The sequence below is a fragment of the Lygodium microphyllum genome, chromosome 8 (genome assembly GCF_053477565.2).
Source record: "Lygodium microphyllum isolate KBCC chromosome 8, Lygodium_microphyllum_v1.1.10, whole genome shotgun sequence".
Taxonomy (NCBI): domain Eukaryota; kingdom Viridiplantae; phylum Streptophyta; class Polypodiopsida; order Schizaeales; family Lygodiaceae; genus Lygodium; species Lygodium microphyllum.
In genome coordinates this window covers 32,091,497-32,163,585 of record NC_141142.1, presented here as the reverse complement: position 1 = coordinate 32,163,585, position 72,089 = coordinate 32,091,497, and the positions used below count along the sequence as shown (strand labels likewise).

The 72,089-nt window shown below is 40.7% G+C and overlaps 1 protein-coding gene across 2 annotated transcripts; it reads right to left on the bottom strand.

The window, feature by feature from the left end:
- Positions 1 to 40,879: 40,879 nt before the first annotated feature.
- Positions 40,880 to 43,983, bottom strand: LOC148032123 (non-specific phospholipase C1-like). Of its 2 annotated transcripts, none has more exons than XM_087682751.1 (5): positions 43,843 to 43,983; positions 43,513 to 43,767; positions 42,265 to 43,410; positions 41,926 to 42,099; positions 40,880 to 41,478 (listed from the first exon to the last, which is right to left on the bottom strand). In XM_087682751.1, coding segments are annotated over exons 2-5 (1,635 nt in total). In that variant the 5' UTR covers positions 43,514 to 43,767; positions 43,843 to 43,983; the 3' UTR covers positions 40,880 to 41,164. The 2 variants fall into 2 exon arrangements, with proteins under 2 accessions (XP_087538877.1, XP_087538878.1); XM_087682752.1 differs by having other exon boundaries at positions 43,863 to 43,976.
- Positions 43,984 to 72,089: the final 28,106 nt, after the last annotated feature.

Here is a 72,089-nt window from a genome sequence, read left to right as displayed (position 1 = left end):
ATACCTGAGTATGCGTCTAGCCGCATCCAAATGTGGTTTCCTTGGAGCCTGCATAAACTGACTTACCAATCCAACAGCATAGCTCAAATCTGGCCTGGTAATAGTCATATAAATCAAACTTCCTACTATGCGTCTGTACATAGTAGGGTCTTCTAGAAGCTCACCTGCATCTGTGCTCAGCTTCACATTCTACTCCAAAGGAACTGAAATAGGCTTACAGCCTGTCATCCCATATTTGGACAGCATGTCCAATCCATACTGCCTCTGCAAGAGCTGTATCCCACTTGGTGATCTAATCGCCTCAATGCCCAAGAAATAACGCAGCTCTCCCAAATCCTTCATCTCAAACTTCTGCTTCAATAGCATTTTCACATGAAGGATATCTTCATCACTGTCACCTGTCATAATCAAATCATCAACATAAATGACAAGTAGCATAATACCTTTCTCTGTTTTTCTCACATAAAGTGAGAAATCTACCTTGGAAATCTGAAAGCCAATAGTGACAAGATACTGTCCTATCTTGTCAGACCATGCTCTAGGTGCTTGCTTCAAGCCATACAAGGCTTTCTTCAACCTACAAACAAACTCAGGATGAACAGCATGCACATAACCTGGTGGCTGCTCCATATAGACCTCTTCTTGCAAATCACCATGCAAGAAGGCATTCTTTACATTCATCTGATGTAAAGACCATCCCTTTGATGCAGCCATAGCAATGACTGCTCTTACGGTTGCCATCCTTGCAACCGGACTGAATGTTTCTTCATAGTCAATGCCATATGTTTGTGCATACCCCTTGACTACTAATCTTGCCTTGTATCTATTCACAGAACCATCTGCATTGTGCTTCACCTTATAAACCCACTTACAGCCAATCGCATTTTTACCTTTAGGCAAAGGTACCAATTCCCATGTAGCATTTGCTTCCAAGGCATCCATTTCTTCATCCATGGCTTTCTCCCATTTTTCTTTTCCCATGGCTTCCTCAAAAGAAGTGGGTTCTGGTTCCTGTATCACTTTAACCATATATGCATAGTGAATGGCTGTAAATCCATCATATTTCAGCCTATCCACAGGATACCTAGCTCTCGTAGACCTGCGCAAAGTAGGTTCACTCGCAGGTGCTCTCAAAACATCCCTGGTCTTCCTTACTCCAGGTGTAACAATAGAAGGAATACCCAACTCATCATCAATGCTCTGTTCTGAGCCACTGGATTCACCATCCACATAAGAGTGACCTGCATTCACTTCAAACATGGGCTGATCAACCTTCTCTTTTCCTTTTCGTGATACCTGCATACCACTATCTGCATTACTTTGAGAAGATTCTCCTGATCTCAATCTGCCCGTCCATGGCGAAGAATGTGAACCACTACTAGAGGACGCTCCAAGTCCACTAATATTTTGTGAATGCTGCTGTGAATTTTGTGCAGCATTACCATTTTGTGCATCTACATCATCAATCACATTTACTGGTTTATACCAGCTACTCATCTCATCAAAAACATCTCTGCTCACTGTAAACTTACAAGTAGAAGGGTTATAGCATCTATACCCTTTTTGCTGCAGAGAGTAACCAATAAAGATGCACTTCTCAGCTTTTGGATCCAACTTGGATCTCAACTCATCTGGCACATGTACATAGGCAATGCAACCAAAAATTTTCAAATGAGAAATATCTGGTTTCCTACCAGTATACCTCTCCTCTGGAGTCATTCCATGTATTGCTGCAGTGGGAGTCCTGTTCATTATGTAGACTGCTGTAGCAACTGCTTCAGCCCAATAAAAATCTGGCAAGTCTTTTTCATTGAGCATGGCACGAGATACCTCTCCAATATGCTTGTTTTTCCTTTCTGCAATTCCATTTTGTTGTGGGGTATGACTGCATGAATATTGCTGCTTTATGCCATGCTCCTGCAGGAACCTTGCAAACTCATTTGAGAGGTACTCTCCCCCTCCATCTGACCTTAGGCATTTTATCTGCAGGCCTGTTTCTTTTTCAACCATCGCTTTAAGAATTTTGAAATGCCCAAAAACTTCACTTTTCTTTTTCATAAAATACAACCAAACTTTTCTGCTATAGTCATCAATAAAACTGACAAAATAATGACAGCCTCCAAGAGATGCAGCTTTAGTTGTCCACACATCAGAGTGGATTAATTCCAATGGCTTCTTACTCTCTTGAACATGTCTAGGAAATGGTTTCCTTGCCTGTTTTCCAAATTGACAGGCTTCACATACCTTATGCATTTCTGCAACCTTGAATTTCGGCAAACCTGCAACAATATTTTGGGCCTACATTGATTTAAGTCGCTGTACATTAACATGACCAATGCGCTTATGCCAGATATCAATATCTGCAACTACACCGGTCCCATGTGCAAACATTGCTGCACTCAATTCAGACATGTCTGCATCCAATGTAAACATTCTGCCCTTCTTCTTTCCTTTTGCTATCAAGCGACCTTTATTTTTCATATCCTCAACAAAGCATCCATGAGGATTAAATCTGACCTGCAAGCCCTGCTCAACCATTTGACCAACAGAAACCAGATTCTTGGTGATATTCGGGACATGAAATACATCGGAGAGGTATTTCTTTTTCCCATCCTGCATAGACAAAGGAATTTTTCCAATCTGCACAATAGGATGTGCAGTATCATCACCAGTCTCCACAAATCCTGGTTTTTCCATTTTTCTTGCATCCTCCATCCATTCTGGATGACCTGTCATGTGGTTTGATGCACCTGAGTCAACATACCATACATCATTGCTTTCTTCTGCACTTGTCACAGAATTGTTCATGTGTTGCACCATAAACAAGTGCTCATTTCTGTCATCACCCTGTCTACTAGAAGATGCATAATTCCCTTGTTGCAGCTTTCCATTCATGATGTCATTCTGCTTTTTATAGCAGTCTTTAGCCATATGACCCATTTTACCACAGTAGTAGCATTCAACATTACTGTTTGCATTTTGGCCTCTTTGCCATCCACCACGACCTCTTTGGCTCCCCCTGCCTCTAGAGTTACCACGTCCTCCTCCATAGGACTAGTTTTCTTGAGTTTGCTGCATATTCTGATTTCTACCACGGCCTCCATATCGGCCTCCTCTACCTCTGCCTCTACCTCTTCCAGCATTTGAGTAGAAGACAACTTCTTTTGAAGTTCCTCCTGAAGAAGATGCACCACCATTTCTCTGTTCCTCAGAAATTAGAAGAGCAATCAACTCCTCAAAATCAGGAAATCTTTCACGAACTGAAATGGATGTCCGAAACTGTGCATAATCCTTTCCTAGACCATTCAAGGTCACAGAAACTAAATCATCATCTTCCACTGGTGACCCAATGGAAGCAAGTGTATCTGCAATCTTCTTCACCTTCATGTGGTAGTCGTTGATGCTCATATTTTCTCTTTGCACATTGTGCAACTCTTGCTTGAGCTACATTTTCCTGGCTTGCGTATTTGTGCTATACATTTTTGACAAAGTATCCCATGCCTCCTTTGGCGTACTTGCATCCTGAATATGCATAATCATAGAGTCTGAAATGCTGATAGACAGCCAATACATAACTTTCCTGGCTCTCTCATGCCATGCTTTAAATGCCTGCATTTGCTGTTGATTGGGAACATCAGGAAGAACTGGTTCTTCTTCATTTCCTGCAACAAATTCCCAATATCCTTTTCTCATAAGGAAATTCGTCATTCTAAACTTCCATGCTTGGAAGTTGTTCTTGTCAAGCTTTTCAGTGACAATCTGTGAAAGAGAATCAGATGCCATTACAGAAGACTGCAAAAAATTCTGTCACTGCAAAAACCACAGCTTCACCCTCACAAGGGAAAATCTGCAAAACTGGCGAAAGTGGTATTTGACCACACAGTCACTTCCTAGTGACGATTTTGCATCAACAGACAACAGGGATGATTCTGTAACTCCCAATGTCTCTGCGCACAAGCATACAATGCAATTTTTACAGTAACTATTCACCGACCTGTAGAACAGTGGTTGCACAGCATAAAACTAGGCCTTTTCCTGAGTGCGTGCAGAAAACTTCCGCCTCCAAAACAGGCCCCGAAATGGCCTCAAATAAAAAAAACAAGGTCGCCAAGGGCTAAAGCCCTTACCCGCAGCATATACTGCCCTCTTGCTTCACCGCAAAGGGCGTCTCAACCTGAGACAATGCACTCCTGCACTTTCCGGCTGTGCTACCTGCAGAGATCTGCTCCCAAAACATAAAATGAAAGCAACACTGCTCCTCTTACCAGAACACCGCGAGCTTGGCTTGCTTTCTTGAGCTCCTTACCACGAACAAGGCTCTGATACCATGTCAAGATTGTGGGAGAGAAGGAAGGAGTCTCGCTTGAAGCTTTCTTGCTTGCACAATGGGGAAAGACACACAAGGGTGGAGGCTGAAAACAGTTTTCCTCTTCTTAGTTGTGTAAGCCAAAAGAACTCAAGTACAAAGAAATAGAAGAACCCTATATATGGGTCTCAAACCAAACTCAACTAACTAAGGTGGCATACTAACTGAGCCACGAACTAGAGTAGATAAGGATAGCTATCATGTAGCTATTATTCATGGGCGGTGTACCAACCGCGTCTGCAACTGACAAGTCGGTGACATAAATACACAACGGTCACCCTGGCGTATCACGAGTGGAGCTCGATATCTCAACATACTCCAGTTACTCCGGCTTTTGGGCAGCCATCAACAGGTGGCACCCCTTTGGGTGCCACTCCGAGAGAGGTTACACCCGTCGGTACACCGGATGTAGAGGGGTCTCCTAGATATGCCCAAGAGTGTGGATAGAGATGGGAGAGGACCCATCTTAGGTAGACTCCTAGGGGTTATGGATATCTGGTCGATAGTAGGTCAGGAGCCATCATCATGAATGATGAGGGGAGGAGGGTGATGGCTTGCATGAGAGAGTTGTGCCAACAAGTTTTTCGGCACAACGTCCTAGATCATTGGAAGAACATACCAGAGGGGAGCAAGGACTACATAGTAGCATCCTTGCACGAGGAGTTTCCAGTGCCAGCCGCAATAGATAGATTCTCTACGGGCTGGATGATGGATTGCATGCGTGCATACATGTCACATAGACGATTCGACGCACGCAAGGCAATCAAGAGTGGATCTGCAAAGCCCGAGTGGTTAGATGCAGACGACTGGCGCCGACTGAGGGAGGAGGCTACAGATTCTCCAGGACGTTGGAGTCAGCAGCGCAAGGCGGCAAGGGCACGACTCGAGGCCGGAGTGGTCCATCATCTTGGGAGTGGCGGCCACATGACATATTTGGAGGACTTTGTAAGTTTCTCTTTTGTTTTGCTTGTTTGTTTTTTTGAAATATTATTTGTACTGACAATCATGTTTCTAACAGTTAGCATTTTATTTTCTTTGTAGCACTCCATTACAAATCGCGATCCGCAAGGCCTTGAGACTTGATATGCAGAGAGGCATGGTCTCAATGCATTGATAGACCGATTTTATAGATGCGGCAGCCCTGTAAGTCACTCATCTCTTTCTTGTCCGTAGTTACCATGAGATATTTGAATGCATGATTGGATGGTGGATTGATGTGTTGTTTCTTTTTCTACAGAATCCGTTCGATGCTCCTTTGCGGCGCGACGAGCTTTCAGGGACGAGGATTTGTAGCTCACCCTTGGATCCTTGGAGCTCACACACCTTTATTTTTTAGTCGCCTGATCTATGTAGACATTTTCTATGTATTAGTGATATCCTGTCATGATTGTACCAATCGCTTTTTATGCGATCATGTATTTATTTCATATATCAGTTTTATGATTTCAGTATACATTCTTTTTGTTTGCAAGCGCTTTGTATACAGTAGTATAGAAAACTATTTTGTATGGCTCTCATATAGCACACAGTGCTAGCTGCCCTGCCACAAATTTTTTTTAATCCCTGTTACCGTCGCTATTAGTGTCGCAAATTTACTACTCGCGTCGCTATTGCCGTCGCTATGTGCGTCGCAAATTTACTGGTTGCGTCGCTATTGGCATCTCTATTAGCGTCACATTTGTGATGCTAATAGCGACGCATATAGCGACGCCAATAGCGATGTTTCTATGGCGTCGTCAATAACGACGCTTTTTACGACAACGGGGGCAAATTTTGTTATTTGTATTTTCGTCACTTTAAACGTCAGTATAAGGTCTATATCTTGTAGTGATTGTTTTGGACACCACGTGGCTAATTTCTAATTATAAAATGCTTTCACACAATGGTCATACACTTTTGTGTTTTGCATGCCACATGGTATAAAACTTGGATGCATAGCACTTGATTGCCTAATAAATGACCAACGTGGAGTGTATAAGGATACCCTTGTTGTAGGCTAGATGATCGTTTCTTGGGGACTTGGTGAGGAAATATTGAAGTCTCCTAGATCGTTCAAAATCAAAGAGTGGAGACTATTTATATTTCCTTTATGTTAGAGCAACGCATCGAGGGGTCAATCCTCTCGATGTAGGAGAGCTGCAGTGGGGCCATGACATTAAGCTAGAGGGGATGCCTCCATTATGTTTGTGTTACGTGGTATATTATACCAAGACATATAGGATCTCCCGTTGAGGACCAAGCAAGGGCAATTGTTTGGTATTTTTGGGTTTTTTTTTGGTTTTTTTGGTTTTTTTAATGAAAAATAGGTATTTTTTGTTTTTTTTAAAATTACTGATCATTGGAACTAAAACTTGGTATTTTCCCTTATTTTATCCCATATCCACTCATTTTTTCCCACTCAAAATCAAAGAAACTATCAATTTCCATCAAAATTAGTGGTTTTTCAGGTTTTGAAAATTTATAATTGCTGTAAATCAATATGGGTTTTGCATAACAGTGATTGCAACCCTCAAACATAATGCAAGGAACATTCAAATAAAATTTTAGCCCATGTGCACACCATTTAGACCATGAACGATCAAAAACAAGCAAAATTCTTTCATAAAATAGAGCATACCGCCTTTTTGCGTGTTTTGGGTTTTTTGAATATTTAATTGGGACTGTGTATCAACCAATTAGCCATGGATTTTAGCATAGATCTTCAATCTTCAGCCTCCTCAGCCTCTTGGAACAATCCGGTGCCTCCAGGACAAGCATCCATCACCCGATTCTCTTCTTGATTCTTGTCATATGAAGCGCCTCTTAAGGGGAGAGAGAGGAGAGAGAAATACTAAATTCTGATCTCCACAACCAAGCAGCCATTCCACGCATAGTTTGGAGTGATAGGAAGCGAAGATAGAGTGCAAACCCGGCATCAACTCATTTGGGGGGGGGGGTTGCATTCAGCCCCCATAACCCATCTCCCAAAGGTCATGACTTTTGGGACTTCTTAAGTCCTATTCACACTTGACAATTGGCCTTGGCCTCCTGGGCACTCCCTCTCCATGGTCTGGTGTCTGAATTGAAGTTCAAAAAATCTTGGGCGTCTGCCTTGAAGTCCCACACTGCCAGGCATCTCCTAAGGTCTCGTCTTACAGGCCAAAAAATTATGAAAATTCCCTAACTATTGTTTAATGGGTCTTTTAAGCACTTTTGAGCATTGCTGCTTAAAATCGTACTGATTGCAACCGTCGCCTTCGACGAAGTCTATTTTTCCCTTGAAATTCGAAATTCTTGGCTATTTTTAAGCACTTCTCGGCATCAAAAATCATCTATCAATACCAACTGTAACATGCCCAGTCCGTTGAGAGACTAATCTAAGCAACACTGCCTAGCACTCCCATGGAATGTTACAAGGTTTGTCACCTAGGGTTTCTTGAGTTTTCCTCGAAACGGAATGTTCGCGGCCCATAACCCACTAGGATCAACTTGAAAATTGGGTCCCTAGTGGTCAAGATCTCTTGACAGCATTCTAGCGTCAGATCCTGGAAATCCTACTTTACGTAGAGATACCCAAGCTGAAGCACACCCATGCCGCACTTGGTTCAAAGGGAATGGAAAATGAGAGGGATGCGCCGCTCAACCTCTCTGCCAATAGGACATAGTCCCATTCTGGTACCCTAAAACAACATGAATCGGGTTTTAACCTAACAATACCTAAAGGTCAAACGACGGCAAAACCTTGTGAGAAGCCTCCCAATTCTCTAGGACCACCGGACCCGTCAGGGGTTCTGCCCACCCGCTTCCCTCAATAGGCATTCCTTAGTTTTCTAATTAGATCCTACCACATTTATGTGTGACATTTAAAATTAGCTTCTTTAATTAAGCCTTTTTAGGGAATAGGGTTCATTCACGTAATCGTATGGCACTGACACGAAAAAAATTCAGACAGGTTTCATGGAAGTAAACTTAATATTAGCATTTTAACTGAGATACAAGTCTTGTCCAAGAAGGCCGATTCCCGCAATCCATGAGGATGCGTCTTATTCCCTTCAAGTTCCCACCCTCGCACTAGTAACAGGGCCTCAAGAATCTATCGTGAGTCACATAGATCGTTCAAGTGGGACCCGAAGGCAGGGAATTTATAGCCAGAGCCCCCTGTCATCCAAGCGTCCTCCTACATTCAAAATAACCCATGGAGAGACCTCTCGTGGTGGGTTCAGTCCATGTTCGCATCACAGTTATTTAGAACTCCCTTGGATAGGGTTGGCGGCTAGCTAGGGGTGGCTTGGTGGGCCCTCCATGAATTCAACCTCATCCATTATTTCAATTTCTTGTGAGTCTGGGGTCATGCAATCCTTTCAGAGACAGTGTTTCTAAATTTACATGCACAAACAATAGTGAAGGTGAGTGCTCGGGACATCTGCTAATGTGGAGTGCCCATCTTTGAACGCTTAGTGTTCACCCTTCTTGGGTCTTTCTTGCCTTGCTGATTGTTGCCATGACCTCCTAAGGGATAGAGAATACCCTCATTCTGACCTCATTCCTATGTGATAGGAGTGAGCAATTACACTATTGGATTTATATTTGATAGTTTTCAGATGGTAGCTACCCTAATTTGCTAGCCTTTGATCCACGGTTCTTGTCTTGGGGGATCACAAGTATTAAATAATTCAACCTAGGATTTTACTTGGTTATTTGGTAACCATTTTTCCCCTTAGAACCTTATCGGTGTTTCTAAGTTTACCCTAGGGTTTTACTCCCTTAAGAATTCGAAACAGAAACTTTTGTTCATACCTTCTGCATCCCAAGAGCAAACTCGGTCCTTTGCAATCCTTGAAAGTCGAGAGCATTAAATAACAAGTGGCGAATGGTTGTTCTTTCTTGCGGATTCAACACTTGAGTTTTCTTGTATTGACATTGAGTTGTATCATGGTTAAAGATTGTTATGATTCAAACACAAAGACAAGAGTAAAGAGCAAAGTGCTCTCTCCTTCTTCAATTATCTAATTGACCACACACATAACATAAGTGTATACAATAGTACTAAGGTCCATAGGACCATTCACACTGGGTCTAAGACCATCGACTTATTTAATGTCCCACACTTGTGCTGATACAGCTGGACACAGCTAATGTCAGTCATACATACTGACAGGAGAATAATAGGAGCTTGATATTCTAACACTCCCCCTCAAGCTCAAATCATCTGATGAACTCCAAGTAGCTGTCTAAAACTACTAAACTTATCTTTACCCAAAGACTTGGTAAAGATATCTGCAACCTGTTTATCAGTCTTCACATGCATAAGATCTACTCTTCCTGCAAGAACCATCTCTCTGATAAAATGGCAGTGTACCTCTATGTGTTTTGTCCTGGCATGATATATTGGATTCGTTGCCAGGAGTACACTACTAAGATTGTCGCATAATAAGGTCACTGGAGCATCCACCTGAATATCCAAATCAGCCATAAGCTTGAGCAGCCATGAAATCTCGCATGCTGCCAATGCAGCATCCCTGTACTCTGCCACAATGCAACCGTTGGTTGCTTCTTGCTACTCTAGCTGATCATGCCACTTCCAAATCCAAAAGCATAACCACTCATAGATCTGCGATCATATGAGCATCCTGCCCAATCCGCATCTGTGTATCCAACCAGTTTCAAGGGCTTATCTCTCATATAGAACATCCCATAATCTACAGTGGACTTAACATATCTCATAATCTGCCTAACAGCATCCAAATGTGGCTTCTTGGGCTTCTGCATAAACTGACTTATGAGCCCAACTACATAACTCAAATCTGGCCTAGTGATGGTCAAGTAGATCAGACTTCCAACCATCTACTTGTACATAGTCACATCCTAAATTTCAGCTCCAGTGCTAATGTCCAGCTTGACATTCTGATTAAGGGGTGTATCCAATGGTTTGCATTCAGCCATGCCATACTTTTTCAGCATTTCCATGGCATAATGTTTCTGCATTAGCCATAGACCGTTTTCAGACTTGATTACCTCAATACCCAAAAAATACTTCAACTCACCGAGATCTTTCATGTCAAATTCAGATTTCAGCATCTTCATTACATATTGTATGCCCAAGTCATCATCACTAGTGATTATCAAATCATCAATATATATGACCAGCACTACCAAGCCACTGTCAGTCTTCTTTGTAAATAGGCTGTGATCAACCCTACCAACAGTAAATTCCAACCTCTACAACTAGTTACTGATCCTAGCATGCCAAGCTCTCAGAGCTCGCTTCAGCCCAACCGTATATGGTTCGGCCAGAAGGATATGTTCACCCTGATTTTCAGCTTTATGTATACAAGCTGAAAAAGGCATTGAAACTGTTGTCCACAACCTTGCGGCTCTAAAACAGGGCCTTAAACGACCTCCGACACCCAAAATAACTGCAGATCTGCAGAATATATAGTGCTCTGATTGCACACCAAATCTCACAGCAATCTGAGATTTTTGCTCTATCCTGCTTTCGGGGCCTCCACAGGCACTATCCAAGAGAGAGAATAGAAGAATGGGAGAGCTTCTTACCTGTTGCTTGCTTGCTCAAACCTTGCTTCTTCTCCTTCACTTTAGCCTTCAAAATTAGCCTCTCTTAGTGGCGTGGCTCTGATACCATGTCAAGAATCGCGTGGTGGGGGGACTTGCTTGAGGTGCTATGCCAAACACACACTGTATACACAAGAGGAAGCTCACTTAAGAACACAAGAAGAGAGATGGAGGCCAAAAATTTTTCTTGCTGATTTCTTATTCTTCTTCCACACACTATACAATGTACACAAAGTATAGATAAGATACAACATAAAGGAAAGTGGCCTTCTAAGTCAAACAGTGCATAACAGACTACACTAATCGACTGGCACTATATCTTTACTAGCTATAGGTAGGTGTAACAAACTAAATATAATAAGTGATAAGTCAGTGGCCATGTGAGAGTCATAATGACCACCAACATGCTAAGTGTAGACGTGCGGACCCATCTAGCCAGACGCTCCATCATCAATGTCCGCACATGTTGAGCTTGCCATCTCAACAAGCAGATCAATGGGACCCACGAAATCAATCTCCCACTTCTCAAATGGCTTTAGGGAAAGAATAGGTTGCAGTGGCATGGCACTTGTTTTGGTGGGTTTTCCCATTCGTTGACAAGCATCGCATCTCTTGGGGTAGTCATATGCATCCTTGTGGAGGGTCGGCCATAAGTATCCCGCTAATAGAGCCTTCCTGGCTATTGCTTCTCTTGCAAAGTGTCCACCACATGGTTTGTCATGGCATGCTTTCAATACTATGCCAATTTCATCTCCTGCAACACATCTTCGCAACACTTCATCTTTGCCTTTATTGTATAGTGCACTGCCTAGCAAGGTATACTATGCCAATTTCATCTCCTGCAACACATCTTCGCAACACTTCATCTTTGCCTTTATTGTATAGTGCACTGCCTAGCAAGGTCTAGGGGGTTCATTCCAACAGAAGCTTCTTCTTCTCACAGCTCGAGATGCTAGGGGGACACTGTTGAGTTGCCAAGAGGTTGGCTATGTCTGCATACCATGGAGTTACAATCTCAACCAAGAATAAGGAAGCATCAAGGAGGTCCGGATCATCCTATTCCTCTTTGACAGTTCAAGGGATCTGTGACAGATGATCGGCTAGGACATGGGAATGGCCAGGCTTAGTGACCACTTCAAAATAAAACTCCTAGAACATGAGCAACCATTTCATGAATTTTTCTTTAACATCTACTTTGTTCATCAGGAAGGACATGGCTTCATGATCCACGTAGAACTTGAAATGTGTTGACAGTAGATAGTGTCGAAACTTCTCCAGTGCAAATACCATTGCCAAGCACTCAAGCTCTTTCACTCTGTAGTTCTGCTCTGTATTAGTGACCTTTCGGCTTGCATAATATATTGGTTGATCTAATTTAGAAGGGCCCTTTTGACATATGACATCATCTAGCCCTTCAATTGATGCATTTGTGTGCACATTGAACTCCTTCCTCCAGTTAGGAGGTTGCAAGATAGGTGCTTGGATAAGTCACTGTTTTAGGGTATTAAAGGCTTCTTTGCAGTCATCAGTCCAAAGGAAATTTGCATATTTCCTTAGGAGATTGTGCAGAGGGGTATAGGTTCCCCATTCTGTGGTAAAGGTTGTTTTGGATTGGTCCTCTTATGCAATTTGGACTTGGTTATATCTGTTGAATCCATCCAAGAGGGAATAGAGGCCTGCCACTATTCCCAACAGTTGGTCTGTGAAAGGGATAGGGAAATGATCCTTCTTTTTCATCGAGTTCAGCTTATGAAAGTCCACACATATTTGAAGTTTCCCGTTCTTCTTGGGTACTACCACAATGGGCAAATCCCATTCACTGCTAGCCACGAATAAATGAAAATTGCTTCAAGGATCTTCAATAATTCGGCCTTCACCAGAGCAGAATAATTAGGATTCATACAGCTTTGTCTCTGCCTCACAGGTTTGGCATCAAGCTCTAGGTCAATGTGATGTTGGCATACTATGGGATCAATCCCCTTTAGATCTTTATATGACCAAGCAAACACGTCTAAGTTCTCCTTTAGTAAGTCTTGCAGGATGACTATTCTTCTTTTGAAAGATTGAGACCCACTTTTAGGTGACGTTCAATATTGTCAGTATCCAAGAATGTCACTTGCCTTTCACCTTCCACTTCGCGGATGAATGTCCCACAGATTGCTTCTAGATAGAGGTCTAACTCCTTCAAGGGAGTAGTGTCATCAACTGATGTTCCACTAGAACCAATGTCCTCCTTATGAACAGATGACTCATTTGTCTGTTGAGATTGCTGGAAGGGTATGAGAGCTTTGTTTGTTTCTGTGTAAGTAGTGATTTCTTCTGGACTTAGGGATTCATCTTCAGAGGATGCTTCTAGGAATGTCACATAGCATGGACCTTCTATAAGCCATGGCTCTGATGGTTCTAGCTTCTGTTGACAAGGGGCATCATCATTATCTTTTCTCCAGAATGAATAGTCAGAGCGATAGGAGGCATTGGTGAACTTAATTTTTATACTTTTGATCCATTGCTTATGCAGATTTTGCATACTTTCTAGTCCATTGTTCAACCCAAATGGAACCATAGTCATTCCATCCAACAACCCGAGATCTTCGGCCTCTAAGGTATCTGTAGGGACATCAACAAGATCGTTCGCTATCAGAGGAACTTCTTCAATTGCACTTTCATAACTTGCTTTGTTTTCATCCTCATCATTTTCATCCTCTTCCTCTAGAGGCTCTATCTCTGCTTCTGTAGAGGCTCTGTAGGAGAAGAATAGATCCTTCGTCTCTGTGTCTACTTCTGCTTCTGCTTTTATCTCTGGCTCTGTCTCTACGACTGCCATGTAACAGGGAGAGCAATACATCCATACTTCTATCTCGTTGTCAAAGGTGATTTCAATAGTCACTTCAAGTTGAGGAAAGAGGTATTCTCCCATGGACAAAGACTTTGCTTCCTTTGGTACTTGGCTTATAGTGACCACTATTAGGGACTCTGCCTCTGTTTTCTTGGAAAATATCTATTTAATATCCTCTTCGTCTCTTGATGTACCATTTTGTTACTTCATTGGAGAGGAGTCTGTTATGACTTCGATGGATATGTATCCATTGCCTTTTTGCAATCCATACAATTTCAACACCACTTTATGGGGTCCTCTGCCTAGGGTTAGGGTTCCTTTGAACCCTAACCCTTTGAACGTCCTCTGCCTAGGGTTAGGGTTCCTTTGAACTAGTCCATCCTGGCTCTTGCTTCAAAAAGCCAAGATCTTCCCAATAGTAGAGGATATGAGGTCCCATAGGAAATTGGTTTGACCACCAAATATGACAGCCAATAGTCTCTTCCTACAAGGGTTGTTTTTATGTATGGAAGGATGCCCAATGGTTTGATTATGATTTAGTCTGCCAATCTGATAAGCCACTGTATAGGTTGAATTCCTTACAAACCTAGATCCTTCATTGTCACATCCGTCATTATGTTTACTGATGAGCCTCCATCAATCAATGCATCTAAAATAAATCATCCTTCTATCCATACACTAATCTCTAGGGTTCCAAGATCTAGGAAGGTGTTAGCCACATCTACTTCCTTCACAGGTTATGAGGCTCTGTTGGACTTTGTTGTTGTTGGGGATGAGAAATCCTTAGGCTTCGTCTTCTTTTCAAGATGCTTTTGAATCTCTTTCGGCAACTAGGAGATAGCATTAGCAACTATCGGAAGGTTAGGTTTGGTTTAAAAGTGTCTAGGTCTTTTAGCAAGTCATATTCTTTGATAGGATGCACAGGCCAGCCTCCTAGGGAATGGGGCTACACCCATTTTCATATTTTCTTTTTCTTCTAGCAATGGAAACATTGGCACTTCCTCTATTTCTGGAGGTGCTTCTGTATTGTCTATCTCTTGGACCTCTGGTCTTGTTTTTAGGAATGTCTCTGTGACTCTCTGTGGCACTGTAGTGCTCTGTATTGCACTGTTCTATCATGTACTGCTCTGTCCCTTTCTTCTTGGCACGTGTGATAGCACTAACTTCCAAATCTACCAAATTGGAGGCAAGCTCTTGTGCCTTCTGTAAGCTATCAATGGCATTGGCCTTAACAGGGGCTGGACTTGGACAGTCCTTTGCAGTGTGGCCTTCTCCTTTGCATCAGGTGCATAAAGGCTTGTAATCCACATATCTTCTAGGGTTTGGAAAATTCGAGGAGATATGACCCTTTTCTCCACATTTGTAACATTCCACCTCTAATCTTTAACCACCGCTAGACTGTCCTCCTCTGTAACTTTGAGAGAGAAACCTCCTTGGACCAAAATTAGGACCAAACTCTCTAGGATTTAGTCCAATGTCCTGCATTGTCATTTTGGATTCTAGCGAGTTGAATCTTGCATTTTCATATTTTTGTCTTCATTCATGTATCTCTTTCTCATAGAGAAAATATCTTCTATGTGGTTCTTCTGCAAACAGTAGAAACAAAAGGCTCCAGGAATGGTTGGTTTTCGGGTGCATTCAGTGGCTAAATTTCCCCCTTGATGGCGCTTTCTACACCATGTATTAGAATGCATCACATCTCTCCCACCTCCCACAAGAGTGGATATATTGGCGATATTCACCTTTACTGTCTGTAGCTGCTTTGTAATCACATCCATAAGCTCTTTCTTGATACTTGCGACTGAGTTGGATAAGTAGTCCTTTAGATTTTCACCTCCTGAAGTACTTGTAGTAGGGTTTTGGGAAGCTTCTGTAATTATTGCATACACTGGTTGGGTTGGTCCAAAGGGTCCTCTATTCTGGTTTTGATTCAAAGCTCTTGTTGAGGCTTGGGGTTGTTGATTCCACTTGGTAGGGTTCCACTGTTGTTGAGTTGCCATTGGAGGAACTATTTGAGACCACTATTGTTGTGATTGAACAATCATTTGAGGCACTATCATCTGTGGCAACCACTGTGGATTAGGTGCACTGTACTAGGCACTGTTTGCATCTGGGAATAGGGGTAGGGAATTGTCCCTAGGACTACACACTGCGAACTTGGTTTGCTTTCTTAAGCTCCTTACCACGAACAAGGCTCTGATACCATGTCAAGATTGTGGGAGAGAAGGAAGGAGTCTCACTTGTAGCTTTCTTGCTTGCACAATGGGGGAATACACACAAAGGTGGAGGCTGAAAACAGTTTTCCTCTTCTTAGTTGTGTAAGCCAAAAAGAACTCTAGTACAAAGAAATAGAAGAACCCTATATATGGGTCTCAAACCAAACTCAACTAACTAAGGTGGCATACTAATTGAGCCATGAACTAGAGTAGATAAGGATAACTGTCATCTAGCTATTATTCATGGGCGGTGTACCAACCGCATCTGCACAAGTCAGTGACATAAATGCACAACGGTCACCCTGGCATATCACGAGTGAAGCTCGATATCTCAACAAGTTTTGTGTGACGAAATTCCTCTTTAGAAAGGGCCTTTATGAGTTTGTTTCAGGTGAAGAAAAGGAGCCAAAGCTCCGACTACAGATGAATTAAAAGAATGGAAAGAATGGAATGTGAAAGACAAAAAGGTGATGTACTGGTTATTTGCAGCAGTCATTGATAATACAATGTTGGGACATATCATGAATGCAGAAACTTCACATGCAACCAATCTGCACCTTTCACTGCAGCTTGCAGATTGACTGGTCTTCTCAATTCCATGAACTTGCAAACTTTTGATTGTAGGCCTCTAAGGAACACTCCTTTCTGAATACCTTCTTCCAAATGATGGTCAGTCCATCTCTTCAAGATGGATTCCATTCACGAGACATAAGCTTCTACTCTTTCTCCAGAGGACTGACTTAGGTTCATGAACTCCTCTCGCATCCGCTCTTCAAAACCTTCACGCCTAAATTTAGTGAGGAAGGCCAGGTCGTCCCATGTGCCAAAAGTTCATGCTACTTATCTCTAATACCACTTAAAACGCCACACCTTTGAAAGTGGCGGGGAAGATTGCTAACCAATGCTCAGGGGTTTTGGCATTGCTAGCCACACATGCTACCATAAACTCTACTACATGAAGATCAGGGTCTTCATTGTACTCTCCCTTAAAAATTGGCAATGGGACTACATTTGCTGGCCTGTCATCAATATTTCCAGGACAAATCTGACTAGGAAGGGGACCTTGAGTCGCCATGGGGACTTCTATAAAGAGTGCTTTTAGGGCATCAAAAGAGGCTTTTCTGCAAGCTCATTTTTAGCCTTGATTCTTGCCTTCTCTCTTCTCATATACCTCGGGACTCGTTCTAATGCTTGCCTCTTGATTGCATCATTCATCAGGAGGTTGGCTCCAACCAATTGGTTTGTACTCAACAGAATAGAATCAGAGAGGGACTTCAGTCTCACAAGGATTCTCTGGCTAACATCTCTTCTACTTCCTTCTTTTCAACATCTCTGAATTCAGGTTTCAAACCACTACAGAGGGGGAGATATTCCATTCTGAAAGTATCAAAAGTCATTCTTCTTAGGATCGTTGTTGTGCCACCATTATAATAATGCCAGCTTTTCTGAGGCTTTCAACAATGTATGTTGTGAAAAACACTCTGTCTACCAACTTCCAGTGGGTTGTTAATTGAACAAATAGGAGGTTGTCAATGCACCAAGCATCCCATGTATCTTGTTGTTGAGCATCCACGAACAAATTCCAACTCTTTTCTTTCTTGTTTTTATGAACCTCCACAGACCACAACTCTTGAAGCTTCTTCACAATCTCCCACTTGATGATGTCTTGAAACTTCTCAATGAATACCAAATCTTCCATGGATGGTCATTCTTTCTATTTTTGCTCTTCAATTTGTTCCCAAACAATTTTCCACCAAGATGCATGTCCCTGTTGCTTCAACAGGAAGAGGAAATAGTCCACCACATAGAGCTTGCATCATGATGGTAATATGTTTCCGCCATTGTGGGATGAACTTCTTGTAGAAAGTGGCTTTGGCAATAAGAATCTCCAACTCTTCAGTGGAAGAAGGAACTTTGCAAGGATCCATTAAATTCTCCTCTTCTTGGTAATGTCATTTCCTTCATTTTCAGCCTCTTTTGATGCTTGTTGATGGCAAGATTCCTTGGTCGCGCACCAAAAACATGGAGCCCCAAGAGAGACACCAAGGAAAAAGGGTTTCTACTACAAGAAAATCTATATTGTAACATAAAAAAGCTTTTGTTTCATTCTTTTGATGACCAAAACAAGGAAAACATCAAATCTTCATGCACCATCATAGGAGATATCTCCCACAGATTTGATAGAATTAACCATAATATTCAACATCTTCATAGAATCCATCATAATAAAAAAGAACACAAAGGAATATGACACTTTTGAATGGAAATCAATCACATAGTATTCATCTTCATTGTCTTCATAGCTTTCTCTCTCAATCTCTCATAGTAGATACGTTGTTTTTTAGGCATAGAACTGAGTTTCTCTCACTTCTCTCTCTCACATACTCTTTCTCTCTCAATAGTACATCATATCCACACTACAATACTCAAGAATGGAACTAAATAATCCTTATTAGGTCATGGATGCACCCTCCCAAGAAGTGTGGGAGGTATGAAAGGGCACCAGAGCAGCTATAGTGTCTCTTCATAGCTCACTACTGTTAGTGTCACTCCAGTCTGCTCTTCAATCTTCAACAGTTGCTTCTTCCATTTGTTTTAGCTATTTTGAAATTAGCTTCATCCTTTCCAAAAGTTATAAAAATTTCCCAAAGTCACACATACATTCTACAGAACAGGAACAGAGTAGAGACAGAGGCTCTATAGAAGGTCTACAGAGGGTTACAGAAGGTCATCAGAGAACAACAGATCCTCATAACTCATAGTAAAACCATTACAAACTATCAAAAACTATTCAATAAGCTTTCAAAAGACCTCAACCTTCATCAATCATCAATCCATGCTTCATACAGAAGAAAATTAGAACAAAACAGAAGCTAAACAAAAGGTATCAAAACCAATCAGAACCTCAATAGAACCTACTAGAACATCACAGAGCTTCATATTTCCACTAAGAATCATCATGAGCTTCCAAAACATAATCAATATCATCCAAAACACTCTCAACACTTCCAAAAACAACCAAACATTACTCAAAATCCATCAAAAATCAACCATTCAGACCTCAAAAACATTAAAAATCAGTCAAAATTTCAGTCTTTTTCCACTCTCAACAAATCCCTATGCCACATGGACTCATAGTGACCTATCCACTGAGCGATGCTCCGATACACTTTGTAGCCAAGCCACTGGAGGATAAAATATATGTGAACCCCTATGTCTCCTATGATGAGGATGGTAATCCTATATTGATGGACTTTAGACTAGTGTCAGTTATGACTTTAGGCAACAGGGGAAAAGGTAGAGATCAAAGAGGGGATCCAAACCAAGAGCCACTAGCATGTTGGAATTGTGGACATCCAGGGCATATTTATCTAGTTGCCCTAAAAATGAGCAAGCAAACAAGGATAAGGCTGACTTGAGATGTCTAGAGTCTGGACTTACACATTTGTATACTAAATATCTTAGATGAAAACCCTCAACTAGTATGAAAATTGTGCCATTAGTACCATTTGGACTCTTTAGTGTTGAAACACTTGATGATGATGAATCCATACCAATCCCGCTAAACATTATGACATGAGCTTAAATGAAGTGGGCCAGTATCTCATTACCTAGGCCTAGTAACTTAGATGCAACATTTGATGGAAAGAAGAGCCGGAGGAGGAGAAGGAAGAGGGCGGATGCCAAGATAATACTCAAAATTAATAGTGCCACCACACTAACCAAAGGGAAATAGGTTACAAACATAGAGGCAAAAACATCTACTCCTAAGACAGTGGAAAAGGGAAGTACCAAGATTGGGAGAATACCCCAAACTAAAATACCAATTAGAAGTTGTGGAAAAAGTCAAAGATTGGATGAAAGAAGCTCAAGCACACCTAGTCGATGCAGAGCATGTCATGGAGGATGAGATGAATGAGCTCTCTAGCTTGAGTCCACCAGTATCCCTTATGTACTTGAGATCAGGAGGCACATCAACACCCCATGTAGCACTACATAAGTAGAATCTAGATGCCATAGACAAACGAATTGCCCAAGAGTATTGGCAAAAAGTCCATGAGTTAGAGGGGAAAAAAAAGGTTGGCAATTTGGTCACGACAATGAGATCACCTCTTGTAACCTTGTCACTAGGAGAATTGCTTAGGAAAAACCCCATGCTATAGTAAGTGTTGAAGCAATGGATAAAAAGACCTAATGAACTTGGAGCGACTGACTTGCCAGGACCATAATGTAAAGATGCATATACCAAGCTTAACCATGAACCCATTCTCTAAATCTCTAAAAGTAAATGCCTTTTGGGAGAGCACAGAAATGCATATAGTCTTACTTGTTGTTGCATTAGGTGATGCTACACGAAAAGGAATTGTGGAAACAAGAGGTAGGAGTTAGTGTGCTTAGCCACTCTGCAAGCTTGGAAGAACCCACCAATGGAAACTACATGGTTTAATGTTACACTAGCAAATGGAATGAAAGTCAGACCATTTAGAGTGCTAAAAGATTGGCCTCTAAATATAGTAGGAATCCAGTTCTCAGTTAACTTAATAGTCATGAAGAGAGTGGACTACAATATTTTGTTAGGTAAGCCATGGATGAGAAATGTTCGAGTGATAGAGGATTGGGGTAATGGCTTGATATTCTTGGAAAACAGAATATAATTTTTTTTAGTAGAGATGGATGCTTGGAAAACCTCACCAGTTGACCTTAGTGCTATCTTTGCAATACTAAAGGGTGACTCACAAGGAAAGCATGAATATGGACCCTTAACTAAGTATATTTCTTTTCTTGAGGATGAGCATGATTGGATGCATGTATTAGCAACCATTTGATTTACCATTCTCAGACAATAAGGATGACTATAGGCAAGTTGTAGAAGCAGCTATAGTAAACCCAACAGAGTCAGAGCTTCTGAGTTACCCGATAATAATGCCATTTCATCAATACCTCTTTGCATGATGGCCATGAGCTCAATCAGTTGACCAATGCATATCATCTACCATGTACCAACTAATAAACTTGAACTCCATAGAGTTCTTGAGTACTTGATAAGAGAGCTAGCTAGTAACCTAGCTATCAACTTTAAACCTCTTAAGGATCTCATAGAGAGTTTGAGGTGGCAATGGACTAAGGTGCACGATGTAAATCTATTGTACAGCTGGGCCCTCATTGTTGTGGATGAGAAAAGTGCTACAAAGGGAAACCATGGAAATGATGAATAGTTTGAATATGTGGATTCGGATGATGAGTATGAAGACTGATCTTCCAATAGTGAGGAAAGTGAGGAAGAAGCTAAGACCATAGAGTACAACACAAATGGACGAGTAATTGAGCATATAAGAGTGGAGTCTAAACCTCAAGAGCCTAGTGCTTTTAGAGTGGAAAGAGGAGTCTAAACCTCAAGAGGCTAGTGCTTTTAGAGTGGAAAGATCATTCTAGTTGGGAGGAGCACCTAGAAAAACTCCACATAGTCTTTGAATGGTGTAGACAATACGGTCTCTCACTAAACCCTTTAAAATGCTAGTTCTAGGTAAAACATGGATGTATCTTGGGACACATAGTCTCAAAAAATAGCATTACTACCAACTTTTCCAAAGTTAGAGTGATTGTTGATTTACCACCACCACCCAACTACAATGCTTCCTTATCTAGATGGGTTACTATCAACGGTTTATGTTAAATTAGGCACATTGCATGACCATTTTACAAGCTGTTGATTGTATTTGAGTGGATTGAGGAGTGCCAATGCACTTATGAAGAATTGAAAAATGCTCTAGCAATTGCACCTATTCTATGAGCCCTAGATTGGTCTATTACTTTCCATGTGCACATTGATGCATCAAATTTCATCCTGGGAGTAGTTTTGTGCCAACTTGGAGTGCATAACTTGCATTATCTAGTGAGCTTTACAAGCAAAAAACTCACTAATATAGAAATGAACTACTCCACAACATAGAGGGAATGGCTAGCTATGGTATTTGCTGTTAAGAAATTTTGACATTACCTTCTAGCTACACCCTTTACTTTCTTTGTTAATCATCAAGCATTGCTTCATCTTGTGAACAAAATGTGCACAATAGGATACATTGCTCGATGTTTGCTTGTGTTATTAGAATTTAATTTCTCTATGGTAGTACACAAGGGCAAACAACATTACATGGTAGACTATATGTCTCGCATAACCATAATAGAAGCAACTTGACAAGGTATTGTAGATGACCTACCTGACACATATCTGTTTAGAATGTCTAGCAAAAGAGATTTATTTAGAGCAGATCCTATACCTTATTAGGCAAATGACGTAGTCCACATCCTAGAACATGGACTACCTAAATGTCTAATTGAGAAGGGTAGGCTAAAATGTCTCATTTTAAAGATTCAATCCTATCAATTGATTGCTGGCCAACTCTACCAATTAGGACATGATGCACTATTGAGGAGATGTGTCTATGAGCATGAGATGCATGATGTGCTTATAGAAGCTCATGGTAGAATTTTTGGAGGATACTTTACTAGATACACTACAGCACGTAAGTTTTTTTAGGGTTCTAGTGCTATTGTAGGATTGTTTCTTAAGGATTCTCTAAGAAATTCTAGAATCTTAATTAGTTCTAGCTTGCTTGTTAATACTTGGAAACTCATGCTAGAAGTTTCTCCATTATCTACACTATTTACTATCATTTAAAAGATATACTAGGTAAGGGTTCTTTTAAAATTTGATTCATGTTTGGATTGCTTGCTTCCTTAACCATCTTCTTGTATTCTTTTGTGTCACCAAAGAACGATAGGTCAATGTTTACAAGAATATGTATCTAATCATGCTCATTGTTTGGCCTATAAAACGGCCATAGGACATAGCATTCAAGCTGGCCTATGGAACCAAAGCAATCTTACCAATTGAGTTCCTTGTTCCAAGCTTGAGAATAGTGATCCAAGAGAGAAGGGATGGCAAGGAATCATGGAAAAACTACCTAGTAGAACTAGAATGCCTATTTGAAACCTGGCTCATTGCAACACATACCACAATTTTTGAGAAGGCATGATGCAAGAGTTGGTTTAACAAGTGTATCAAACAATGCAACTTTGAAGAAGGAGACTAAGTGTTGTTGTACTCTATAAAGGGTCACAAACAAAAGATGAAGTTCAGGGGATTGGGAACTTTCAAAGTTCATAACATTAGTAGAATAGGAAACATGGAGCTCAAAACCCTAGAAGGATAGTGTATAGGCTTTTTTAATGGTAGTTGCATCAAGAAGTACTACCCTCCATCACACCCACTACATGAGCCTCCAATGATAACACCACCTATGAATGTTAGAGTGGCAACTATCGCAAGCATAGAGGATGATGATGAAGAAACAGTAGCACCATCCTAATTTTTGCGCATAATAGTAACTGCCCAAAAGGCACACACCTTTGATGCATTAATCAACGAGGGAGCTAACAATAACATCCTCACATATGATCATTGGACCCTCATTGGTTAGCCCCAAGTGCAAGTGACTAATGCCAAACTCAGTCCATTTGGGGGGCCGTCCTATCCACTACTAGGAAAGTGCACGATAGTGGTTTCTATCAAGATTGAGAGCCTCCCAATCATCTTTTATGTACTGCCTAACAAAAAAGTTGTTGGCAAGGAATCACTTTTGGGTTGTGCTTTCAAGAAGCAAGCTCACTACAATGTTGACTATGACTCTCAATGCATCCACCTTGCCATTGGTAATGTTAGGATAGTCATGACTTTCAGCAAGGGTACTGTGGCTTTGCCAAAGTCCACAACACTACCAATAGTTAAACCTAGTGTCAACCCTAAGGAGGGGATAGTGAACCTGCACAAACGCCTAGTGTAAAATACTTACCACACTTTGAATCCCCAACTAAAGCTACAATCCAAATAACCAAGTGAGTTCCCAAACGTAAATAATATCCTACCAAGGGCACATCCACAAGATCTCATAACTCTCGTGTCCGATACACTAGACCTAAAAGAAAAAGTTGGAATTACATGAATAGGCAAAGGACCAAATTGCGATGGGTGCCAAAAGCCCTATTGTGTGCGCAAGGCTTCAATGATGGCAACATCTTGGTGTGATTTCCTAAATCCATAAATAGCACACTTTCCCATCCATCACAACCTCCCAACCAACATACATGTACCCAACTATAAGCCACCAAAAGGTAAAGCCTAAAGCGAGCAAAAAAAAGGTCAACCCATGAACATTCAATGGGTCTATCACCCAAAAGTTAGACCCACTACCAGTAGGTCTTGCCCTAATACCTTTGGTGCACCATCCACTACACAAATAGAGAACCACATGTCCCCTAAACCACAAGCTAAATCATAGGCGATAGATAACAAACATTCCAATGACCACCTCATAGCAGAGGTAGCCATAGCTAAGTAGTCTAGTTGAGTCAAACCCCAACCACACCACCATAGACCTTAAACCATCTTATCAATGCTGCTCCATTCACAAATTGGCATGCGATATGGCCATGAACATGAGAGATAACTTAGTGACTTGTATCATTCGATTGGACTCAACCTTCACACTGTTTGCTAGAAGTTATGAATCTTTGAACCTAAGCATGCTTGACAAAAACAAATAGCAAATGATGCATGCTCTTTGCCTTGTTCTTGGGAGGAATTTGAATTCATATTCACAAAAACTCCCATGATTTCAAAAGAGTTGCCCAAGAGCAAGCCTTGTATCAAGAATTAATCAGATCCTTCAAGAAAAACAAAGTTCTAATGTCACCCAATGAAGTTGATGAGCTGAAAAAGCTAAATGAATCCAAATCCAATTTCCTATAGAAATGGTACACTCTCCACATACAATGGGAACAAGAGGCCCCCAAAGAGATGCAAGGCATCGGATGCACCCATCAAGGAAATCCTTATAGCCTACCACGACCTTAGAGGCAATGGATATCTTCTTTTGAGAGTTTTTTCTTTCATTATTTCTATGGCTTTCTCTTTTATTTTTCCAAGTCTTGAGTTTGTTGGGTTAAGTATATTTTGAGTATTTTTTTAAACAATACTTACGCAATCACTATTCAACATTGAGCATTCAAATATTTTAGCTCAACAATCCTCCTCAAGAAACTTAATCAGGAGAGCTATACTAACCAATCAGCTAATATCCAAGCTAAGCTCACAAGGCTCAATAGAAGTAAGTTCATCACAGACAAACCGGTCAAAATTTCATGGAGAGATAGTTTGTTAATCAACAAATTGAATCAAGAAATGAGACAAATCCATAGTGGATATACTCTAATAATGAGTTTCTAATCAGCCAGTTCAAACTGGAAAATATGTAGTCATGCATGAGTCAGGAACCCCCTCGCCTTAGAACTTAACACTCATAAGTACAACATTCTTATCATAACAAAACGAAACTACTAAAAAGAAAATGTACAATAACAAAAAATTCAAAACAAAAGGAGGTAAGGAAACACCTGATAAGAGTGTGACATAACTTCATGGTTCCCAGAGCCAATTGAATAAAAAACTTACACTGAAAGGTAAATCCAACCATGCGTGCATCTAACTATCTAATTGAGTGAACGTTAACTAACCTAATGTGTGAAAAGCTAAAAAATAGAGAAAACCTTACATTAAAAGTAAATCATTTTTGAATATTTTTTTGTTTTTTTAATTAGTAGTTTTTTAAAAAATTCATGTAAATCAAAACACAAACTAAACAAACTACGAAAACAAAAAATCTAAATAAAAATCATCACAGTCCCATAAATCCTCTAAAACAAACAACAAACATAATCAAAAATCGTCTAAACAGTCAACATCAAATCCATCAGGCAAATCACAACATACAAGATGATCCCGAGGAATCCCTAGCACCCTCACATCAAATATATCAGAAGCATCGTCAGGTGCATCACTAGAAATCTCCAGTATATCATGGAGTGGAGCCGAGGCATCATCATCATAATAGAGCATAGGTGCCACCAGTAAACAATCTAAAGAATGACTCTCAATCACGTCCATATACCAACACATAAAATCCCAACAAGGATAGTTAACACTAGTCTATAGGTCATAATATGATGGAGAAAGGCGATAGACACAGTAGACCGATATCTAGTAAAATCTTGCTACTCTCTACCCACCCTAGATTGACCAATGCCACGCTTAGGAAAAAAGGCACAAGCATAATCATGGCACTAGTAAGTATAACCTATAGCGTCCTGCATGGCAGTGGTACCATAGCATCGAAAATAAGTGTGACACTACCAATAGAGAAACTGAGCATGCATAAATAGATGCCACTGACAAGATCTACAACCAAATGGTGGATGATAATGCAAACAAAAGACAACCACAACATGCCTCACCTCGCAAAGCATACAAAAACTTGTTATGTGTCTGAAAACTAGGAATGCTATAAGGTCCTGTATGCATAGGATCAGGACTATCATCATCAAGATGAGGTCTGAGGGCATCCATCCACAAAATCTCCATATTTGTATCCCATAAAGAACATTTTCCCCCAACAAATAAAACAAAACACCAAAATAAGCAGGAAAAACATCTTAATAATTTATCTATATCATTCAACCCAAACTTCTTAACTAATTCATAAAAGGTTTCAAACGAAGACCATTAACTCAAAAAGGTGCATGAACTTCCTCTAAGTCTTGAATATCCACATGAACCGTTATCATACACTTCTTTAACTTGAAATGGACCTAACCATCGTATATGAAGTTTCCTTGAAAATCTATAGTGATGACTATCGTACAATAAAACTAAAACATTCTTCTGAAAATCTTTAGGCTTCAAGTGTCTATCATGTCAGGCTTTCCTTTGTTTATAACGAGCTTCTATACATTATAAAGCAAACATATGATCCTAATCCAGCTTGACTAACTTGCGCAAGTGATTAGTAAGAGATTCTCTCTCACCAAGGCGATTAGATAATGCAACACACAAAGTAGAAACTTCCAACTCAATAGGAAATATAGCTTCAATCCCATAGACCAAATTAAAAGATGTATTATTAGTTGTTACCTTGTAAGTAGTCCGATATGCGCAAAGTGCTTCCGGTAAACGCTCATTCCAACCACATCTATTCTCAAGTACTGTTTTGGTTAAAATTGCCATCACAATATGATCAGTAGCTTTGACAGTATTGTTGGCACAAGGATAATAAGGGGTAGAAATCCGATGTTCAATTTCATAAATATCCATTAATTCCAAAATTAAATTATTCAAAAAATGAGATCCACAATCACTAACCAATTCTAGTGGACAGCCAAAGTGAGTAATAATATGATTGATAACTTCGAAAGCACTGTTGGCATGAGGATAATAAGGGGTAGAAATCCTATGTTTAATTTTATAAAGATCCATTAATTCCAAAATTAAATTATTCAAAAAATAAGATCCACAATCACTAACCAATTCTAGTGGATAGTCAAAGCGAGTAATAATATTCTCGTAAAGAAATAGAGCGACATCCTTGCCCCAATTAGTCTTGAGTGCTTTAGCTTCCACCCATTTGGTTACATAATCAGTACATACCAAAATCTACCTATTAGAACAATATCATGTAGGTAGATCAATTGGATCGACAAAATCAATACCCCACTTCTCAAAAGGTACAAGGGCTAACACGGGGGTTAACTGCATTGCAAAGAGTTTAGTCGGTCTCCCAGTATGTTGATATTTATCACACTTCCTACAATGTTCTTATGCATCCTTAAATAAGGTAGGCCACCAATATTCAGCAAAAATCACTTTCTTTGCTATCAAATCTCCTACAAAATGGCCACCACAAGGTTCATCATGTAACACAGTTAAAATCCATGGTACCGGATCTTCTCAAACACACCTTCGATAAATTTTCTCACGAGCAAAATACTTATATAGATAGCCTGGCATCGAAACACAGGACCATCATTGCAATAAAATACGACGGTGTTCATGCTTTGTTGTAGTTGGTGGATATTTAGCTGTGCTAAGAAAATTAGTAATATCAGCATACCATGATATTGTGATAGAAACTTCAAACAATTGAGCATCAATCAAGTCATCATCTACACCTTTCTCTATATCGTTTAGTAATTAATCGAGACATATGCTCCACAAGAACATGTGACCAACCTGCAGAAGTAATGACTTCAAAATCAAATTCTTGAAAAAGCAACATCCATCTAGTAACTCAGCCACTAAGTTCGGGTTTATTTAATTAGTACTTTAGTGCTTCATGATCCACATAAAAAATAAACTTATTCCCCAACAAATAATGTCTAAACTTAATGACAGCAAATGCCATCAATAACACTCTTTCTTAGTTGTTGTATAATTTTTCTCGGCGTCACTTAAATTACAACTAGCATAATAATTTGGGTGATCGATATTTTTATAATTTGCTTGGCATAGAACCACTTCCATTGTATCCATAGAAGCATTAGCATGAATATGAAACTCTTTAGACCACTCATGTGAGACCAAAATTGGTCCTTCAACCAACTTAGATTTTATTTTCTCAAATGCAGCTTGGCATGTTGAATCCCAATCATAAGGTTGATTCTTCTTAAGTAAGGCAGTTAAAGGTGTAGCTATTGTTGCAAATGACTCAATAAAATGCCGATAGAAATTTAAATGACCAAGAAAACCTCGTAATTGCTTCAAATTTTGTGGTGTAGGTAAATCAACAAATTTTCGTACTTTTTCCATGTCCATTGCAATAGCATCACTTGAAACTATGTGGCCTAGTAATATGCCCCGTGAACTCAAAAACACACTTCTCTAGATTTAAAGAAACTCCTGTACTCTCACAATGTTGGAATATTTCTTCCAATCAATCAACCATATTTTCTTCATCACCATGTACATAGAAGTCATCTAATAAAACTTCCATCCATTTAATAAGAAAATCTTGAAAATTTGCCATCATTGCTCTTTAAAAAGTAGTTGGTGCATTACACAAACCAAATGGCATTACCTTATAGGCAAAAGTCCCCCATTCTGTGGTGAAAAGAGTTTTGGGCTGATCTTCAAGGTTGATTAGAATTTGATTATAGCAACTAAACCCATCCATAAAAGAATATAATTGGTGTCCTACCACCTGATCTAATAATTGATCAGAGAAGGGAAAAGGAAAATGATCTTTACGAGTGTGCTTATTCAATGTGTGATAATCCACACATATACGAATTTTATTAGAGTTATGTTTAGGAACAATGACTATATGTGAAACCCACTCACTATACGCAACAGGATAGATAAACCCACATCTAATAATTTAGTAATTTCAGCATGCACTTTGTCTGCTTAGTTAGGATTTGTGGGCCGTTGATGTTGCTGTATAGGTCTAGCACCAAGTTCAATATCAATATAACGTTGGCACAATCTAGGTTTCATGCCTTTCAAATCCGCATAGCTCCAAGCAAACACATGAGAATATTCCTTAAGCACATTCTGTAATTTCTCCAAACACCTTGCAATTGACTATCCAATAACATAAACTTATTAGGCGCCACTTCAAACAAGTTGTTTCAATTTCGGAGTTGTGCACATAAGCTGTTTGAACCCTATTAGGTTTGATACTAGTATCTCAACAGATTTCTTCATAGGTACATGGCCTAGCTGATTACTCACTCCCATAGGTTGCCCATCATTAATTATTGTGGGATGTAGGATCATATTTGACCACAATGCCATAAAATGCGTGATGAGAAGCATCAGGAAAAGGGAAAGTGCGTAGTGCCTAGTAAGTCTAGAGTTAAGATTGAATAGATGTAATGTCATGCAAACTATATCTGGTGATGATTACATACTTATAGTTTCTTTTGTTGATGTTTCACAATTGACTGATGCTCATCCATCTATGCTCAATGTTGGCTCATTGATTTAGGGGCTTCATTTCATGTTACCCCTTATCGAGAGTGGTTCCATTCCTATCATAGCATGATAGGATCTACATATGAGTGGCGCCTCAAAGCCCGATGGCTAGACGTAGAGGATTAGCAGAGACTTAGGGAGGAGGCCACAGATTCTCCAGGATGATGGCGGCAAAAACAGAGCAGGAGGCAGCGAGGGCACGATGATTGGAGGACACAGATTCTCCATGACTTATTTGGAGGACTTTGTAAGTTTTCTTTTGGTTATTCTCGCTTACTTATTTGGAATATCTCTTGTACTGACAATCTTGTTTCTAATAATGCTATTTTGTTTTCTTTGTAGCACTCCATCATAAATTGCAATCCCTCAGGTTTGGAGACTCGATATGCAGAGAGACACGATCTCATTGCACTTATTGATAGATTATACGTGTGTAGTAGCCCAGTAAGTCAATCCTCTTTCTTGTCTGTAGTCACTAGTTTTTTTAATGATGCATTATGTATGGTAGACTAATGTGTGGTTGTTCATTTTGCAGAGTTTGTTCAATGCTCCTTTGTGGCAGGATGAGCTTTCAGATGGCAAGGATCTATAGCACACGCTTGGATTCGTGGAGCACACATTATTTTCTTTTTGGTTCTATGATCTGTGCAAGCCTCTTCCATGTAGCATTCCTTAGATATACTTATCATCCTTTCTATAAAATTGCACTTTGTGATATTTACAGATTGATTTTCATGTTTGTTTTGCCTCTTCTCTCCATGGTTCCATGTAATTTTATGAGTTGCCATCACCATTCTTGTACTTATTTTATGAGTTGCCAGTCTTGTGGTTTTAAGTAGTTTTTGCACCCATCTTGATGATGATTGTGTATCCAATTTGTAATTGCCTTGCAAAATATTATACAGCACATGGTGCTATGGGTGGTAGGGTAGCTTGTTGCTTTGCCACCAAATTTTTTTTCCTTTGTAATCGTCATTGTTTGTGTCACTAATTTATACATGCATTGTTATCTGCATCACAGAGGGTCGCTATTTTCATCAATATTTGCATCACTATTAGCATTGCTTTTGTGATGCTAATAGTGACACAAATAGTGACGCTATTTGCAATGATTTTATAAAGACACCTATACCAACGGTTTTAGCGAGGATGCGGGAATTTTTTTTAATGAATATTTGCATTGCTTTGAACATCGTGTATGGCCTGGATCTTATAGTGTATGTTAATGCAATATGAACTAATAATATCACTCGAATTGTGGGGGAGAAGCTTCACAATAAGAACTTTGCTCTATGGAAGTTCAAAATGCAAAACTTCCTGAGATTGGAAGAGGTTTTTGGGATTCATGTACTAGAGATGAAGCTAAATCAAGATAGAAAACCTACTCTCGAGCAATAGAGAGCTCACAATCAATGGATGGAAAGAGCTAGTAAAGTTTTGCATTGGTTCTCCTTATGCATATCAGATGATATGGCCATGAAAATCACTAACTATCGAACTCCAAAGGATGCATGGGAGATTCTTATGAAAAAATATGGCAATGCCACTCATGCACATAAAATTTAGTTGAAGAATAAATTCAATAACATGTCAAAAAATGGTAAAAGCAAAAACCATTGCAGATCAAATTTCTTCTATTGGGTCAAAGTCCAAGGTCAAGGATGATGACATGATTGTGGTTACTTTGAATGGCTTGGGTAAGGAATACAAAGCCTTTGAAATATCAATTTATGTATGACCAAACCCCTCTTGGGATGAGTTACTTGCATTGATTTTGCATGAAGAAGTCAAACTTGGTTCGAATACAGGCTCAAGTACCTCTTAGAGTAGAGATACTATCTTTTAGTCTAGTCAAAGAGTTAGAGGTGGTAGGGCGCTCATGGAATCTCTGAAGGTCATGGTGACACTCAAAATGCTTATGGATAGTAGCAAAAAAATGTTGGGTAGAATCAAAATGCATAAGATCAAAGAGGATCATGATCTTTTAGAGTCAGAGGGAGATAACCTAGAGATAGAGGTGGTTCTTGGTAGTCTCATGATCAATCAAATAGAGACAAAGATTGTCATTACTATGGCAAGTATGGACATATAGCAAAAGCTTGTCATAAAAGCAAGCTGATATGAAAGAAAAAGGTAGATGGCATGGTAATTATGCATCCTTAATGCTACTGTGGTAGGTATGGACATATAGCAAAATATTGTCATAAGAGCACGCTGATATGAGAGTAAAAGGCAGATGGCATGGTAATTATGCATCATCAATGCTAGTGATGATTAGTCAAATAGGCTATTTGCTATAACATATGTATCAAAGGCTATGCCTAAGCAAGGCAAGGCTGATGAAAAGTGATACATTAACTCAGGTGCCTCAAATCATATGACCTTGCATGGAGAATGGTTTGATCAGATGATTGTAGGCCCTCGTGGCTATGTATATACTGGCAATGATATGTAGCATGACATCAAGCATACATGTGTTGTACCATTAGTCACGCATGATGGGAAGAAAGGGAGTCTGTAATGATGTATTGCATGTACCATCTATCACTAAGAATTTATTATATATTGGAGAGCAAAATCTACAAGTAAGATTTAATAGAGATGCTTGTCTTATTGAAGAGTATAGAAATGGCTACAAGCTATTTGCTAAAGGCAGAAGGGATGGCAACATATTTACCTTGGATGCTACTATTTTTGAGTTAAAGGTAGCCATGTTTACTCATAACACTCAAGTAGTTAGAGAAGTGGAAATCTTGCATAAGCACATTGGACATGTAAAAATAAAACCACTAAAAACCATGTATCAGAAGGAGATTGTACTTGGTTTGCCAAAATTTAAGCATATGGAGTTAGGGCATGTATGCTCCACTTGCCACTTTGGGAAGCAAGCAATTCTTCCATTTATCAGACATGTAAAGAATAGTACTAAACACTTGCATTGGTGCATTCAAATGTCTGGCATTATGTCTCATTTATTGATGATTTCAACAAATATACTTGGTTGTACATTCTAAAGCACAAAGTTACGTTTTCAAGGATTTTAAAACACATGTTGAAAAAGAGTTTGAATATTATATCTCATGCTTGAGATCTCACGTAGGGGATGGGTTTGGATATTATATCTCATGCTTGAGATCTCATGGAGGGGGGTGAGTTTGGATATTATATCTCATGCTTGAGATCTCATGGAGGGGGTGAGTATGTCTCGCATGAATTTGACATGCACTTGGCTGAGTATGGCACTAAAAGGCAACTTACATATAGTTATACACCACAATAGAATGGTGTGGCAAAGAGAAATTATAGATTGCTTATGGAAGCTACAAAATCCATGCTAAATGAAAAGAATTTACTGAACTATTATTGTGTTGAAGTAGTTGTAATTGAAATATATGTCTTAAACAGAACTCCTATAGTTGGTATTCATAAGCTTACACTGTATGATAAACTATATGGGCACAAAGTAGATATTAGCCATCGTAAAGTCTTTGGATGTATTACTTACATACATGTGCCAAATGAGAAAAGGAATAAGGTAGATTCGAAGGCTACTCTGTGTATCTTTATTGGCTATGCATAGGATAGAAAAGCCTACAAATGCTACAATTAGATTACCCATGAGACATTGATTAGCATATATGTAGTGTTTGATGAGTTGGCTTCATGGTATGGTGGTCAAAATGTGGTTGTTTTATATGAACCAATAGATGATACTCATGCTAAAATGTGTACTATGGATAATACCATTGTTATTGGGCCTACAAGAGACACATTCTCTACTATTAGTCCATGGACACGTCACTCTTGCAATCATGGTTCTATGCCAATTGACATGGATATATCGATGAGGGAGAGATTAGATAAAGGAAAGGGAAAATGTTTGATGTTATTGAGCCACTTACTTCTAGTTATGAGTCACCTGGAAGTGTCTTTCTTGACAATGAAATTGGTATACCATCTATTACTACACCTGGAGTTAGGCAAGGCAATATGTACCATCTCATGAGAGGGAATCGCATAGTACACCACAACTAAGAAGCTTGAAGAGAGTTAAAAATTCTGTTGATAGGATGATTTACAATGGATATTCTGTCAAACACTTTGCTTACATGACTAAATTGATGGGTCACAAAGAACTTAAAAAGTTCAATGAAGCAATTGGTGACGAGAATTGATGATGAGGAATATGCAACATTGGCTAAAAATGACACTTGGGATTTGGTTAGATTTCCTGAAGGCAAGACACCCATTGCCTGTAAATAGGTTTACAAAGTGAAATGCAAAGTAGATGGATCTTTGGAGAGATACAAAACCACAACTGGTTGCTAAAGGATATGTGCAATAGTGTGGTCTTGATTATGAGAAGACTTTTAGCCCATTTGCAAAAATGGCAACAGTATAAGAATTATCATTACTTTGGCGATATCTAAAGGATTGAAGCTTTGGCAAATAGATGTCAAAAATGTATTTTTGAATGGAGATTTGATTGAGGAAGTGTATACGGAACAACCTAAGGGTTATGTACACCCTCATTACCCAAATCACGTGTGCAAGCTGAAAAGGGAACTTTATTTGATGACTATGGTATTGCTGAAATTAAATCCATCTTGTAAGTCAAGCTCAAAGTAAAAGACTTGGTAGAGTTGAAATATTTTCTTAGCATTGAGGTAGTGACTTACACCTAAAGGATTTTTTCTTCTATAGAAACAATATGCACATGATATGCTAATCAATTATGGAATGATGGATTGTAAGCCCATGGAAACACCACTAGATTAGAATGTAAATCTTGGAGTTAACTTTGGCAATGAGATAGAGAATATTACAATGTAGAGGCAAATGGTGCGCATCCTGACCTATCTTACCATAACTTGTCATGATCTCAATTATTCAATAGGGATGATTAGTCAATTTATGCAAAAGCCACGCAAATCTCATTTGGATATAGTTAGGAGGATTATGCGATATGTAGAGGGTACTTGTGATTATGGGCTATTCTATGAGTTTGGAAAGCCACTTGAGTTGACAAGATATACAGACATTGATTGGGTTGGCTGTGCTTATGACATATAATCAACTAGTGGTTATGCTTTCAAACTTGGAAGTAGTATGGTCAACTGGAGCAATAAAAAACAACCTACAATTGCTCTCTCTAGCACACAGAAGTAGAGTATTGAGGTACAGCCTTAGCTACATGTAAAGAAGTTTGTGTCTTGAAACTATTACATGACTTGGGTATACAAATGGATAGGAAGGTCACATTACATTATGACAACATAAGTAGTGTGATGTTGGCTAGCAACCCAGTTTACCATGCTAGATTTGAGCACATAGAAGTTCATTATCACTTCATTAGGAAAATGGCACTTTTAGGGAAGATAGATCTACTTCATGGGAAGATTGAAGACCAGGTAGCTAATATATTTACCAAATCACTTGGCAGAGATAAGTTTGTTTACTCCAAGGAGCTACTTGGAGTACAACAGTTGACTTGAGCTTGAGGGAGAGTTTTGAGAATCAAGCCCATCTGTGGTAAACCAATTCTACTGAGTACAGCTATAGCTAGCTATTATCAGTCATGTGTGGAATAATAATAAGTTGGTCAGACTTAACTTAGGTTAGAGGTGTCTAGTCAATTAGTAACATATCTCCATGCAATGCATATGTGACTCAGACTTAGAATCTTGTATGAATTACATAGTGAATGAACAATGGAAGAAGAGAAAAAATATAGCTCATTATTCATGGCTCCAATTCTTGTTTGTCTCTTAGCCTCTCTTTGAACATTCATTGATGTTTTTCCTCTTGTTTTTCCTAGGAAGAGGCAGATTGAGGAGGTTGCTAGCAGCTTGCAGGTAGGCAATATGTAATGGATGTTTTGGTAGGAGTGTCTCCATGTGATGATTAGTGAGCATCTGGCTTACTTTGATATGTGGTAGTGCTAGTAGTGTTGCATGTAATGGCACCTTTGCCTAGCCACCTGTGTATTACTACACTAACAATCATCCATCGCTTCAAGGCGGTTCCCAATTAGAAACTAAGAAAAATAATGGGTCCCATATAGCCAAGATTCGAAAGCCACCACTTATTAGTAGCTCTCAAAAAATGCACCACTTGTAGGGACCTAAAACGGGCCTGACACTAGCTTTAAGGCACTACCCAGGCCGCTACTACTCACCCTTTTACAGATCTAATATCTATATTGATATAGAAGAGAAAAACTTAGAGTTTGTTGCATCTTCATCAAAAAGCAAGAATAGTTTAGAATAGGTTCTCTACTCACCGAGACCACCTATAGTTGTGTGAAATAACTTTCTCTGTCACACATACTCAACCCTTCTAAGCTTGCCTACAAAGTTAGAATCCTTGAGAAAAGGCAAGTTGAACTTGAAGGGCAGTGATCCATTTATCATTTCACCATCTGAAAGGGTCTTGAAGGTACAAAGTATTACAATATGGTCTATATAAGTTCCATCCAATAATGGCCTAATCTTGTACCCAATAGTTATCGATGATGAGTTATGATTACCATAAAACATGAACTAGAAGAAAATGGACCAAAAAATAGGCACTTAACTATTATAGTTTAAGACATAGGCCTTTTGGATTTTCCAATAGCAAGGAAAGATATTGACATCTATGTAGGGTGAATCTTCTCTCTCCAAATCTAGGGTTTTTATTTAAAAACAAAAAAGTGAGGGATTTTAAAAAGGAGGAATAAATAGTGCACAAATTTTGAGTATCTCTATCCTCGTACAATTACCCCCCCCCCCCCCCCCCCTTTTTGGCCATTTTCAATTTTAGTTTTTTCCTCCCACAAACTCAATTTGACTTGAAAAGTTGAGAACCAGAATCCTTTCACTCTCTTCTCTATTTTGATAAACTTTTTTCTATGTTAAAGCTTTACATTACTTTTCTTACCTCTTCAATTTCTTCTACTTGCATTAGTAGATTTTGGGGGAAAAAAAGGGGCTCACCCCCTCTCTATTTTTCCTTTTTGATGTCTTTAAGTAGGTTTTGATGTTATTTCTGAGAGAAATGAGCATTTTTAGCATTGGTCTTAAATTGTTGCTTGTATTCTACTTGCAACAATCAAACTTTGAGAGAAATGAGCATTTTTAGCATTGGTCTTAAATTGTTGCTTGCGTTCTACTTGCAGCAATCAAACTTTGAGGAAAGCATCCATCTTCTCATGTGCATATTTTCTATATGTAAGTTTTCACTTCATAATGCTATAGCTTTTGGGTTTGATAACCATTTTTTGGTTCGTATTGATGTATTTGCTAATATTTAACTTATACAATATGTGAGTGCAATACAATGTTACAGGGAATCTAATATCTAGCTTAAAGAGTATCCTTATTTTGGTGAGTTTTACTATTTTCTATTATAAGAGCTAAACTTCTCTCCCATGTCACTATCTCACTGATTCTTTAGGTGATTTAGATTTTTGTGACAAATTGATGTTTTGAACATTAGCTCAATATCATCCTTTTCCTATTAATTCTGCTACTACAAAATGTATCCATTATGCTACATTTCTACTTATTTATCTACATTGTTAAGATAATTAAATTGATTTTGAGAGCCATCAAGTTCAAGTTTTTGTTAAGGAAATATGCTTTACTGGATCTTTCATAAACTTATAGGTAGTGTAGTAAATATGATGCCCTTTGACCTTGTGGAGTGCAACTTTGCCTTGGCCATCTACCTACTTGAATTGGATGTGCACATAGAGGAGGAGAGTGATGAAGATACACATTCAATGGCTTTTGCTATCACTTTCATGGTAGAAGAGCCTATTGATCTTGAAGAGGAATACTAGTTAGCTCTCATAGTGTCATCATCTTTCTCACAAGAGTCAAACCCAATCTCACGTCCATGGTGCCTATTGAGGTAGAGGGTGTATAATATCTAGTATTATCCAATGTGCTAGAGTACTTGAAGATGAAGGATGAAGAGTTGTGCTTGAATCTCATTAGATGATCTCATCAACTATGATTGCATGGACATACATCTAGCAATGGCAGAGGTTAGAAGATACGATTGCACAATCTTGGATACATTAAGTGCAATTACAGCTATCCAATAGGACATTGCCATAGCTAAGGTGAATTATAATATTTTTTAGGCCAAGTTTCAAGCATTACATCTTGACCTATTCAGATCAAGGTGTGAATTTTCTATTATGAGGGAATTTGGGGATCCCTCTGCTTAAAAGGGTGCTTCATTAACAAATGGCGAGTTTAAGCTAGAAGGTAAGTTATAAAAGTTAAGTGTTCTAACTTTTGTACATTTTCATGTGATGAAACTTGATCATGGGTTGCATGGGGATAGAGCACATGATGGAGTGATGTACATGCTTAATATGTTAAGTGAGCTTGGTAAGGTGTTTGAGAAATAATGATCATTATCAAAGTTAGTAAGCTTCTCCTTATTATGAATAGACACTCAACCTATATAGGATCGCCTCCTTTTGATTAATGGAAACATAAAAGATGGCCTCATATAGCTCCTAACTAGTTATATACATCATTACCATATTAATCTACTCCAAATTGGATCATTCTCTCTTTGATGATATGACTAATCTCATGCCTACATTTTCTCCTCTAGTATCTATTTAGAGAGAGTATTTCTCTATCAATATAAGGGTGAGAATGTATTATATATAGCCATTGCAATGTTTATTGATACAAATATACTTATGTTATTTGGGAAAGTTTCGTATCTATATAACGTAGCACTCCTAAACTAAGCCTAAAACTCCACCCCATGTATCTAATTATTCATATCATAAGAATACTCTTTTAATGTCTATATTGGGTGTTGCTATTTTATTTTAGTATGTAAGATATGTTTTCTTCTTTCCTTATCTTTCTAGTTGAAATATATTTATGTTTTGACATCAAGAGCAAGTCTCACTAGGTGTTAGTGGAAGGTAAGCTCTGCATGGGTTGAAGATGCTTCTTTCTACTTCAAAGACAAGATCAAGAACTTGTATTTTCCTCTCAAAATATCACCAAACTAGTCTATTGGGATTTATAACATATAGATTGCATCTTTATTATCCTCCAAGTTTAAGAACAACACTCTAGTATCTTTAATGTGTTTTGTGCTTGCCAAGTAAATCCAACTCTCTTGGTTAGCCTTCATTAGTATTGAGAACAAACACCTCTACTTAGTCCTAATGTATTAATTCCTTTATTGTTGTCATGCTAATTTTATTCTCAAATAGACTTGCTAATATTTTGCATGAAAAACTAAGAGTTTACTTGATTAATGATTCACATTGAGTTGATTTTTTTTTAATTTCGTAAAGAAACAAAAAATATCAAGGCTACATCCACATCTACTTCAAAAGGCTACATCCACATCTGCTTCAAAAGGCTACATCCACATCTGCTACAAAAGGCTATCAAAATATCAAGACTACATCCACATCTACTACAAAAAGGCTATCAAAATATCAAGACTACATCCACATCTACTACAAAAGGCTATCAAAATAACTAATAACTTGAAGCTAAAAATCAAAATAAATTCAACAACGATTGTCTTACAAGCTAGAAGAAATAGTTGCACCTCAATTGCAACTTTTAAGTTTGTTGTTGTACTTTGGGTACATCTGAGAGAAATTGAGCTTATAAAAACGACACAAAAGGACCATAAGATGTGGGTGGTGGGACAATTTAAGTCTCCTTAACCTAGTCACAATCAATTACACTCACATACATATAATGTGTGTGTGTGTGTGGGGGGGGGGGGGGGGGGAGAGAGAGAGAGAGAGTTCTAGGAGGGAAGTTGAAATGTATGTGTGCACGTGTGCATGCGTGTGTGCGTGCATGTGTGGAGCAAGAGAGCTCTAGGAGGAAAGTTGAAATGTGTGTGTGTGTGTGTGTGTGTGTGTGTGTGTGTGTGTGTGTGTGTGTGTGTGTGTGTGTGTGTGTGTGTGTGTGTGTGTGTGTGTGTGTGTGTGTGTGTGTGTGTGTGTGTGTGTGTGTGTGTGTGTGTGTGTGTGTGTGTGTGTGTGTGTGTGTGTGTGTGTGTGTGTGTGTGTGTGTGTGTGTGTGTGTGTGTGTGTGTGTGTGTGTGTGTGTGTGTGTGTGTGTGTGTGTGTGTGTGTGTGTGTGTGTGTGTGTGTGTGTGTGTGTGTGTGTGTGTGTGTGTGTGTGTGTGTGTGTGTGTGTGTGTGTGTGTGTGTGTGTGTGTGTGTGTGTGTGTGTGTGTGTGTGTGTGTGTGTGTGTGTGTGTGTGTGTGTGTGTGTGTGTGTGTGTGTGTGTGTGTGTGTGTGTGTGTGTGTGTGTGTGTGTGTGTGTGTGTGTGTGTGTGTGTGTGTGTGTGTGTGTGTGTGTGTGTGTGTGTGTGTGTGTGTGTGTGTGTGTGTGTGTGTGTGTGTGTGTGTGTGTGTGTGTGTGTGTGTGTGTGTGTGTGTGTGTGTGTGTGTGTGTGTGTGTGTGTGTGTGTGTGTGTGTGTGTGTGTGTGTGTGTGTGTGTGTGTGTGTGTGTGTGTGTGTGTGTGTGTGTGTGTGTGTGTGTGTGTGTGTGTGTGTGTGTGTGTGTGTGTGTGTGTGTGTGTGTGTGTGTGTGTGTGTGTGTGTGTGTGTGTGTGTGTGTGTGTGTGTGTGTGTGTGTGTGTGTGTGTGTGTGTGTGTGTGTGTGTGTGAAGAGAGCTCTAGGAGGGGAGTTGAAATGTATGAGAGGAGTTATGGATTTATTACCTAATGGAAAGATTGGATGGTATGATGGAGGAAAGCAGAAGGTCACTCTCAATGAAAAGTGAAAAGTTTATTCCTAGATAGAGAAAAAATGCTTTAAAGAAAAGAGGAGAGAACTTATACAAGACTAGAAAAATGTGAAAGACATTGATACAATGTTTGTAATCTTAATATGTCCCATGATCTACGTGTCCTCATGGTACCTTTCTCTACCTACTATCATGCGTATAAACATTATTAATATCACCTCACACATATCGAGAGAGTGCTTTGGCCTTAAAAGTTTCTTTTTGAAAATGTTTCTTATAGGGGTAGCCCTTACAACTCAAACAAGTGTATTCTTATAGATAGAGACATATTTTTGTGTGCACTATTACTCTAAATTTGCTTTACATAAGTTTTAGTTTGATCTCGAGAAATTTAGTAATTTTTTAAAAATATTGTTTTTATGATGGGGAAGGTCTCTATAGTTTTCTCAAAGTTGAATCAACCCATCACTCAAGTTGCTAATACAAACACAATCTTTTCTTACAAAAGTGCTTATTGCATTATTAAAGAAAGAATGGGTGTTAATTTGCTGAATATTAGGTGACAATGCATCATAAGTATGATCAACATTGTTCAACATGATAACTTGACTTCTCATTTGGTGTACTAGATGCCTTGACACAAATGATTGATGAAATGTCAACTCCATCTTCCTTTGCTGTATGGCAAATATCCATATAGGATTGCCATGCACTTTCCACATATATGGCAGCTTCCTTTACACTCATTCCTTTTACGACATCAACTCTTTCATCACCTTTCAAGTGTGTAGCTAAGAGAACTAGTTCCTCTTGGAATTCTGACAAGTTTGATGCCCGCTCATCACCCTCAAAAGCAACAATTCCTGAATCATCGTGTGTCACAGTTGGAAGGGTTTCTGGTCAAAACATGTAATAGTAAGTCAATATGAGCTACTCATATAAACTTAAATAACTAAACATAAGTAAAGTTGTAAAAATTCATTAACAAAATATATATGTACATACATGAGAAAGACTTTTTGGACCTACATCTTTTATATGATAATGGGATGTCTATCTTCCACATCCAAGACTAGTAAACATTGTTCTTTAATGAGAGAGGAATTGGGTATTTTAAAGCTATAATCAAACCCACACAAAAAAACAACTACCCACATGTACAATACGTGTAGGGATAATTAGGGTATTCATCATGAACATACGGTTCCCTACTCTCCTCAATAGAATGGTATTGCCGAACATAAAAACAAGAATAGAGAATAATATTGTCACATGAAAACAAGTGTCCACATGTTATATACGAAGACAATCATATATTGTTACATAATTTAGAAACATGTTACCTGGACAATCTGTTCTTGGGGTACTTCTTGTGATAATATGCTCAAATGTTGCAGCCCATGTATCTCGCTTTGTGAGGAAGTCTGATGAGAGATTAAATAATTTCTTGACTGTGGCTGGGATAGAAGAATGCTCAAATTGGGAGGATGGTGTAGGGCCATTTGGGGTGTGAATGACTACCAAATTAAAACATAAAATTAAGTAATATAATGGAACTTGTAATTTGGTACATTTTCTTATTTAAAAAATGTGTAAACAATATCTCCTTTTTTTTCCTAGAGAAAATTAAGGAGCCAAATGCAACTTAGGTACAAAAATATTAAAGATTTGTGAAGTCTCACCCGTTCCCTTGTCAATCCAAGGGGACACCAGAAATGTTGGCACTCGAACACCCAAGCGATCAAACTTGAAATAGTAGGGCTCTGGTCCATCAATGCCATCAGGGTTTGGAACATTTTCAGTAGGAGTGGGGACATGATCATAAAAGCCTCCATGCTCATCGTAAGTGATGAGTAGTAGCATCTCTTCCCATTGAGGGCTAGCTCTGAGAGTCTCATAAACCTCCTTAATGAATGCTTGCCCTAGGGAAACATCATGGGGTGGATGGTCATCATTGGCAGGAGGGATCTCATGGTTAAAGTAGCGGGGCTCGATGACTACATAGTTGGGGAGGGTGCCCTCTTGGGCATGCTTCTTGAAGGAGAGGTCAAAGGGGTGGAAGTGGGCAAGGTACTTGAGCTGGCGGAGCCTGCGATAGTACAAGGTGGAGGGGAGGCTTTGGAAGTAGATGCCAAAGGAGAGGCCATCAAGGGAGAGGCTATCAAAGATGGTGGCTTGGGGGAGGCCTCGGAGCAACTCTCTATTGAAGGTGGTAGTCATGAGGCCATGGGAGGTGGCAGAGTGGACATATTGCCTGTTGGGCTGGGTGGATGAAGGGACGGAGGCAAACCATCGATCGATGAGCGCATATTCATCAATAAGAGAGGTATAAACGGGCAGCTGCCGGGGTTCGAACCCGGCCATCACGGTCCTCGAGAAGCCCTCGGCTATTGTCTCGGCTTGCCTGGCGAACCCATTCATCGGCGGCGGCCCCCCGGCTGACGTGTCGTCATCCGAGCCAAACACCTGTACCCGCACCGCCTCGAAAGAGTGGCCCGGATCGCCTACCACGTATTTGGCGCCTTTGGAGAAGGGGACTAGGGTGGCGGCTGACGCGGCGCCGCCCGGGCCGTCGATGGGGTTGGACTCGCGGCCCGTGACGCCGTCGATCTCCGGGTGGAGCTCCTTCTGCCAGCCCAGCATGTGGTCGAAGGAGCGATTCTCCATGACGAGGACGACGATGGTTTTGATGGGGCCGGGGATGGCGTGCCGGCCCTCCTCGGCCTTCTTACTCCTCATGATATCACTGTGTCGATGAGCGGTATTCGTCATCTCATCGCTGTGATTGTGATCGTCTGGGTCCTTGTCCGAGGAGGGAATGCAGCCCACTGCAACAACACAGACAGACAGACAGACACAGAGAGAGAGAGAGAGTCAGCCAAATCTACATCGTTGATCATCAGCTCATAAGCTCAATCATGCCTTCTTACTTCTTCTAGCTGTTTCTTCTTCTGGCTTCTTCTTCGTCCTCCTCTTTTGCGTACCGACCCACAGCAACTATTCAAGGAAGGAGCAGGAACAGCATCAGCAGTGCAGGCTCTAGTAGTACACTGCACATAAGAGAAAGGAGAGGAGGAAAGAGTCCACTGCTTATATCAATCGAGGAAGAGCGATTTTGTAGTAGCAAGGCAGCCAGTTATGGCGAGCTCGATGATGAGGTAGGTGCAGAAGTACGAGTGGACATCCTGCATCGCAAGGCAGAGAAGGGAAGTGATGGATGTTAAGAAGCAATTAAAGGGAAATGAAGAGGAAGAACATGCCTTTGGATATCCGAGTCAACCTCGACGTTGGGACACGAAAGAGGGTCGATGGCGTGAGGGGCTGTGCAACGTCTACGTCACCGCTACTACCAACATATCTTAATGTCGCCGATGGACAACTTGCCCCTTCTTTCTCGATCAACCCATCAAAATTTGAATGTGGTAGAGTTTGTGTTGTCGAGATTTATAAAGCTCGAGAAACATATCCAGAATCCAGATATTCACCTTCGACCTTTCTAGTTCTAAGTAGATTATTTTGCCTACCTTAGTCACGTTTGTTCCTTTTGGAGTGCCACTAGGAATTTCATTGTCTAGAAAAGTGGCATGGTGTCGACATCATAACTCACCTTAAAAGTGACAAGTAAAGATATTGTAAATCTAGAATCAAATCGTGGAGGAAACGTGCTTCTCTATAGGAATCCATAATCAATTGAATGAATGAAAGCTCACACATTTTTATTGAAGGAATTTTCCTATCAAAGGTGTCACATATACCTTTGGGCCAACCATAGCGAGCTAGGTTTTATCTCGCGCAAACCTATCCTTATTGTACAATATGATATGGATTCAATATGTTGAATGAGCAATATCCCTTATAGAGGTTTGAGTTGAACACTAGGAAGAGTGGCTCAAGAGTTTACATCTAAGTGCAATATGATCCTCACAAAAAATTTAAAGGTGTAGTCTTATTAAATGCACCTCAGGTTACCTAATGTCTAATAAGATAAGATGCTCATGGAAAAGTAAAACTATTTGTCATCTTATCAAGGACTATTTACCTTGGATGCTTCTACTTGTCATTTCAAATTCTAGTTACATCAACAAAGGCACCCACTCTAGTAACTCAATCCATTGACAATTATTATACCAATTGTCTCATTTGACTATTCAACAATTTCTTTAGATGGTTCAAAAATACATAAATGTTTAGACTTGACAACATATGCATCCCCACATAGTTTTCAACTTGAGCTTTTAAGGCTCAAAGCTATGTTTCACTCTTGAATTGAGTATCCCTACGTTATGACATGAAAACATTTTGTATAATATAGGTAGCTTCATGTTATAACATGAAAGCATTTATATAACTAAGGCAAGTTGATGACATTAGTAGTAAAATGTTTTATCTTTCTACACCTTAATGTGCAATATCTCAAAAATTTTATTACCAAATCTTGTTATAATTCTAGTCATATGAATAATAGATTGAAGGCTAGAACTCATTGCACACTAGGGTAGAGGTTGTCACACCCTAGGATAGTCATTGTTACATAAATACACATGTCATGTGGGTCCATTTCCCTAGATACAACTCGCTTGTATATGTTTTGAGGTATTCTACAAAAAAATTGATTTCAAATTGTAATGATCTCCATTTGCAACAAAAAATTATGCATATTACCAATCTTAATAACCATGTGGGTATGTGAGGTGGGCCAACATTAGCCATGTAAACCCCCACTATTTGAGGCTCACATGCATCCAACTACTCCGAGAATCTAATTGTAAACATAGACATGCAACAATGTGCATTATGCACCTTCCTAGCCCACTTCATTAGTTTTACACCCTTAGACATCCTTTTATAAGTTTCAATGTATGTGTGACAACTCCTTGTACACACCTAAGTACACTTAAGATGCACGGTCATCAAGAATAACTAAGCTTAGGGTCTACAAGGTTTATAATGTAAATGCAAGCATAGGGTGGTGTCTCAATACTACCTAGTGTCTAGGGAAACCAACTATTAGGCTATAAAAATGTAAAAGTCTAAGGTGCCACAATGTTTAATAGCAAATAGATGTATTAATGATAAAATATTTGAGTTACAAAAAGGTATGAGAAGGAACTAAGAAAAATAGGTAAGTATCTTATAAGCCATGACCCCTTCCTTGAAATTACCTAGAGTACTAGCAAAAGACTCCAATATAGTATAACTCTATACTTAATTTTCTCAGCATGACTGTGTGACATCAAAGTTTTCGTAGGTTGTTCTAAGCATTTCTCTTTCCTAATATACAAAATTGTAGCTTTTCCTCCCTATTGTCTCCTTGCCAACGATAGTCTTGTAAAGACATCCCACCATAGTTTTGCTACCAAGCATCCTTCCTAGAATAGACCTTTGGTTCCTCCTCACAGCTATATCTTCCATCTATTCACCCTCTTCTTTTAAGCTTATCCCCCATGAATACACATCCTATCATAACTCTCCACATGAATACCCTATCTTTTAGTGGAAGCTTGACTAACCACATTTTCTTCATAGCCCTTGCCATTTGGAATTCTAAGATCTACAAACCCCAAATCCTCTTTGCTTTTTTAACCTTTTGACTCTTGATTGGAGATGATAAATCTAATAATTTTGTTCTTAAGGCTTCATTCTATATGTTTCCTTGCCATTATCAACATTGCGAGGGTACTATTTCCATTTTGATTATTATTATTGAGAGAAAAAATTGAGCACATGTTGGTAACAAAATCCTAGTGGATTGTATTTTGATTCTTAGAAAGCCCGTGTTCTTCTCCCTTCATCAAAGGGAATTAATCTATTGCTATTGGCAATCCAATTACCCACCTAGCCCACTCCACCCTTGACAAGTGCACCCCCCTTCTATCTAGCTTTTCATGGAATGGAGGAGAAGAGGCCTAGAATCTAAATAGATATTCCTTAGGCTTGAGACTAGCACAATTGTGATCCCATTAAGCTTCATTTGAGATTCATTTCATGGCTTTGAAAGATTAGGCCAAAGGGAGTCTTTGTGAGCATACTCATGAGATTTGGTCTCATGGATGCCCTATCCTCATGGGGTCCTATAAGTCTATAATTTCCATTGAACCAAGTTTGTATAGCTTTGAAAGATTAGGCCAAGGGGAGTCTTTGTGAGCATACTCCTTACATAATCATGAGATTTGGTCTCATGGATGCCATGTCCTCATGGAGCCCCATAACTTGGTAGTTTCCATCTCAAAAATACCTTGTTTTAGGCCTCTTGCCTATAGAACAAGAACTGATTTCACACTAGACCTATAGGTAGCCACTTCTTAGGATTCACTACCACTAAAAAAGGTACTATATTTAGATAAAAAATGATGCATATATCCCCCTTGCTTGTTTAAAGCATGAGTAGGCATTCCTTGTTCTTCTTGAATTTCAAGTTCTTAGAAATTTGAGATACACTAGGTTGTGTTTTACATTATTCGAAAAGCGTATTTTAAGCAAATAATGGATGGGTTTTACATTAGCCCCTAAAATTCAGACATGTTATTCGAGAATAGGTCACCTTTTTTAAAAATTATTAAATAGTGCTTATATTTTGATCTAAAGCTTTTTGATCGAAATATGTTTTGATAAACAAGCTTTCAATCAAAGAGCTTTTTTTATATACTCAAGAAATCTCATGCTCTTATAAGCTTGCAAACACTTACATTTGAGCAACTAGCTTGAATTGACATGAAGCATGCACATTGGAAAATTGAAATTAGATTTAGTATTGTTTGGTTATTCTTGTAGAGGTTTTGATACTATAAGGTAATAGTGATATTAATTAAAATATTCAATTATTTAAAGTAGTTAAATAGTTAAATAGCCAAATCATTAATATAATTAAGTAATTAAAAATGATTAAAAATTAGTATATGAATTACGTGTTAGGGTATAAATTGTGTGTGTGTGTGTGTGTGCGCGCGCGCGTGTGTGTGTGTGTGTGTGTGTGTGTGCACCCTTTAGAATGATTATACTAGTTAAGAGCTTATTTTATTATGTTAAAGATTTTCTCACACTTCAAGTTAAGCTCATAGAAATTTTAGAGTGTTCAATTATTCTATTCTGTTGGAGAGTGTCTCACACTTTAGAATAAAAGAGGGCACAGAGAGAGAGAGAGAGAGAGAGAGAGAGAGAGAGAGAGAGAGAGAGAGAGAGAGAGAGAGAGAGAGAGAGAGAGAGAGAGTCCCAAGCTTAATGAAAAGTGCTATTTTGATTCTAGACTATGCATTTTGGTAAGGATGAGAATGAGGATGTAGTTTGAGGCACGCAATCTACCTATTTGTTGGTGTGTTTGATCTAGGCTTTTTTTAAATGCTTTAGAAAATAGATAGATTGTATGTGCAAGCCTGAAACTACATCCTCATTCTCATCCTCACTAAATATATAACCTACTACTCTTTGTTTAGTCAATATTTTTCTAATAGCCTTTATGTCTTGGACCTTGGTTTAGGAGTCTTGTAATCTATCATGATTCATCTATGTATTAGAATTATCACTCATGCTTTAACAACTGGCCTATAAACTAGACTTGGAATTTGGACTTTGAACTCTTTTATGATCCATTAATCTTCACTTTGAAGTTTGCAACAATTAATATATATTTGAAGCTCAATGTGTATGGTGCATTTTCTCTTGTACCATTAAATATATATGATTTATATTTTCTTATAAGCCACATAGGATTTTGTCCCAAGGGTTGAACTATACTCCAATCATACTTCCATACCCATGTGTGTTTGTCATATGAGCATGCATGGAATAAACTATGGTCTTTACAAAGGTCAATCTAAATGCAAGGCCCTTCTATAAATTGAGTTGTGATATTTTTCTACCATAAATAACAAAGAGGGACTTCATTGGGAGGCATTTCAGAAGGATCTATCACTATGTTTTACCTTTGTAAGAAGCATGAACTTTTTCTACTAGTTACTTCGCACAAACTATCAACAAAGATCATCACACATGTTATAATTGATAAACATAAAGCATTGTATATGTAGTACATTGTATACATAGAGCATTTTAGATTATGAACACAATATAAAAGATATAATCAATACACCTTAAAACACAACTCTGTAGTGATTAAGCTTGCTCATTCATTAATAACATGCTTTTCAATGACATCATTGCAAGGTTACACAACATCATATTTACAAATTTTCAAAATTTAACATATTGAATCTATTAAACAAGCTATTGTTGAAATTTGACAGATTATTAGAAGAAGATGCACCTCCTTGTATTTTTGTGATTTGCATTCCTTCAACTTTGGCAATGATCTAAAGAAAAATTAATAATATTTATTTGATTATATTATGGTAAAATAATTAATTTAATTGAATAATAAATTACAAACAAATTATGTTTGATTTTTAAGTAAAAAAAATTCAAGCGCATTATGATCAAACATGGCACAATTACAAGAACCCTAAACCCTAAATTTGTCATGTAGTGTGAGGTAAGCATCTCACTTAAGTACTTCATCTAACTATGACAATTGTCTAACTACCGAGGTGCGATGATGTGAGTGCTTCGAGGTGTTTGATAAGAAGTGCTTCTAGAAAACTATGTCCAAACTTGAAAGCACTCCTTATCAAGTGTCCAATAAACCTTAATTTTGGATGTAAGGTTTACCAAACACCATATAAGAAGTTCTTCTAGACCATCTAAAAAGTTAAGTTGTGCCATACTAAACAACATTTAACCAAGCAATTATATAATAAGAATTTTGGTGTGTCAAGGCTAATGTAGCACAATGCCAACTTGGATAACACTGCAATAGCAAATCTTCATAGTCTTTTGTTTGTATTGTGAGTGTGAGCACAAGCCTCTATTTTTTAAGTTGAATTTCCCATAATCACGCTTCTGGATTTTTTTAAATGCCCTTACATTTGAATTTGAACCACCCTCCTATTGTAATTTACTGATAAATCAGGATGCATCTTGATTCTCTTTGATGCCTCCCTTAAAGCTTTAGATTTTAGCAAGATTTGAATTTAGTGATGCATCTTGATTTTTCTCTAATTATGCCTCCCATAAAGCAAACATAGTCCCTATGCATAAATTCCATCTTACTCTTGTTATGGAAGTTTTGTTATTAAATTAGTGTAGGGTCCAAGTTCATCTTCAAAATCCATTGTCAAAACAAAGTCTTCTTGATGGTGCCATTGATTCCCTTCACATTATAAGTGGCTAATGTAAGCTATCTATTCATTGACCTCATCATTATTAGTGTTTTGCATGTTTATGACCCTTGTCTTCACTTTCCATCGACCCTTCCTCATCAAGCCAGCTATTAATCTACATAGTTCCTAGCTTCTCCAATCTTTACAACTTCTAAAGCTAGAGGCCATTAGAAGCTTCACATCCATAACTAGATGTTCAAGACCTAGGTGCTCCAATGGCTCTCCAATAGAATATTTTTATGATGAGTGAAAGAGTTTTCCTTTTACTTTGTGTGTGTGTGTGTGTGTGTGTGTGTGTGTGTGTGTGTGTGTGTGTGTGTGTGTGTGTGTGTGTGTGTGTGTGTGTGTGTGTGTGTGTGTGTGTGTGTGTGTGTGTGTGTGTGTGTGTGTGTGTGTGTGTGTGTGTGTGTGTGTGTGTGTGTGTGTGTGTGTGTGTGTGTGTGTGTGTGTGTGTGTGTGTGTGTGTGTGTGTGTGTGTGTGTGTGTGTGTGCGTGTGTGTGTGTGTGTGTGTGAATGTCTCCCCTTATGCTTCTAAGGCTTCAAGTTCCATATGACATCACTTTGCATGCTATATTTACTTCTGGTATCACAAGAAGCAATTGTGCTTCTTGCTTAGCTATGGTAACCCTAGACTACTACATGTTTTCTCATCAGGCAAGATCTTACTCTTTCATGTTCCTTCCTCCCCTTTTGTTCCTCTTCTCTTTCCTCTCTTTTTTTAGTCTCATTGCTACTATAAGTCTTGGTTCAGATTAGCCTCACATCTCTTTCCTTTTGAATTAGTTATTTCCATGTACTTTGCTTCTACCAAAGATTGGATGAAACTCTTGGCTGCATAAATAGGTCATTTGATTTACTATTATTGTCACTATATTATTTGATGGAGTATGCCCCAATAGTCTATGAAATAGGAAAGAGTACTGCATCTTCATTGACATATGATTGGTAAATAATAAAAAGTCCCCCATTAGGAAAACTATATCAAACTGACGTGCATTCTCTAAGATTTGAACATGTGACTATGTGTCATGGTTATTGATTTAGTTTTATTTAAATAAGTGATTGATTATTATTATTCATATAGATTTTATTTTTTATTTTTGCATTTGTTACATGATTGTGACTTTCTACATGTGTGAATGTGTGGCCATGGTTGTATTATACCAGGTGGATGATAAGGGAATTAATGTGTTTTGTGTTTTTGGTGGGTAGATTACTAGATCTGAGAATTGGAGGCTGTGTTTTTTATATTTCACCTTTCCCCAAAAAGAAGTGGGAATAATTGAAAGACCTTCCAAAAGTAATATTTTGGAGATTTTGAGATATACTAGTTATGTCCTTACTGCACAATATATTTATCTTTTGTATACCTATTTTTTATAATAGTCCTAAGGTTGGGCATATTCTTTTTAGATTATATTTAGATAATAGAAAGAGAAGGGTTATTCACAAAAGGAGCAAAAAGTGTGGATATACTATCAAATTCTTGGGCATAAGGTCAATGCCATGCTCTCTCTTCTTGCATTTTATCTCCCTCTATTTTATATTTAAGTTCAATTTTTGGATTTTTCTATCAATTTGTGGTTCAATTTCTTTAAGATTGGTATTGGAATCAAGGTTGTGATTAGTGGAGCACTCACTCTATTATTGATAGCATCCTGACATGCATGAGGATCCCCATTATCATCAAGGATTGTTATCCTCGACTATTGGATAGAGATATAGCCCCTTGGTTTAAATCAAGTTTTTCTTATCTCTCCTCTTTATTTGGGTTTGCACAATTGTTTCCAAGATAAGAAATTAGAAGAGAACAATTTCCATTATCCTCTCCATCATCAACTATGAGGTTCTCTTCTTCTGTATACCGAACGCAGGGAAGACGTACTCTATTGCTAAAGAAATTATTCCATAAGGGTGGTTCTTTAATATTATATTTTGCTCTTTGAATAGTTTAATTAGTGATTTTGGAATTACATTTTGAATGATGATGGTAGTTCCTACGATTTGAAATTTTGATTAAAAGGATGCATTTAGAAATAATTTATTCGTATAAGGTGAAATTTTCTTTTTGAGGAATTGAATACAATGGTACATGAGAGATAAAAGTGTTAGTAATATCCATGGATTTAAATAAGGAAAAGTGTAATTTCTTTATGACTCGTTTACAATATTTTGACATTATTTGGGCATATCTTTCAGTCATCAATACAACCCTGATATTAACTATCATACCCATGTAATTACTTGTAACGTGCATGCCTATTGACTGTCCAAGCATGTTTTAGTGGTCCATTGAGAAACGAATCTAAGCGTTGTTGCCCGGCACTCCCATGGATTGTTCTGGGTTTTGTTGCCTAGGGTTTACTAAGTCCACCTCGCAACGAAATGTTTGCAGCCGAACCCACTAGGATCCGACCTGAAATCTGGGTTCCTAGTTGTCAAGGTCTCCTGACAGCATTGCATTCTAGTGTCGGGTTTTGGACATCCTACTTTACGTAGAGATACCCAATCCAAAGCATATCCATACTGCACTTGGTTCAAAGAGAATGGGAAACGAGAGGGATGCGCCGTGCTCAACCTCTCTGCCCGTGGGCATAGTCCCATTCCGGTCCCCTAAAACGGCATGAATCGAGTTCTAACTTAACAATACCTAAAGTTCGAACGGTAAAACCTTATGAGAAGCCTCCCAGTTCTCTAGGACCACCCTACCATAGGACACACCCGTTGAGGTTCTACCCACACTTCCCTTGATAGCCTTAGTTTTCTAATTAGGTCCTATCACATTTATGTGTGACATTCAAAATCGGCTCCCTTAATTAGGTTTTTTAGGAAACAAGGTTCGTTTGCGTAACTTATAGCACCGATATGAAAACAAAACAAGTAGTCCTTTTTACAAACAAGTTCCTAACTTATCTTCAAGTTAATCTTTGTCTCCTTCCCATATAGGAGAATTATGTATCCCTTCTGTCCAACAAGAGTCTCGGTCCAATTCACATGGCACCATAATTTCTATCCAGTATCTAAAATAGGATCTTCCAACACCCTAGACGTTGGGCGCATGGTAGTCTGCAGCTCTGTCCCGAACTCGGCAAGGGGTGTCCAGAGCTCCACTAACCCTAAGCAACCTAGTAGTGAGACACACTCTCGGTGGTTGGCCTTTTCACCATTCGACCTTCAGCCCCTGAATCAAGCAGTGCCCTCTCGGGGTAATCTACGATGCGATCTTGGAGATGATCCACCCACGCAAAATATCCTTCCTTAATTAATCCAATTAAGAATCAAGGATAATCTAGGCAATCAGCCCTATTATCATCTTCCAAGATAATATTCATTTATTCACATGGCAACTTGTCATTACAATACCCCTGCCATGCATTGACCATCAAACACAAGCACTTGGAACTATCATCCAAATCACATTCCAACAATTAGTTTAATGCAAAAACGTTTAGGACGTTATTTGATCAATCAACAAAACAATGGTATCCTTTTCCAAATATTACAGGAATAGCCGCGATAACCTTCCATCGCATGTTTGCTTTCCCCCTTGGGATATAAGCGATTCCATGCAAAAATTTACTCAACACTTTGGCTAAGATACATGCCAAGGTCTTATACAACTATGCAAGAATGTAAATTCTATTGAGCACTTATATTGATCAATAACCTAACCCTCTTCTCAGGAAGTACGAAAGCATCGGCCTTTCCTTTGCCTCAGGTTTCCCTAACCCCTTGAGCTCTCTACTTGCCTTTGAGGCCCGGAGTTGTCTCTATCTAGCCCAATCCCCAAATTTGGATTGATAAACATAGTGTTTATCGGGGGATCCTAAGGCAACTTAGCCTCTTAATCCTTATGATCATTGTTTGTATTAGTTAAGCACAACGTCAAGATTCCCAATCTAACGGCATGAGCTATTGGCGAGATTTTTTGCAAAGGTCTAGAGCTTCGAAAATGGTTCTCTTCTAGAATAAGTTGCTTGCCATGCAATCTATCAGACATGCGAGTTACAACATATACCTTTGATGTGATGGCTAAATGCACCTACTATTGCAAGGATGGGAAGCTGGCATGGTTGAGTCTTATATATTTATAAATTCATTGTATAGCATTTAAATACAATGGTCTTCTCTTGATATGCGCATTTGGGGAATTCAATCTTTCAAATACTTGCAATGTAGTTTACCCTTCCTAATGTCCTATTCTCATATGGATCTAATGCATCTCGTGCGAGACTCAAAGCAAGCATTCATCAAACTGGAAATATGGTACTTACAACCGGTACCACGATTGGATGGGCAATAATGTCCTTGCCCGAGGCTTTGTTGCACTTTGTGGGATTGCCACTCACACTCAACATTCTTCACTTCGAGGCATTTCCAATCTTCCTTGCTTTAGGTGTAATTCCCGCATGAATTTTCAGCAGCCTAGAAGAGGGGGAAAAAAACTCACATGATAGGGATTGATTTTGAGGGAAAGGTAATAAAACTCAGGGAAGAAGGAAGAGGAAATGTGTGTGGCCACCCTCCTCTAAGGAGGGGAAGAGGGAGGAACCTTCTAGAAGGTTCTCCTCTCCTCTCTTTATCTATATCTCTCTCTCTCTCTCTCTCTCTCTCTCTCTTCTTCTTCTTCTTCTCTTCTTCTTTTCTCTCTCTCCCTTTCTCTTCTTCTCCTCTCTCTTTCTCTCCCTCTCTCTTCCTCTCTCAATGGCAAGGGGAGGGGGGCACGAAGAAGTGGTCTCTCCTTACACGCTTAAGGAAGGGGGGGATTTAGGAAGGAGGGCGGTACATTATCTCCCTACTCATGCAGCATCGAGCTCTCCAAGGTCTTCCTCCTTCCTTTGACGATGGGGGGGGGGGGGGGGGGTTATAGGAAGGGGGAGTGGTATTTTTTTGGGGGGTGGTGTAGTGAGGTGGTGGTGGTGGTGGCGTCTTCCTCCCATCCACCACTTGTTCGCACGCATGATGGCGGACTCGTCACGAGTCCAGGGAGTGAGGAATGTAGGCCACATGGCCTTATTCTGCAGTTCCTCGTCTGGGTCCCCTCTCCCTCAATCGTCATCGTCTCCATCTTCTCCCTGTCGACTGAATCTGCCCTCCCCTGTCATCATCATGCTAATTCACTTTGACGTCATCCTCCTCTTTGTAGTTTCCTCACCCATCACGTCAACTAGCACTTCGCCCCCCCACCACATGCCGACGACGACGGGGAGGGAAAATGAAAATAAATTTTGTTAATTTCATTATAAAAAGGGGGGAATTTGTTAGGACGGGACGTTACATCCTCTCCCCCTTAGAGAACTCGAGATGTCCTCATCTCGGAAGAATTGGGGATTTCGTTCTCGAACCTGTGGGGTAGGGATCCATCACACATTCGTTGTGATGTTGTGATCACTCATAAGCACGTGGTCTTTTGAAATAACAACTCATTGTATTTGATATATCCAAGTCTAGATTACAAGAGAAGAGTTTATTGTAGTCACATCTCATGGATATCTTCTAAGTTTTCCTAAGTATCTGGTATATTCTAGATCACTAGAACTTGTATACTTTCATTCTTTGTAAGTTCAAGTTCTCTTTGAGTTATGTTGGGACACTTGGCGTAGTTATGTCCAATGTTGTGGCACTCGGAGCATCGGTGTTTAGGGTGCTTTGGACATTCTATTTTGAAATGACCTAACTCCCTACAATAGAAATAGTGCGGAGCTTTATCACTTGCGGTCACAAGGTTCTTGGTTGTCCTTGTTGGCAGGAGTTTTTTCTTTAAACCAAGTTGTCCTAGGATCCTTTTAGCAGATCGAAGTGGTCCTTTATCTCGAAAACTATGCTCCCAGATTGTCCTCTTCTTAGTTCGACACTGAGCTCCATGGACAATCGGCTTTGCTTGTAATATTAAAGAATACTTCCAAGCTTCGACATTCTGGTAAGACTCAATCCATATTAGCCGAGAAGAAACGACTTAAGAGAAATTCATTGCAAGTTATAACTATCATTCCTTGCCAGAGTATCTCTAGTCATTTACAAGTTCTAGGCTCAAAATAGATGCAACTCATATTACTCATGTTAGATGTAGTTACAAGAGTAAAGTTTATTCCAATACAAATTGTATTTCATGTTGACAAAATTTCTAGGACTTCTAATCATCCTGGAAAGGTGTTGTAGGTTCTAGGTCTTCGTCTTCATCTAATTCCTCTATATATCCGAAGACTGCACTTGTATAGCTTCTTTTTCTTGGAGGCTCAATATCTTCTAGGCTTACGACAAATCAGTCTACTTGGACGTGTCCTAGCTCATTACAATGGAAGCATTGATGGTAGGGATATCTCCTACGGATGTGCCCTATCTCTCAGCACGTGTGGCATCTCTTGTCCTAATCTTGGGAACTATCTTTGTCACAAATTCCTAATCCAAGTTCTTAGATGATTGGCTTTTCTCAAAGTAATGCATCTTGCAAATCCATTGGACACCTTGCTTCAAGACAGTGGTTTAGAGGAGTGTTCAGGCCATGGCAAAACTTGGATACTTGTTGCATAATATCCATAGGTGGTGTGTATTTTAGTAGGGTTACAAACTTTGAATAGTAGGCTTCCAAGGTTAATTCCAACTGCTTGACCTTGAAGAATTCATTCATCTTCAAGGTCTGGTAGGTCGGTAGAAGGTATCGTCCGCATAAAGCATCTCTCAACTGAGCCCAAGTGACAGCGGCTTTGAAAATACCTTGATCTTTGCACCATTTCTTCCATCATATCCAATTCTAGCCAACTAGCTTAAGTTTGGCTATCATTGCTTGATTCATGGAGGCAATTCCCAAAGCAAAGAAATAGTCATCCATCAACTCAATCCATATCTCCGCTTCTGCAGTGATGTCTATCCCTTCTCCATCAAACTTGAGTGCCTTAATTTGCTTGAGAATGAATTTCTTCTCTTGTATGTTAGCATTCGTGGGTGTAGAAGGTGCCTGGCAATCAAGCCTTATTGCTTAGGTTATTCTGTTTAGGATATGTCTACGAACCATACATTAATTAGTCATGCAACATTACGAAGTTTCGCTCCGATACCAACTGTAACATGCCCACCTATTGGCTGTCCAAGCACATTTTAGCGGTCCATCAAGAAATTAATCTAAGCATTGCCGCCAAGCACTCCCATGGAATGTTTCGGGTTTTGTCGCCTAGGGTTTCTCGAGTCTGCCTCACAACGGAATGTTTGCGTCCAAATCCACTAGGATTCGACCTAAAATCTTGGTTCCTAGTTGTCAAGGTCTCTTGACAGCATTCTAGCATCGGGTTTTGGACATCCTACTTTATGCAGAGATACCCAATCCGAATCGGATCCATACCGCACTTGGTTCAAAGAGAATGGGAAATGAGAGGGATGCGCCACTCAACCTCTCTGCCTGTAGGGCATAGTCCCATTTCGGTCCCCTAAAACGGCATGAATCGGGTTCTAACTTAACAATACCTAAAGTTTGAATGGTAAAACCTTGTCTCCCAGTTCTCTAGGACCACCCTACTATAGGACACAACCGTCGAGGTTCTACCCACCTGCTTCCCTTGATAGCTTTAGTTTTCTAAGTAGGTCATATCACATTTATGTGTGAGATTCAAAATCAGCTCCCTTAACTAGGTTTTTTAGGGAACAGGGTTCTTTCTCGTAATTTATAGCACTGACACGAAAACAAAACAAGCAATCCTTTTTACAAACAAGTTCCTTAACTTATCTTCAGGTTAATCTTTGTCTCCTACCCATACATGAGAATTATGTATCCCTTCTGTCCAACAAAAGTCTCGGTTCAATTTACATGGCACCATAACTTCTATCCAGTATCTAGAATAGGATCTTCCAACACCCTAGACGTTAAGCTCAAGGCAGTCTACAGCTCCGTTCCAGACTCGGCAAGGGGTGCCCAGAGCTCCACTGACCCCAAGCGACCTAGGAGTGAGGCACACTTTCCATGGTTGACCTTTTCACCACTCAACCTTCGGCCCCTAAATCGAGCAGTGCTCTCTCAAGATAATCCGCGATGCAATCTTGGAGATGATCCACCCGCGCAAAATATCCTTCCTTAATTAATCCAATTAAGAATCAAGGATAATCCAAGCAATCAGTCCTATTATCATCTTCCAAGATAACATTCATTTATTCCCAAGATAATCCAGGCAATCAGCCCTAATAACATTCATTTATTCTCAAGGAAACTTGTCATTATAGACCTTTGCCATGCATTTACCATGAAACACAAGCACTTGGAACTATCATCAGATCACATTCCAACAATTAGTTTAATACAAAAGCATTTAGGACGTTATTTGATCAATAAACAAAACAATGATATCATTTTCCAAACATTACAAGAATAGTCGGGATAAGCTTCCATCGCATGTTTGCTTTCCCCCTTGGGATATAAGCGATTCCATGCAAAAATTTACTCAACGCTTTGGCTAAGACACGTGCCAAGGTCTTATACAACTATGCGAGAATATAACTTCTATTGAGCACTTATATTGATCAATAACCTAACCCTCTTCTCAGCAAGTATGAAAGCATCGGCCTTTCCTTTGCCTCGGGTTTCCTTAACCCCTTGAGCTCTCTACTTGCCTTTGAGGCCCAAATTTGTCTATATCTAGCCCAATCCCCAAATTCGGATTGATAAACATAGTGTTTATTGGGCGGATCCCAAGGCAACTTAGCCTCTAATCCTTATGATCATTGTTTGTACTAGTTAAGCACAACGTCAAGATTCCCAATCTAACGACATGAGCTATTAGTGAGATTTTTGCAAAGGTCTAGAGCTTCGAAAATGGTTCTCTTCTAGAATAAGTTGCTTGCCATGCAATCTATCAGACATGCGAGTTGTGACATATACCTTTGATGTGACGACTAAATGCACCTACTATTGCAAGGATGGAAAGCTGGCAATGGTTGAGTCTTATATATTTATGAATTCATCGTATAACTTTTAAATACAATGGTCTTCTCTTGATACGCGCATTTGGGGAATTCAGCCTTTCAAATACTTGCGATGCAGTTTATCCAAATGTGCTATTCTCGTATGGATCTAATGCATCTCGTGCGGGAATCAAAGCAAGCATTCATCAAACTGGAAATACGTTACTTACGACTGGTATCGCAGTTGGACGGGCAGTGATGTCCTTGCCCGAGGCTTCATTGCGGTTTATGGGATTGCCACCTGCACTCGACATTCTTTGCTTGGGGGCCATTTCTGATCTTCCTTGCTTTAGGTGTAATTCCTGCATGAATTTTCCACAGCCTCTTGAGCAGAAGAGGGGGAAAAAACTCACAAGATAGGGATTAAGTTTGCGGAAAAGGTAATAAAACTCAGGGAAGAAGGAAGGGGAAACACGTGTGGCCACCCTCCTCTAAGGAGGGGAAGAGAGAGGCACCTTCTAGAAGGTTCTCCCCTCCTCCCTTTATTTCTCTCTCTCTCTCTCTTCTTCTTCTTTTTCTTCTCTTCTTCTTTTCTCTCTCTCCCTTTCTCTTCTTCTCCTATCTCTTTCTCTCCCTCTCTCAATGGCAAGGGGGGGGGGGGAAAGAAGTGGTCTCTCCTTACATGCTTAAGGAAGGGGGGGGGGGGGATTTAGGAAGGAGGGTGGTGTATTATCTCCCTACCAATGCAGCATCGAGCCCTCCAAGGTCCTCCTCCTTCCCTTGATGATGGGGGGGAGGGGGGGGGTTTTATAGGAGGGGGGGAGTGGTATTGTTTTGGGGGGTCGCGTAGTGAAGTGGTGGTGGTGGTGGCGCCTTCCTCCCATCCACCACTTGTCCGCATGCATGGTGGACTCGTCATGAGTCAAGGGAGGGAGGAATGTGTGGGAGCTTTTGCTCTACCGCCAAGACCCACGGACCGCTTATTGTTTCAAGCGTTCCAAGTGAGCTCCAATGGCTATCTCTCACCTAGCTGACGCACCATCAATTCTATGAGTGTAGCAAGCTTACATTAATGCCGATATGAGTTGCCTCCTCTCTCACACACACCAGTAGCTCCACGATCCTAGATGCAAGCACAAGCATCCTCAAGCCTCCTCCACCTCCAAGCTCCATCCTCCATAGCCGCATACGCAAGAAGAGAGAAGAGAAGAGAAGAACAGAAGAGGAGATGGTGAAGAGCTTCACCCTCTTGATCCCTCACTCTCACACACTCACTTCCTCACACTCTCACACTCCCTCTCTCAAGAGCACACACAAGCAAGAAGATGAGAAGGAGAGAAGAAGAAGAAGACTCTTGTTGCCATACACCAAAAGAATGAGCTTTCATTCACTTTTTGAACTTTATATACAAGCCCTAAAATCCCATGGGCACCCATCCCTTTTTTACATGACCGGCCATTGTGGCAAGGTCCTTTTTCCATTTCCCTCTTCTAGCCTTGTGCCTCTAGCCTACACCCATCTAATATTTTACAATTGGCACAAGAGGGAGATTGGCGCTCTTTTACAAGAGTTTTTTTAGGTGCCTTTTCATTTAAAGTTGCGCTTTTTGCCCCGGTTCATCTTTAGAGGCTGCCTGCATGTCTTTGCTCTTTTTCAATCTTCCTTTTGCTTTTTCCTTCATTTTTCCGCCATCTCGACTTGGGGTTAACATTACCCCCCTCCTAGACGGGTGCCAGTCGCATGGCACTTCGATGTTGGGGTGGTGTAAGGGTAAGGGCCACGTGTAAACTCAGGTGCTTGTGGAAGCTTAAGAATGATGTTTGTCGAAGCAGCTAACTGGATGTCATGGGTTGACAAGGGCCTCCGAAGTTGGTGGTTTGGCACTTTTGGGGTGCCTGAAGGAGAAGGTGTAGTGCAAGTAGCTTAGGGTGACAGGTCTAACCATAGGCGAGTGTTACCTCCCTAGGTATGTCCTGCCCTTGATGGACCCTAAGCAGGAAGTGGGGGAGCAAAAAGGGCTAGGGGGTTAGGAGCAGAGCCAGCTGACCGAAGCCACCGGGCACACCTAACTTGAGAACCCCTAGGTGCAGTGATCATGCTTTAGTGGTGCTAAGTGGTTCTGCAAGTGAGTTTTTCCATCCATCTAGTGTGGAATGGCGTTCGTGCTTTTCTTTTCATGTTGTTCTTTGCCTTGTCCTTACCTCGCTCTTCTCTTACTCTTTCTCTTCTCTTTTTTTTTTTTGGTGGAATGAATGACAGCCAGGCCTAATCCTCTTCATCTGAATGAGGGGGGAAAGGAGGGCGGATGGATTTACTCAAAAATTGGTGGCTTTGCATGTACCCTTTCAGGTTCATGCGGACGTGGAGAGAGGTGGTGGAGAGGAAGGGGTGATTACACCTAGTAAATTGGCTGTCACTCATGTCCTCTAGGAGAGCTAGGAAAAATGAGGGGAGTAAGCTACCCCTCATCATCAAGCGTGCCATAGCGTAGCTATCAATAGCATTGGGATCAAAAAAGAGGGGGGGCAAGCCATTCTCCTGCGGTGCCGGATCTTGCTTGAGTAATAGCTTAAGAAGCCTAAGGTAGTTACATGTAGTTATAAAAGCGGGATCAGGACAAGAGGAGAATTCTATGAGAAAGTGAGTCATGGAGTCGGTTAGGCTTCCTAAATAAAAAAGGAGGGCATTCTCAAAGGAGGTGGCGTTGGAATTGTAGATGATGGGGAAGTTATGCCGCCCATGGAGGGTGGCGACAAAATCCACGCCTACCCTACGAGGATACGCCATGAATGTGGGGTTGTTCCTCTCGTAGGGTAGGGTATTGCAAAATGCCATCCAGGCGAGCATGTTGATATCACATATTTGCCTTCTCTAGTAGAGGGGTTGGCAGTTGTAGCCCCTTACAGTGTGCGGCACCTCGAACACTTTGTCTTGCCAAAACTCTACTTCCTCCATGCCCCACAGAGTGGGGGTCATTTTTGGCCCAATCGGCTGCCAGCCGCAATCACCTTCTCCATTACTTTGATCGGCAGGACCCTTCTCAGGCTATTAGGCATAAGAAAGCTAAAAGAAAAAGGGTCCTTTTCAATTTCCTACCATTCCCAGATCACCAGCTTCGCGTGGAATTGCGTTGGGAGGTCATCGGGGCATGGTGGGAGGGATGCAGATGGCCGCACGATTGGCTTGGCCTCCAGCTGCCTTCTGGCTTCTTCCACCAATTTTTTCCATCGCTCCTTGAGCGTGGCTTGTCTTCTGTCCAGGGGCGGGTCAAGTGGTTGTTGTTCCTGATCGTGCGGCGAGGGGGGTTGTGGGATCACATCTTCTCTAAATCTGCCCATGTCGAATTCGAGTTCGGTTTCCTCCCCTTGCCAGTTTCCCTGTGGTACTCTCTTCAAATCCTAGGGTTAGGCCGGCCAGCAATAGGTATTTTTGTTGCTCGTCTAGGCTCATGCTAACCTCCGCAGGTTGGGGTGGCATTTGCAGTCCTGCATGTAGGGCTCTACGTACAATGTTGAGCTTCCTTTGTGCCACCTCCAACAACTCTCCCTCCTCTGGGCGGGTAGTGTCCATGATGGTATCGAGGAAGGCTTTTTGTTGGGCACCGAAGGCCACTTGGGCAGCTTTTGCCTTGCTCTCTGCAATGATCTTTTCCTTTTCTACCAGAGCAAGGCGCCGTGCCAGTGTCTTCACCCTCTTTTCATTATGCACCGCCCACTCCTCTGCTCTCTTGTTCATTTTCCCCATGCTCTCCCCTTACTTCAAGGTTAGTATCATGAGCCTTTGCTCTTGGTCCTCCAATTCCCTAATTAGCCTCTCCTGTTCTTCTTTTTCAGAGTTCAACTGATCGATTAGACGCTTAATCTCTTCTTGCTGCTCCTTCATGTCCTGCTTTCTTTTCTCATCCTTGGAGTTGAGCTCAGCCATGAGCTCTTCAACTTTAGCAATTTTTGCAATGAGCTCCTAATATTGCATTATTAGGAGCTTATGTTCTCTTTGCATCTTCACCAGCTCCTGTGTTTCATTCTCGAGCTGCTGCCTCCAGTGCTCTTCTTTGTCATCCTTAGCCTTTATTTCCTGCTTGAGATCCGCGATCTTCCTATGCTGCATGGCTATCATCCTTGTTTTGTCAAGCTGGAAGGTGGCTATTGATTCCTTCTCAGTTGCCAACTCAGCCACAGCTATCTTTCGTTCCTCCTTAGCTTTCTCCAACTGAGAGAGTAGCTCGGCGACGTATTCGTCATAATTAGCTGGCGGCGTCATCATTGTTTGGATGGGTGTTGTTGAGGCCTCCACTTTCTATCGTTTAGGATCTTGCCTAGACTCTGCGTCTGTGGCCGACCGCTTTTGCCCTATAGCCGTAGTTTCAGTGCTCTTCCCCTGGGTTATCCCCTTGTTAATGAAGTACTGCATCCATGCCACAAAATTTGATATGTCTGCACTGGTGGGGATGTTGGGGATGATGGTAGTTGGCTCGGTGGGAGGCACCAATAGTGTAGGAATTGGGTGAATTGGGGCTTTGCCCTTGCCCTCAGTGACAGCAGGGGGCAGCACAATATCCGGCACCTGTGTGCTTGACCCAGGCCCTTCTTCTCTATGTGGGCTCAAACTCCCCAGTTCATCTGCTCTGCTTTGTTGTTCGATGGACTGGCGTGTAGCTTCAGCCAGGTCCTCTTTCTCCTTCCTTCTTAGTTCTTCCTCTTCTTCATCAGCCTTTCTTCACCTTTCCTCTTCTGCTTTTCTCTGCTCTTCCTTCTTTTTCTCTTTTTCTTCCTTTGCCTTTCTTTTTCTCTCCTCTGCCTCCTATTTTGATGCCTTCTTAGCCTTCTGTAATTCCTCCTTTTCCTTTTCTTCTTCCTGTTTTTTCTTCTTCTCCCTCTCCTTGGCCTCCCTAAGGGACTCTCTCTTGGCCTTCTCTAAGTCCTATTTCTCTTTCCTGCGGCCCTCGTCATCCTTTTTCTTCCTTTAAGTTGTCTTCTTTTTGGGTTTCTTGGTCTCCTTTCTGCTTTCCTGTTCTTCCCTTTCTTCATCTGTTTCAGTTCTATCGGTAGATTCTTCTCTGTCCTGGTGAGGGGGCATTTCTCCTTCTCCCTCCTCTGCATTCTGCGTATTGCCTCTTGGATGAGCGCAGTCAAGACACCTCCATACCCGATGTAAGAGGCCTTGGATGAAGCTTTCTTCCTCTCTGTAGCCTTGGAGGCTAGAGACTCTCCAACTGCTGGCACACTTCCTAAAGCCAATGCTTTAGCTGCCTGGTTGATAGTTTTTTGTACATACCCATTCTAGTCAACTTCATCCAGAGTGTGGGCCGCTATGTTCTCCAGCATAAGCACACTGATTTGATGCATCAGGGAGTTGTAGCACTGGCTGGAGAAGAGCACATGTACTAGCTTTGCTTGCAGCCTAGCTTTTGCCTTAGAAATGTCTTGGATGCTGATGCCGTCATTGGTGAGCACCTCCTCCCTTTTCATTTTCAGCATAGCATAGACGTCCCTCTTATGTTTTCTCTCCGTCTTTGGCTCCAATCCCAGTGCCTTCTCCACCAAGGCTGGATCTGGACTTGCACCTGCTTGGCACTTTCTCCTCTACCCACCGTCACTGTGCCGCATTCTTGGTTTGGGTCGTATGATATGAGGAACTCCACACACTTCAGGTGGTCTGGCTCCTGTGAGAATTTTTCAAGGTACTTGGTGAGGTTACATTGCTCGACCACCCTCTTAGCTGCTTCCTCCCTAGCCACCACAACTTCTATGTTGTGGACGGTTTGAAACTTAAGCTAGCTGAAGGCGCAGTTTTCTAGGTAGATGCGATATTGCTCTCTTTCTTCGTCTATGAACGGGAGTCGATGGGTGCGGTCTTGCTGCGACATCTTTTGTTCCTGTCATAAATCGTAATTTTCATTAGTGCTTGCGACATAATAATTTGCTGAAAAGGAAAAACTCTATGCTTTTGAATGAATTCATTAAGATCCAATGTAGATTCTCATTTTCAGACTTTGACTTTTTAGCCTTTACTTCAAAATTTTCATGCCCTTTTCCTACCCCATCCGTTTTTCATAATATATATCTATGTGTTTAACTGACTTTGATTTGATTTACTGATTCTGATTTGATTCACCTTACCCCCTCCCCTTCCAGCTTGAGAAGAATCCTTCCTAGGATTTAGGGTCAGAAGGTTAAGGGCTTTCGGCATGGAGATATAGGGGTTACTTGTGAAGGAGCCAAGTATAGAAATTGGGATTGTATTCCTAATGAGCTTCGTAGTCCAGATCAAAGGGCCGAATCCCCACGTACGTGATGTATGTGAGAACATGTGTTAGGAAGTCACCAGAGTTGACACGGCTAGCAATGTGCAACTCTTCCTCAGTCAACAAGCGATCAAGGTAAGGGTGTCCTTTGATGTGCTCTTCCATGGGTCGACCACGAAGAGTGGTTAACACTCTATACGAGGTTAGTGCAACGTAAGTGGGGTCGTACTCTGTTGTTTTGATAGCGCAGCGCTGCTCAGCATTGGTCATTATTCGGCATCCTTCAACTTCCCAATGCAACCTAAGAGTGTACCAATGCTTTAAGAACTGGGATTCCGTCTCAACGAGTCTTGAGAGCTCTGTAACTTCTTGGTCAGTGATGGCAGAAGTGGTTCGCTGATCATATGACGTGATGAGGCGTTCTTTGATTGCTTGCTCTTTGGAGATCTCACTGCGGAGGTAGTGGCTTTTGCGAACACGAATTCAAATGTTTCCCAAGAACAAGCCATCGTTTGAACTTCGGTTGCGAAGGATTCGTCCAATAGGCCTAAGTCTAGTCGATCATAGCTTAGAGCTAGTGACACAAAAGTGGCGTCCAGTCGCTTAATGGAATCCACCACGTCATCCCCTGTTTCTTCAACTAAATCAGTTTTGCTAGTGTGAAAAAGGATTTCCTCTCATAAGAGGGTCTAAGGCCTGCGCGGGTGGTTGGGGTTTGGTAGGACTTGAGCCTTTAGCAACGAAAAGTTACAGTTGTGAGTGTTCGTGAGCTTGCGATTGGGTCGCTGGGCAGGGTTAGCAGCAGCCTCGAGTGGGCCTGCTGCTTTGAGGATGGATTTGGGAAGTCGGATCGACTTTGGCAGGTGATGACTCTAGTGACGGTGGCTGTCGCTTGGGTCGATAGGCTTGGGCGACTCTCTTGGGTTCACACGTGGATGAACTTGATGGTTGCAGGTCAGGGAAGCTCTGCGGCTTGTGGTTTTGAGGTTTTACGGTTTTTGGGATGATCAAGCTTGAGGCTAGCGTACGAGTGGTTCCTTTGGCCGTATGGGCCTTAGGTATCCATATCCAAGCATTGCCCTCATAGTACCCTTGTGCGTGCAAGAGGGCTTTGGGGACCCATCTTTGACTGATTACGTGTCTGTTCTTGTAACTATGTTTGGGCCTCCTAGGTTTAGAGTTTCTGGTCTTATGAGGGTAGGAGCATCGACTCCTAGGCGGCTGTTGTGACTGTTTAGGCATCCATTGAAGGCGAGGCTGTTGGGCCTTAGCTTTGGCTGCTATGGGTTGTGGTTTATGAAATTCGGGGAGTGGCGGCCGTGCACTACCCCCCTCCTTAGACTTGACTACATATGTTTCTATCGATGGCTTTGTGGCCCGGGATGAGGTTGTGCAACCCTTGCTAAAAGCTGTAACAATGCAAACGTTGCCTATTGTGAGGTGGATGCACTGCAACTCATAATCAACATTGCAGTGAGCCTGCTTTTTGAAAGTTCGCCCCAGCAGGCACATAAAAAATCAGTGGTATAGTCGCAGACTCGATAGAGATGGCGGCTCTGCACTTGCCCAGAAGTGCGTATGAGTGGGCCCCATATGGGCTTAATTTGGAAGTGGTGGATTGAAGTCGTGGTTTGCCAAGTTGGGTCCAATGATCATGAGTTAAGACATTGCAGTCTGCTCCCTCGTTGATCAGGGCATTAAAAGTGCATGTTTGGTTGGCAGTGACCGTGATATGAAGGTATGCGAGCTCTATGGCTTCCTCATCCTCATCGTCGATTTCAGTGATTGTGGCTACTCGTACTTTGACAAGCAGTTCTAACATCAGTGGCTCATGCAAAGGATGCGTAGGAGGGTAGTACTTCTTGACACGACTGCCATTGAAGAAGCATATTCCTTCACTGTCTAGGGTCTCAAGTTCGACATTGCCTGTTCGGCTGATCACAGACTTTGAAGGGTCCAAGACCTCTAAATTTCATTTTTTGCTTATGCCCCTTAACTGAGTAGAGGAGCACTAAGTCACCTTGTTCGGCCTCGCGCTGCTTGACGTGCTAGTCAAACCAGCTCTTGCGTCGGGCTTTCTCACAAATCAGAGCATGGGTGGCTAGAAGACGAGTCTCCGAGAGGCGTTCGAGTTCAAGCAGGCGTTGTGTCCATGCCTCCTTCCCTTCCCATCGTTCTTGAAGCGCTATTCTCAGGCTAGGAACGAAGAATTCTAATAGTAGAATCGCTTCAGTTCCATATGTCAGCCTAAAGGGGGTTTGACCGTCGACAGTCGTTTTATAAGCTATGCGGTAAGCCCACAAAGCTGCCATCAGCTTGTTGTCCCAGTCGCTGCGTGAAGCAGAGACAACCTTGGTCAGGACATTGACAAGAATCTTATTCATTGATTCAGCCTGGCCGTTTGCCTGAGGGTAGTATGGCAAGGATTTGCGATGGATGATGAGGAAGGTGGATAGGAGATGCGCGATTACTTCATTGATGAAGTGTGTGCCTTGGTCTCACTGACCAGTTCGATGGGGCAGCCGAATCGTGAAATCACTTGCTCCCATAAGAACCTAGCAGTCGTTCTAGCATCATTTTTTCGTGTTGCTCTCGCTTCTGCCCATTTCATGAGGTAGTCCGTGGCTACAATGATGTACTTGGCTTGCGAATACTGTGCCGCAGGATTGATGGGTCCAATGAAGTCAATTCCCCATTTTTCGAAGGGTTGTCAAGCAATAACTGGGGTTAATTCCATTTTACCCTTACGAATCGGAACCTTCGTCCGCTGGCACTCGTCACAATGCTTGACAAATCGTACTGCGTCGCGGAAAAGCGTGGGCCACCACAGTTGAGACTGCAGGACCTTTCGTGCTATCGTATCCCCACTAAAGTGCCCTCCAGCAATGCTACTGTGTGCCTCTGAGAGCACATCATGCATCTCATGCTTGCAAACACATCTACGCAGCAATCCATCTTGCCCCAGCCTATAGAGTTGGCCTGCAATCAGCTGATAGGGCTGGATCTTTAGGATTAATTGCCTAAGTCGGGCCTTTTCTATCGGTCGGTCAGGCAGTCCGTGCTCAAGCACTTGGACTATGTCATTTGCCCAATATGGCATTAGATTAGCCTTAAATAGATCTCTCTCGCTGGAAAGGTTAAACAGATGGGCGTCAGGTAATTCATCAACAATACCTTGTCCAGTGGCTTCTCTGGTGGGAATGCGTGACATGTGATCAGCCATGTAATGCTGTTTTCCCTTCCGTACCACCACGGAGAAGTCGAACTCTAGAAGTAGAAGGAGCCATCGAGCTATGCGTCCTGTAGCGCAAGGTTTGTTTACTAGATATATCAAGGCTTGATGGTCCACGAAGAAGGTAAAGGGTGTGGCCAAAAGATAATGCCAGAATTTCTTCACAGCGAATACCATGGCTAATCCCTCTCTTTCCATCATCGAGTAGTTCATTTCCGTCTCAGTGAGTTATCTGCTAGCAAAGCTCACTGAATAGTCTAAATTGTGTTCGCCACAGGTTGGCACAACACTGCCCCCACGGCAAACTTAGAAGCATCGATATGCACGTGGAAAGTAATGGTCCAATCTGGGGCTCGTAGGATTGGTGCTGTGGTTAGAGCCTTCTTCAACTCTTTGTATGCTCGTTGGCATGCTTCGGTCCATTTGAAGACAATAAGCAGCTTCTACAAGGGTTTGGCGATCAACGCATAATTCAGTACAAACCACCGATAGTATCCAATATGGCCTAGGAAGCATTGAACTCCCTTATAGTTGTTTGGGGGTGGAAGGTCAACAATAACCCTGACCTTCGAGAAGTCAGTGGCAATGCCATTCTTCGACACCACATGCCCTAGGATGCATCCATGCTTCACCCAAAACTGGCACTTTAAGGGGTTCAAGGAGAGATGATATAAGCGACACCGCTCGAAGACTGCTCCGAGTTTGTCTAGGTGTTTGATCTAGGTCGAGTGGACACAGAGGTCATCGACAAAGACTTCTAACTCCTTGCGAAGCATGTCCTTAAAGATGGTGCACATGAGGCGTTGGAAAGTGGCAGGGGCATTAGTCAACCCGAAGGCCATGACTGTTGAGATATCGAGCTCCACTCGTGATACGCCAGGGTGACCGTTGTGTATTTATGTCACGACTTGTCAGTTGCAGACGCGGTTGGTACACCGCCCATGAATAATAGCTACATGATAGCTATCCTTATCTACTCTAGTTCGTGGCTCAGTTAGTATGCCACCTTAGTTAGTTGAGTTTGGTTTGAGACCCATATATAGGGTTCTTCTATTTCTTTGTATGAGAGTTCTTTTGGCTTACACAACTAAGAAGAGGAAAACTGTTTTCAGCCTCCACCCTTGTGTGTATTCCCCCATTGTGCAAGCAAGAAAGCTACAAGTGAGACTCCTTCCTTCTCTCCCACAATCTTGACATGGTATCAGAGCCTTGTTCGTGGTAAGGAGCTCAAGAAAGCAAGCCAAGCTCGCAGTGTTCTGGTAAGAGGAGCAGTGTTGCTTTCATTTTCTGCTTTGGGAGCAGATCTCTGCACGTAGCACAGCCGGAAAGTGCAGGAGTGCATTATCTCAGGTTGAGACGCCCTTCGCGGTGAAGCAAGAGGGCAGTATATGCTACGGGAAAGAGCTTTAGCTCTTGGCGACCCTGTTTTTTTTATTTGAGGCCATTTCGGGGCCTGTTTTAAAGGCGGAAGTTTTCTGCACGCACTCAGGAAAAGGCCCAGTTTTATGCTGTGCAGCCACTGTTCTACAGGTCGATGAATAGTTACTGTAAAAATTGCATTGTATGCTTGTGCGCAGAGACATTGGGAGTTACAGAATCATCCCTGTTGCCTGTTGATGCAAAATCGTCACTAGGAAGTGACTGTGTGGTCAAATACCACTTTCGCCAGTTTTGCAGATTTTCCCTTGTGAGGGTGAAGCTGTGGTTTTTGCAGTGACAGAATTTTTTGCAGTCTTCTGTAATGGCATCTGATTCTCTTTCACAGATTGTCACTGAAAAGCTTGACAAGAACAACTTCCAGGCATGGAAGTTTAGAATGACGAATTTCCTTATGGGAAAAGGATATTGGGAATTTGTTGCAGGAAATGAAGAAGAACCAGTTCTTCCTGATGTTCCCAATCAACAGCAAATGCAGGCATTCAAAGCATGGCATGAGAGAGCCAGGAAAGTTATGTACTGGCTGTCTATCAGTATTTCAGACTCTATGATTGTGCATATTCAGGATGCAAGTACGCCAAAGGAGGCATGGGATACTTTGTCAAAAATGTATAGCACAAATACACAAGCCAGGAAAATGCAGCTCAAGCAAGAGTTGCACAATGTGCAAAGAGAAAATATGAGCATCAACGACTACCACATGAAGGTGAAGAAGATTGCAGATGCACTTGCTTCCATTGGGTCACCAGTGGAAGATGATGATTTAGTTTCTGTGACCTTGAATGGTCTAGGAAAGGATTATGCACAGTTTCGAACATCCATTTCAGTTCGTGAAAGATTTCCTGATTTTGAGGAGCTGATTGCTCTTCTAATTTCTGAGGAGCAAAGAAATGGTGGTGCATCTTCTTCAGGAGGAACTTCAAAAGAAGCTGTCTTCTACTCAAATGCTGGAAGAGGTAGAGGCAGAGGTAGAGGAGGCCGATATGGAGGCCGTGGTAGAAATCAGAATATGCAGCAAACTCAAGAAAACCAGTCCTATGGAGGAGGACATGGTAACTCTAGAGGCAGGGGGAGCCAAAGAGGTCGTGGTGGATGGCAAAGAGGCCAAAATGCAAACAGTAATGTTGAATGCTACTACTGTGGTAAAATGGGTCATATGGCTAAAGACTGCTATAAAAAGCAGAATGACATCATGAATGGAAAACTGCAACAAGGAAATTATGCATCCTCTAGTAGACAGGGTGATGACAGAAATGAGCATATGTTTATGGTGCAGCACATGAATAATTCTGTGACAAGTGTAGAAGAAAGCAATGATGTATGGTATGTTGACTCAGGTGCATCAAACCACATGACAGGTCATGCAGAATGGATGGAGGATGCAAGAAAAATGGAAAAACCAGGATTTGTGGAGTTTGGTGATGATACTGCACATCCTATTGTGCAGATTGGAAAAATTCCTTTGTCTATGCAGGATGGGAAAAAGAAATACCTGTCCGATGTATTTCATGTCCCGAATATCACCAAGAATTTGGTTTCTGTTGGTCAAATGGTTGAGCAGGGCTTGCAGGTCAGATTTAATCCTCATGGATGTTTTGTTGAGGATATGAAAAATAAAGGTCGCTTGATAGCAAAAGGAAAGAAGAAGGGCAGAATGTTTACATTGGATGCAGACATGTCTGAATTGAGTGCAGCAATGTTTGCACATGGGACCGGTGTAGTTGCAGATATTGATATCTGGCATAAACGCATTGGTCATGTTAATGTACAGCGACTTAAATCAATGCAGGCCCAAAATATTGTTGCAGGTTTGCCGAAATTCAAGGTTGCAGAAATGCATAAGGTATGTGAAGCCTGTCAGTTTGGAAAACAGGCAAGGAAACCATTTCCTAGACATGTTCAAGAGAGTAAGAACCCATTGGAATTAATCCACTCTGATGTGTGGACAACTAAAGCTGCATCTCTTGGAGGCTGTCATTATTTTGTCAGTTTTATTGATGACTATAGCAGAAAAGTTTGGGTGTATTTTATGAAAAAGAAAAGTGAAGTTTTTGGGCATTTCAAAACTCTTAAAGCTATGATTGAAAAAGAAACAGGCTTGCAGATAAAATGCCTAAGGTCAGATGGAGGGGGAGAGTACCTCTCAAATGAGTTTGCAAGGTTCCTGCAGGAGCATGGCATAAAGCAGCAATATTCATGCAGTCATACCCCACAACAAAATGGAATTGCAGAAAGGAAAAACAGACATATTGGAGAGGTATCTCGTGCCATGCTCAATGAAAAAGACTTGCCAGATTTTTATTGGGCTGAAGCAGTTGCTACAGCAGTCTACATAATGAACAGGACTCCCACTGCAACAATACATGGAATGACTCCAGAGGAGAGGTATACTGGTAGGAAACCAGATATTTCTCATTTGAAAATTTTTGGCTGCATTGCCTATGTACATGTGCCAGATGAGTTGAGATCCAAGTTGGATCCAAAAGCTGAGAAGT

Bases quoted from the DNA above. Each gene is read 5' to 3' on its own strand.
- LOC148032123 (XM_087682751.1), bottom strand. The intron at 42,100-42,264 runs GTGAGACTTCAC...TTAATTTGGTAG, and splicing joins TTGGATTGACAAGGGAACGG to TCATTCACACCCCAAATGGC. The intron at 41,479-41,925 runs GTAACATGTTTC...TGTTTTGACCAG, and splicing joins CCCAAGAACAGATTGTCCAG to AAACCCTTCCAACTGTGACA.